At 38.4% G+C, this 71,208-nt stretch overlaps 6 protein-coding genes across 7 annotated transcripts; all 6 read right to left on the bottom strand.

The window, feature by feature from the left end:
• Nucleotides 1–25,205: 25,205 nt before the first annotated feature.
• Nucleotides 25,206–29,886, bottom strand: LOC147287060 (Pectin lyase-like superfamily protein). Its single transcript, XM_086240874.1, has 10 exons — nucleotides 29,809–29,886; nucleotides 28,268–28,411; nucleotides 27,964–28,101; nucleotides 27,482–27,649; nucleotides 27,220–27,243; nucleotides 26,876–27,083; nucleotides 26,556–26,637; nucleotides 26,104–26,212; nucleotides 25,742–25,858; nucleotides 25,206–25,493 (listed from the first exon to the last, which is right to left on the bottom strand). Exons 1-10 carry the CDS (start codon nucleotides 29,884–29,886, stop codon nucleotides 25,206–25,208), a joined length of 1,356 nt encoding a protein of 451 aa, XP_086097000.1.
• Nucleotides 29,887–34,629: 4,743 nt separating this feature from the next.
• LOC147287059 (DEAD-box ATP-dependent RNA helicase 15-like) lies at nucleotides 34,630–40,713 on the bottom strand. Of its 2 annotated transcripts, XM_086240348.1 has the most exons (12): nucleotides 40,463–40,713; nucleotides 40,225–40,342; nucleotides 39,220–39,320; nucleotides 38,197–38,369; nucleotides 37,801–38,032; nucleotides 37,568–37,686; nucleotides 37,094–37,150; nucleotides 36,827–37,011; nucleotides 36,002–36,146; nucleotides 35,487–35,570; nucleotides 35,333–35,396; nucleotides 34,630–35,027 (listed from the first exon to the last, which is right to left on the bottom strand). In XM_086240348.1, exons 2-12 carry the CDS (start codon nucleotides 40,335–40,337, stop codon nucleotides 35,017–35,019), a joined length of 1,284 nt encoding a protein of 427 aa, XP_086096474.1. In that variant the 5' UTR covers nucleotides 40,338–40,342; nucleotides 40,463–40,713; the 3' UTR covers nucleotides 34,630–35,016. The 2 variants fall into 2 exon arrangements, with proteins under 2 accessions (XP_086096474.1, XP_086096475.1); XM_086240349.1 differs by lacking the exon at nucleotides 40,463–40,713 and having other exon boundaries at nucleotides 38,197–38,502; nucleotides 40,225–40,263.
• Nucleotides 40,714–41,732: 1,019 nt separating this feature from the next.
• Nucleotides 41,733–43,425, bottom strand: LOC147287058 (embryo-specific protein ATS3B-like). The gene is made up of 3 exons (XM_086241105.1): nucleotides 43,255–43,425; nucleotides 42,676–42,783; nucleotides 41,733–42,230 (listed from the first exon to the last, which is right to left on the bottom strand). The coding sequence occupies exons 1-3, from the start codon at nucleotides 43,378–43,380 to the stop codon at nucleotides 41,958–41,960; spliced, it is 507 nt and encodes a 168-aa protein (XP_086097231.1). The 5' UTR covers nucleotides 43,381–43,425; the 3' UTR covers nucleotides 41,733–41,957.
• A 1,817-nt stretch (nucleotides 43,426–45,242) lies between these two features.
• LOC147287057 (embryo-specific protein ATS3B-like) lies at nucleotides 45,243–46,565 on the bottom strand. Its single transcript, XM_086240873.1, has 3 exons — nucleotides 46,379–46,565; nucleotides 46,097–46,194; nucleotides 45,243–45,509 (listed from the first exon to the last, which is right to left on the bottom strand). The coding sequence occupies exons 1-3, from the start codon at nucleotides 46,563–46,565 to the stop codon at nucleotides 45,243–45,245; spliced, it is 552 nt and encodes a 183-aa protein (XP_086096999.1).
• A 2,060-nt stretch (nucleotides 46,566–48,625) lies between these two features.
• On the bottom strand, nucleotides 48,626–51,550 carry LOC147287056 (SNARE-like superfamily protein). Its single transcript, XM_086241628.1, has 5 exons — nucleotides 51,261–51,550; nucleotides 50,542–50,655; nucleotides 50,143–50,222; nucleotides 49,408–49,532; nucleotides 48,626–49,006 (listed from the first exon to the last, which is right to left on the bottom strand). The coding sequence occupies exons 1-5, from the start codon at nucleotides 51,311–51,313 to the stop codon at nucleotides 48,935–48,937; spliced, it is 444 nt and encodes a 147-aa protein (XP_086097754.1). The 5' UTR covers nucleotides 51,314–51,550; the 3' UTR covers nucleotides 48,626–48,934.
• Nucleotides 51,551–57,620: 6,070 nt separating this feature from the next.
• On the bottom strand, nucleotides 57,621–59,023 carry SHN1 (Integrase-type DNA-binding superfamily protein). Its single transcript, XM_086240637.1, has 2 exons — nucleotides 58,883–59,023; nucleotides 57,621–58,397 (listed from the first exon to the last, which is right to left on the bottom strand). The coding sequence occupies exons 1-2, from the start codon at nucleotides 58,960–58,962 to the stop codon at nucleotides 57,827–57,829; spliced, it is 651 nt and encodes a 216-aa protein (XP_086096763.1). The 5' UTR covers nucleotides 58,963–59,023; the 3' UTR covers nucleotides 57,621–57,826.
• Between the last annotated feature and the right edge of the window lie 12,185 nt (nucleotides 59,024–71,208).

Genomic DNA, 71,208 nt, shown 5'->3' with positions numbered 1-71,208 from the left:
GAAATATCAATGGAACACGTATTAATCGGTCGCTTAGACTCTATTTAAGTATGGTTCATGTGTTGAAGAATATCGAAATTAAGAAAAAAAATTAATAAAAAACAAAGGTTTCTAGATATAAAGGGAACACTCAAGGCAGCTATGGTAGTGACAATTATGGTACTGGTGTCCCTATTAATGCCAAGTAGTAGTGCAGTGAATGCCAACAACTTCCCTCCTTTGCTTCCTTATGATCATCGAGATGATCACCTTCTTTCTTCCCCTTTTTCTTCTGACGTTCTTGGAATTAAGTTCATTAACCACTTCATAAGAAAAAAAGCGATGGCATGCCTAGGCGTGTCAGTTGCGGGTTGTTCAGCTATGCTACTTGGAAAACGTGACAGCACTCACACCACACTGTATACGGTCTGCGTTACTAGCATAGTTATGCCTCCATGTATGGCAGTGGCGGCTGATCTAATTTATCATTGTACCACTGACTGTGCAAACTCCATGGGCACCCAATTTGATTTTGGTAAGAGCTATAGCTAGCTTATCTTCTGCTTAATTTAGCTCAAGCATATATGCAACACTTTACTGGAGTACCTGCATGGCTGCTTTCTGTACTCGTACTAAGTAGCTAGGTAAACAATCATGGATGCTGTACGTACTTGTTTTTCTTGAATTTTAATATACTTTGTTTATTATAAATCTAATGATATGTGAGTAAAAGAGTAACACAATGAATTTACAACACTTATTTTTGTGCACATATATGGGATTGCACACTGGATTCATAACTCTCAATAGAAACAAAAAAAAAAAAAAAAAAACACATAATTCTCAGATTTATAGTACATTTTTAACATCGAAACAAGCAAAAACAATTAAGTATAGAATAACATAATTCAAAGTCCAACAATTATATATATATATATATATATATATATGCATACATGAATATATACAAAAAAAAAAAAGTTAAATGGTTTTTTAACTCAACAAAAAAGAAATTTTTTGTTTCCATTATAATTTTACAAAATAGTTCTTTGCAATTATAAATGTTTTGAGTTTAAATATATTAATTTATGTGACAGATATCGGTAATGCCGAAGGCTACTTAACAACCTGCTACGACAGTTGCAACAAGAATTATTAGCTTTTTTTTTTTCTCTGCTAAAACACAATGTGCTATGTTTGTCTGACATGAAACTTTTTATTATTTTATCGAAATGTGTAATGTTGAATATATATACGCTTTAATTAGATTTAGTGGATCAAAATGTGAGTAATTGACTAATTGGCAGCTATATATTTAAATTATATATTTTCTCCATTGTAGCTTCTGGATTGGAATTTAAGGAACAATTTAATTATGTACTTTAAGCTTCTTGATAAAAATAATTATGAACTTCACAATGTTCATAAATCACAATTTTTGAACCGGCCAATCGGCAGAATTATATATAATCAAAGTTCTTTCCTTACAACCTGGCCAAAAAAAAAAAAAGTGTTCTTTCCTTACAACCTGGCCAAAAAAAAAAAAAAAGTTCTTTCCTTACAAGTCATTGTAGCAAATAAATTAAACGAGTTTGCAAGTCATGATGAGTTTTGAAAACATGACATATTCATCATACCATGGACGACTTGAATATGTGCGAAAGGCTGCATGTTTTCATCTCACCCAAGCAAATAGCAAAAATTAGCCTAAAACAGCATGCTGCACTCAACATGTAATATAATTGCGAAACCAATCCAGATTGTTCCATGATGCAAGCATTTCAGTACAAGACCGGCCTGTTGGTAATAAAATTGTCCCGCATCTGAATATAACAAGGCAATTTATAGCTCCTTATGGTAAATATTTTTTTTACTAATTAACAACTTTGTTTATAAAATTTGAATTCATGACCTATTCCTACAAACAATGATAAATAAAGAATACGAAACTTTAATTTGCCCTAGAAACAAGTAATATTTTGAGTTATGTTGGAAATATTGTCAAACTTTAATTTCTTATTATAACGGCAACCTAATGTGTGGGAAATATCGCCATCTTCTAATTAACCTTGGTTATTTCGCTCAACGTCTCTCCATTCCCGCCCTACATTGTGCCAAAAATTCTTACCCAACCTTAATTCCCGCCCTCCATTTGTGCCAAAAAATTCACACCCAGCCTTAAATACATATGTGGATGAATGTTTTTTCTCTGAAAAATAAGTGGTCACGTGAGAGATGAGGGAATCTAGGCATTTATCCAAAAACCAATTGGCAATAAGAGGAGTAGTCCAAACCCTTATAAGCTACTATGCAAGGCCTCACATTTTAGATGTGTGATCTTTCTCTCGACACGCCCTCTCACATGTGACATCACTTAAGCCTAACACATAGAAAATTCATATTGGGTGACGTAAAAGCACGTGTGGCTGTTTGGCACAACACATGGATAGTCGGCCTGCTCTAATACTATGAAGGAATCTAGGCATCTATCCAAAAACCAATTAGCAATTTAAGGAGTAGCCCAAATCCTTATAAGCCACTATGTAAGGCCTCACATTTTCGATGTGGGATCTTTCTCTCAACAAGAGACACGTACATGACTAATTGTAAGTAAAAAGTAAACATAATAGCTAGACAAAATTGACTAAAGTGGGAAAACTAGAGTAGTTTAAGGATCTCTCGATTTAAAAAACAAGGTGGACGACAAAAGTGGAAATCGAAGAAAAGTTAAAAGACTATTATTCCAATTAACGGCAAAAAAATGATGGGAATTAATGTAGCCCATGTTCCGTTACTTATTCCTTTCTTTAATTAATTGACCACCTATTTCGAACGTGTCACGGAATATGCGAGCGTGCCACCGCCAAAGAGGTGGAGAATAAAAACAGTGTCTCGGCCGAGATCTTAAAGATGAGGCCGTGAAATGGATCAAACGATTGTGGGCCGAGATAGATTTTGTTTTTCTTGACCGTGGTTCTTTTCATGCCTAGTCTCACGCTAGGACTTCACCCAGAAGTGTTTACAGTGATTCTATGCCTAAACTCAAAAGAAGTTGTTATGGGACGTACTTAAGGTATCTTGACTCAAATAATAATAGTAAACCCTAAAATGAAAAGTGAACTCAATATGGTGAGGATGAGACTAGTAACCAATGGTAGTTCGTACTAAGAATTTGACCATGCTTTCGACCCTTGATCAAACCATGCATGTTGATAGTAGAACAAATAAAAGTTGTTTTGTGTAAATGCAAAATAACCAAAATAACATAGAAAAATACTAGCAGAAGAACAAATCCGAAATGCGAATAGGTTTTCTACCCAACAAATATTAATCAAGTAGTGGATAATGACCTTCAGATATTTCAGAGAACTATAATAAAAGCTAGACATAGCAAATCTGAAGAATAAAGTTCATTGAACTTGAAACCGAAATGGAAATACACTAACTGTCTTTAGAGTGTTCATAGAGAACTTACAATAAAACAGTAAAAGAAAGCAATAAAGACAATAACAACAAATAAAACTAAGCTTGTGATAACAATAAAAAACAACAAAGATTTGTCTTCAATGACAGTTATTACCTAAAGGACAAAAATGTTGTAGAAACTAGAATGAAAAGACTAAAAAAGAAGCCGCTTTGAATATTCAAAGGAAAGGGTCAGCTGCTTTTGGATCTGGGTTTTTGTGTGGGGAGTTGATGATGTTCTTTATTCCTTTTATAGTTTAGTATTTATATTATTTTCTGAGGTTAGGGCTTTCCATGTCCCCATATGGATGGGTTCTACGTGTAGGGCCTCTTTTGATTTTCTTTTGAATCTCACCTAATCTCGTACTATTGTCAACTGCCTTGCATGTTGCGTTTTGTCCTTTACCAGTTGGAATAATGATATTGCAGTTCTACTTTTTTAGATATTGTTTCCTTAAGTAACGTCATGAGATTCTTCTTGTCTATCCTCGCCCAAGGTAACTCTAAGCATAAACTTCGGTGGTACAAATTCACTCAGCCGAGAGATAGTGATCTCAGCTGTGCGAAATTTTGCCTAATATTAACTGATCGTCTTTCTTTCTTTCATCAGCATTAGCATTAACAAGTGGCATTTTTGCTTATCGCACCAACACCACCTTATTGTCGCTATCTAGTCCAAAATGCAATATCACAGGGGTTTCACAATGGCCGAATGCCGATGAAGATGAGCGTCATCGTCTAAAGGTAGAATAGGGGACAACGTGGAATGTTGTTTTAACTAAAGGCATAAATGGTGACAAGCTAGATTTGGTACGTTGTCTATAGATGGAATAGACAACTAAACGTGGTTGCCTATTATTTTTGGCGACGAAATATTTCTATCAGGGTGGGTGGGCTGAGGACTACTCAGGGTGCAGCTTAGTATTGGCCACTAGTTCAATTAAAAAAGAGACTTTTTGTCGTGTTCAATAATTTGGGCTTATTCATGGCCCAAAACGATAATAATTTGGGCTTATTGTCTATCTACTGACCAGAAAAAAGTGGGTCTCTTAAAGGTGGACCTCTTTAGCAATCTATTTTTTTCTTTGGTTTATAGTTATCTTCTAAGAAATTTTTTTCTTACTAATTTATTTTCAATTAATTATAGTTACTGAATGAGGTTCCATAAAATGCCACAATTTTAAGTCTTGTCCAGGACCTCCTAAATCCTAAGATCGACCCAGGAGATCGAAAACCTATTTGTTGGGCACATCAATGAAGATACAAATTAAGACTCTGTTACTTTGGGTTCTGGCAATGGCTTTGCTCATATTGAAATAGGCAGGCTAGCTCATGATGATGGCATGGGGTTACCATCGTTTGTCATTTCTTCTAAAATGGGTATTCTTGTTTTTTGGCCAACTAAATTGGGTATTCAATTGAACTGGTTTGATGCTTTATTTTAAGGTTCTAAGAGTATTTCCAAGAGATTCTTCAAATCCCACTTTGCTGTTCTATATGGCAATTTGAAGAGTTAAAATTATTCACTTTAATAGACTCTTCAAATTTAAACAAATTTTTTTTTTTTTTTTTATGATTAAATTAGTTGATTAAAATTTTCTTCTTTTTTATGATTAAAATTTTGAGCTCACAAAATTAAATTAGTTGCTACACATTATAATCTTTATCCACCCACTTAATTGTAATTAATACGAATATATTACAGATATTTTTCCACCCTTCTTCACTACTTGACTGTGCTAACCCCAAAGCTTTGCAATTACGGATATATTTCAACATGTTGTGGACTTTTGCACTTGATTTCATTGAACTGTTTCATTTAGATTTGATCGATCGAGCCAAATATGAGACATATGTTACATGTTAAGTTCATATGTTACTATTTAACTATTTGCTATCAATATAATTTTTCCATTTAAATAGTATAAGAAAAGTTTTTTAATTATTAGGGTTGTTACAGGCATATTCTTATGGTGGCAGATCTTGACTCGGTAGAAGGCTATTTGGAGACATGCTACAGCAGATGCAAGATGATTTATTAACCGCGCTTTACTTCTTTACACTCGGAGTGCCATACAGTTATTGCAAATTTAAATATAGACTTTTAGTTTCTTATATTATTTATAGGCTCAATTACAAATACACTCACTAACTATTGGCCGGTGATATTTCAAATTTGTCCATGAACAAAAAAATATTTCAGATTAGTACACTAACTAATAGAAATTTACAAAATAGCACATCCGTTACAAATTTCGTTAATAAGGACATTAAATGTTAGTGTAGACAGTGCTGACGTGGATATTTTGAATGATGTGGACACCAAATTAAACCATATGGATTAATGATGTCATATTTAATTTTATTTTTAGAGGGTTTAAAAGTTTTGTTAGTTTTATTTTTAATTTTTTTAATCAATATGACATTATTAATCCATGTAGATCAAATTTGGTGCAACACTATTTCAAAAATTCACGTCATCGTTGTCCAAAGTAATATTTAACTATCTTTTTTTACGAAATTCATAATGTATGTGCTATTTTGTAACTTTCTATTAGTTAATGGACCAATTTGAAATATTTTTTTGTTCATAGGCCAATTTGAAATACCACCTATAATTGGTAGGTGCATTTTATAATTCAGCCTTATTTATATATCTTAATAAATATTTAGAATAGTATTGGGACTATTCTGTTAATATGTATAAAGTGTAGTCTCTAACGTTTATCCTAATTTATGCTGTGGCAGAAGCCATGCGCGCATCTCAACAACACACATAGAAAAAAAAGGTCATTACATTTTCGGCGGCAAACCTAATCTATAATATGTGAAGTAACCATACATTTGGCAACTGGCAAGTATTATATATATATGCAGTTGCAACATATTTGTCATACTAAGTCTTTACGTTGGCGGTTGGTATGGTAGATCTAACCACTAAAAGAAATTTAAGTGGTTAACCAAATAAACACTTGAAAATTAAGTGGTCAACCAAATAAACACTTGAAATCTTGACCATTTAATTTTTGTACGTAAATCATTTCTGATTTATCTAATTTTTTGTAAAAATGATTTTTTAATGGAGACCTACAAAATAAACAGTTCGAATCGTTAAACTCATATATGAAATGGGCCCCATTAAAATCTTGTGTCAAAAATAAGATGTCATAAATTTTTCACTCTATATATATATACATATATGCGTGTGTTTCCATGGATTAAATTATAGAATACAAACAGAACCTTAGAAACTTAACTTCGATTAATTGAATGCTCAATAGCTCCCTTAATAAAAACTATTGCGTCGATGTAGCAGTTATATGCAAAGTTTTTCATTAGTAATCTGGAAAACAAAACACAACCATATCGTGGCCAAAAAAAAAAAACACAACCATCTTAATGTTAAATTGATGTTCAAGATAAAACATATATATATATATATATATATATATCAATAACACATCTAAATCGATTTGGTAACATAAGCATATATGTAAATCACAACGTACATATGATCCAAAAACTAAAAAGGTACGCTGCCTAAAAGCAATTTAGATCATTGATGGTGTCTAGAGTACGTGGACCCAATTATTAAACAAATAAAATACTGTCTCATTAGTTGGAATAATAATTGATGTCTCTAATACTATTCATTGTACAAAAATAAGTTAAAAAGAGCCAACTTTGACTAAAGAGAACCAAAGATGCATAAAAAAATAAAATAAAAAAAATAAGTGGGAGAATGGGAGAGAAAGGGTGGCAAGGGATGAATGCTCATATCACTTATCCTAATTATAAATTTATAATCCATTATTCTACCTTCTTCATCTTATCACTTGGGTTAAACCCCAAGTTAACCCAAAAAGCATAGACGATGGTAGTTTTAGCCAACATTCTAAATGTGGAATTGAAAGATCCATACTATAACAAATAGTCTAATTAATTTGATATTATAATTCTATATATAGACATAATTTTGAATTTTCTCGAGCTACCCGAGGAGAAAACTTCTTTTACCTTCCTATGGGAGGTATTGTCCATCTATCCCAATGAGTTATTTCTTGAATCTTTTTCTTTAGGAAACAAAGTAACTTGAAAGATTGTTAGCACAAATCTCCCTATTTTTCACATAGATGGTCTAGAAAGTGGGTTCTATGCATTCATACATAAAAGCTGACTAGCTGAGATAGATGTGATCAATCGAATTTTTTATTGAATTTCATTCATGTCATAATTAACTTGGAAATTTAACCATTATATATTAAGAAACCGAATGAAATTAACGAAAGTTTCACATTAACGAAAGATAATGTTAGCCTGCAATTAATGTTGTAAAACATCATTTTCCAAAATAGGAGAGAGCCAAATAGCTAGGCCCCTCCGCCATCCATCCAAACTAGCTAGAAAATCTGAACATAATGCCGCAAGGGATCCAATTAAAGACCTAGCTATTAGATTCAACTATTTATAACAGATCGATCATCACTATTAGGACCTAGCTGGAATCCACGTGGTTACAAATCACAGCAAGTTCAAAAATAATGAATTGAATTGAAGGTCGTTTTTGTTTTAGAAAAAACTTCTAATTTTTTAAGAGATGCTATATATCAGATATAATATTAACCTGGAAAGGCCACAACTTAAGCAAATCGGTAGATAAAACAGAAACGCAATATATCCTAACTTCCCAACAACAAATATAGGTCATACATCGCACATGAGAAGACGTGTAAACTGAAAAAAAAAAAAAAAAAAAAAAAAAGTCTTAAAAATCCATCCTTGCTTAAACGGAATAAAACTAATAAAATAAAATAAACATATAGTTTTTCTAAATAGAACCTCTATAAAACTAAAAAAAAATTAGATATTGAGTTTTATCCTATTGGGCTCCACGAGCATATATGAAGGGAAATTAAGAAATTAACTTTTTTTCTGATTGTTTCATGAATATTGGCCTTTTTCTTTACTTTTTTTAATGCCTTGCCTTTCTTGATCATAGGAGACATTCACCTTTCATGATAGTATATAGCTTGACGTTGGTTGGGGTCCGGTTAGTGTTTTCCTCGATCGGGAACCTTCCCATTGGACAAGATGTCCCCAAATGGCAACCAATGCATGAGTTGTAAATAAATTGTACAACTATATATAGCCTCTATGCATATATGTCAACCTCAAAATAGCAAAGCATTAACTTAAAGAGAGGAAAGGAAGCTATGGAAGGTATTGACACAAGTAGCCTCATCATGAAGATGGTGGTGCTGATTTTATTTGTGTTGGTTGTAGTGCAAGCAGCTGATGAGGAAGAACCTCCTTCCTTTTCTCTCCCTCCATCTCTCCTCCCATCTAAAATTCCTTCTCACCTTTGGTCTTCCCTTCCATATGGTGACTCCCTACAAATCCCAAAACTTTCTGTTATTAGAAATCGAATAGTAAACCCCACTGATCCTCATGATGTGCCTACTGTTCCTTTTAAAATTCCTAAAGTTCCCATCCCCTTAAATAATCCTGAAACGCATGCCACCCGCTTTACTCGTAAAGTTCCTAAAATTAGTAAAAAAAAAAAATTTTGTTGTAAAATTCCGCTAGTGAAGTTGATCTGTTGCAAGCATTGAGTGCATAAATGGTTGCGCGAAGTCAATAAACTGAGTACAGCATGAGGAGGCCACATTATTGTGCAAGAAATTAGAGGCCTTACTTATATTTGCAACTTCTTAATTTCTTATATGTAAAATTTCAGTTCCGCCCTACTTCGTGTAATAAAGTAGCATAAAGGCTACCTCAATATGTTATAGCAGTTTCAGGTTGTGTTGTGTGGACTGAAGATGGTCCCTCTTGGCCTTCTTCATTTATCCAGAATAACATGCATGGTATAATTTCCTCTATTTCAATTTAGTACGTACCATTTGCTTTCCTTAAAATAATGGGTGTCTAAGTACGTACGTGTTATGTTATAGTTAAACAATATTAAATTTACAAAATCATCATGCTCAAGCTTTTGGATAAGAACATGCTTGAAATCATCATGCTAGATAAACATACGATGCTAAAGCTAATGATCAAGATAACGCTCAACCATGCTAGGCTTGCTAGATAAACATACTAAGAGACAGATGGTTATACACTTGTGTGAAACTCTCTCATCCCACAGTCAGAGTGAGATAATTAAGCTGGTCATACACCTATATGGAGCTTTCTCATTGCATAGACAGAGCAAAGGTAAATATATGGGTCCTATACAGATGCAGATTAATCTCAATGCCCAGACAGAGCGAAAGTAAGCTGATCATACACCTATGTGGAACCATCTCAATACATAGATAGAGCAGGAGTAAGCTAGTCAAATACTTGTGCGGAGTGATCTCAACGCACAAGTAAAGCAATAACTATCAAATGTACACACTTTTTATACCCCACCCAAAATGGGTCATGGTGCACGTGAGTATTTTTGGGTTTCAAAGAAAGCTTGCTGTGTTGTTTCTAGGTGGATGTCAGCTCTCGGCAACTTGTCTGTAGCCCAAAAGTGACTCGTCAACTCAATCTTATCTTACTCATTTACAACTATCCACTACAAATTAAGCCAATTCATTTATAGTTGTCTACCTATTTTTAAAACCAAGTTATTTTCAGCCCCACACGAGACTACAAAGCTTGAAGACAAAGAAAATGACTAATTATAAAAAGGAAGCTACAAGACAATTTCAATAACAATCTCCAACACACACAACCCCAAAAAACTCACAAAATGTAAAATCTCTGAGCAATCTTTTTGCTCCCAAATCAGCTTAGTGGTTTTTATTTCTCAAAGTTCTCTTTATTTTCATTTGTAAAGCCTTAATTTCAAGGCTTTTTTAGTTGTATTTCTTTATGAGTACGTATGCTATTTCCTTGTATTTTGGGTTTTTCAAGAATATCTCTTGTTCTTTAAATTTATTTTAATTTTATTTTCCATTAAACTCTCTTTTAAATTCATGTTGCTTTTTATTCACATTTGAGTTGTTCATTCTCAAAGTCATAGTCAATCTATGTAAGAAAAAAACCTAAATAAGTTTTCTGTTTATTTTTCTATCTCACAGTCATTAATTAGAAGTTAGATCTTTAATTTGGCTCATTAATTTTCTTTTTATTTTTTTTCGAATATTATCTCTTTTTCTAATTGGCTATTTGTTGATGCAAATTCTCGTAAGGTAGATGCAACAACTTAGATAAGCTGATCTGGCTGATCAGGTGCTTTGCTGGATGATGAAGTGGATGCTGGTTGAGATCTTCCTGCAAGAGAAACAAGGTCAAGGGAGATGGACCGGTGTGGTACCAGCCAAACACGCTCCGATGATGAAGTCAGTGATGGTGTTTGATGGTGGATGAGGAAGAACAAAGGAAGAACTTGGGAGAATGGGAAGAACAAGGCAAATGTTCTGGGTTATTCTCAGCAAGTTAGGTATGCTCTTGGGAGAGTGGAAATTTTGTGTAAGTGTTTTGTGTGTAGATGCGTAGTCCTAGTTTTTGCACATATGACTCGATATATATAAGTAAAGGAAACCTTAATGAGTAAGATACCTGCATGTGAATGAATGGTTGCCAAGGACCCACGTACCTGGTCAGACCTAGTTGCATGCTCAGCTGCCTGCTTCTTCAGCATTCAATGCTGCATTGAATGCTCCATTAAATGCAAGGCTGGAAGGTTCAGGCAGACTGCTCCAGTAGTCATGAATGCAAGCCTGATATCCCCTCTGTCAGAAGATTTGTGTCAGGTGCATTTAAGTGTGGCGGTTCGTCCCAGCGTGATCTTCCCGGGAATGGCGGCGGAGAGCCGAGCCGAGCCGATACAAGCACATGTTCTTATGCGTAGACATAAAGTCCATGTGTGATCGGATCGGGCATGGGATTCAAGACCGAGCCGATCCAGTAGACTGGGGTCCTTCCGAGTCCTAACTGGTCGACGCCAGAACTCGAAAAGAGACCGTGCCCTGTGCCGAGCCGAGCCGAGCCGGAATGACCGTGGTGAGATGGACACTCGATCCATTGAAAGATCATCGGTTCGGCTCGGACCGAACATGGTGGGCCCGGCGTGGAAATTCGGTCTGAGCTGGCAGAGGAAATGCCGACCAGTGATGATGTGGAGGTCAAAGTTTGACCATAGAAAGTCAACTCCGAGGTGGGTGTTGACCAGCCACGTGTCGAGCTGTGATTGGCTATTCGGATCGATGTGGATTTTCCCACAAACAGGAGTCCCCCAACTTCCGATCCGAGCAGACAATGGTGGATTGGAAGTTGAGATGTAAGGATTTTCCCAAAGATAACATTTTGTTTGATCCGAGCCGAACCCTACAAATCTATGTTCTCGAAGATCCGAACACATGACGACTTGTGATTAGCCAAAATATCTCAGGGGCAGGTGAAGGGACGTTTGATTTCTGCATGGGGGAACGTAAGGGTCACCTCATTATGGGTATTTTTGAATGCTTGACAGGTGTCAAGATCTGGCATGTGAAGCGCCAGAAATGAAGGGTTGAGATCGGTTTGCATGGGGGTATAAATTGGCAGTTTCTCTCTCTGCCTCTTCACTTTCATCTTCAGTTTCTTCCTTTCTCTGCGAAACCTCCCTCTCTCGCCGCGAATTTCAATCTCTCACCGCCGTCCGAGAGGTTGTCCGATCCCGATTTTGACCAGACACGGTCGTGGGCGAGGTGGTTCCTAGTGTGTTAGGGGCGGAGACTTTGGGCGGAGGAAAACCAGTAAGTGATTCTCCTCCTTTTTGAGTTTTCTGCATTTTCGGGTTTTGGGTGTGTGTTCTTGAGAGTTCTTGAGAAAAACCACTTTTTGATTCAAAAAGCAAGAGAGAGAAAGGTGAGAAGGTGTTTGTAATGTCTGAGACTAACTTGAGTGGCCGGCTCGGCTCGGGAGAAGCCTTTGAAGGAGATAGTGAGGCTGAGATGAGCCGAAGCCCGTCTGCGGGTGAGGCCGAGCCGAGCCGAAGCCCACCTGCGGGTGAGGCGAGTTGGGACGGTTTGTCCGAAGAATTGGACGAGGCCGGCTCGGCACTGAACCGCAACCCAGGTGGAGAGCGCCGAGCCCGGGGGGACCAAGAAAACCCCGAGTTATTGAGTTCCGATCGGGAACAAGGGACGGCCGAAGGAGGCGACGAAGAGCCCCTTGACGTTGAGCCGATCGCCACCATCCCGAGCAGACTCACCTCAGGCTCGGATGAAAGAGACAGGGGTCACGAGGCATCGACCTCGGCTCAGGGGGTGACGGGGAGTCCGATCGACCCGGACTTCTACGAGGAATTGGCGTGGAAGGCCGATCAGATTCCTAATGAGATGACAGAGTATCATCTCAAGGACTTGAGGGGTAGGTACTCGGTTCCCGAGTCCGTACAGATGAGATTGCCGAGCGGGGGAGAGATACCGAGCCGACCTCCACGAGGATGGGTGACAATGTACCCCGAGATGTTTGAGAATGGGGTCCGGCTTCCCCTGCATCCCTTCCTGCAGGACTGGCTCGCGACGATCGGCGCGGCGCCGCACCAACTGAACCCAAATGTATACAGGATCATCCTGTCCATGCATATCTTGTGGCACAAAGTGCACAAGTGTGTACCACACAAGGATGTCCTGTTCTGCTCCTACGCGCTGAGGTCGAAGAACACTGAGCTCGGCTTCTACAACCTGCAGGCCTACTCGGGGCCGTTGTTCTCGGGCAACCCCTCCTCTCAGAAGACTTGGAAGAGGAGATACTTTTTTGTCTCCGGGGATTGGGAATTTGCCGATCCGAGCGATGTTACCCCGGCTCGGGTCCCCAGAGCCTTTAGGATCCCAGGTGGGCATTGGAAGTTTGGGGCCGATCCGAGGGCAATCAGTATATATTTTGTAATGACTGTACATATGTATTTCGTGGCTAACTCTTTTCTGTTTCATCCTTGCAGTCAGCTGGGGCAAATATAAACTCCGAGGCGAGCTGAAGGATCAGATTGCCGTGATCAGAGACTCACCGGTCGAATACCTGTCCACCAAGTTCCTGCTCGGACCGACTCAGATCAGGTTGAGTGGGATCTCCTGGTTTGTACCCAGGTGGAATCCGAGGGCAGAAAGGGGAATGGCGCCCACCGAACTGGAGGCTCGCCTGAGGAGGAAGGCTGCTCGGAGCGTCCATAGGAGGGCCGCGGGGCGGGCTCCTGCCGAGCCGGTCCAGGCTCCTGCCCCAGCGGCAGCTCAGCCTAGATCCCCTGCGCCGAGACCGACTCGGCAGGCAGAGAAGAGGAAAGCTCCCCAGGCCGAGGCCCCGGTGGAGAAGAGAGCTCGGGCCGGGCCCAGCGGTTCTGGTGCCGAGGCGTCCGGATCGGGGCCCCCAAAGGCGGTGGAGGTAGACCCTTGCCTCGAGCCGTTCGTCACAGGCTTTAAGCGTGTGATGACGCCGAAGGCGCTGGAGGGGCTGTGGACCGGTCACGGCGAGCCGGGCTTCAGCCACCAGGCTTTGATCACATCCCGTCAGGCTATGATGGTAAGTCTTTTTACTTCGGATTTTGTCTATCCGCTCGGTTCGGATTAGTAACAGATATGTTTTCCTTGCAGCTCGCCATGAGGCAGTTCGAAGCTGCTAAGGCCGCTGTCGATGCCGAGGCGAAACTGGAGAGGTTTCGGGCACGGGTCGTGGAGCTAAAAGAGAAGTTGGCCGAGGCCGAGCGGACGGTCAATGCCGAGCGCGAACGGTCGGAGGGTCTGCAGTCCAGGCTGGCCAGGAAGGAGGAGGAGGTCGCTCGGCTCGGCAAGGAGCTTGCGTCCTCGGAGCAAAATGTGGCTGACTTGAGGCACTATGTCGGCGATCTCCAGCGAGACGTCGAGGCGGCCGAACGGAGGGTCGAAAATGCCGAGCTCCGACGTCGAGCTGAAATGCCGAGCGCTCAGGCACTTGCCGATGCCCACTTCGAGGGGTATAAGGAGCTTCTGGACGAGATCAAGTCGAAGAGGCCAGACTGGGATGTCTCATTCCTTGGCGAGTCCGACGACGAGGGGGAGGATACCCAGGGGAGTCACCAGGACGAGCTTCCTCCTCCCGATCGCCAAGTCCCCGCCGAAGCCGAGCCGACTCCGGAAGATCCTCCACTGCCCGCGTACGAGCTGACCCCTATCCCCCCGGCCCCCGAATCCGATCCCAACGCTGAGATGCAGATCGGCGGGGTTGAGGTGGTGCAGCTCGGTGAGGAGACGCCCGAGGAGTCCATCGAGCCGATCCTGGAGGGCCCTGCCGAGCGATCTGCATGATGGCTTATTTTGTTTTTTATATTATCTTGTTTTTGTTTTTTGTTCCCGAGCCGAAGTGTGGCTCGGGTTTAATTGTTTTTGGAACAATTTGTATTTGGTTTTATGTTATTTATTTTATCAGTATTTTCTTTATGAGTTAAGTTATTATCAGTTCAGCTCGGAAATTAAGCTAAAGACATAACCAATAACACATGAAAGTGATAAAAAGTGACAATAATAAAAACCAAGAGATTCTGGGATCGGCTCGACATGCCGATCGCAATGAAAATGAATGGTAATGATAAATTAGAACTTGTCTTAGGGTCAGCTTTACAAGTATGCCCAAGATAAGTAGGTCTATAAGTATACCCAAGATGGGCTCGGCCTCCCATTGAGATATTTAGGAATTTTGTTTTTTTTTTTGTTTTTGTTTTTTTTTTTTTGTTTTTTTTTTTTTGAGAAAAATATTCAAACCTACTTTCAGATCAGCTCGGCATGCACGATGAAAGTTTTGGTTGGAGTGTATATTTTTCTTTTAGAAATATCCTGTTGAACGTTAGGACTGTAGGAAGTCACTTCGGCTCGGACAGGGATTTTTATAGACCTGATAAGTCTGTAATATGTCGAGCATCGGGCCGGAAATGGCGCGCCAGCTCGACACATGAGTTTATAGACCTGATGAGTCTGTAATATGCCGAGCATCGGGCCGGAAATGGCGCGCCAGCTCGACACATGAGTTTATAGACCTGATGAGTCTGTAATATGCCGAGCATCGGGCCGGAAATGGCGCGCCAGCTCGACACATGAGTTTATAGACCTGATGAGTCTGTAATATGCCGAGCATCGGGCCGGAAATGGCGCGCCAGCTCGACACATGAGTTTATAGACCTGATGAGTCTGTAATGCACAGAGCGTCGGGCCGAGAATGGCACTTCGGCTCGGCACATGGGTTTACTATTTTTTCGAAGGAAACACTTAGATCTTTCCTCTTTGCTGGAAGTGTATAGGAGTAGAGTCCCCAGTGTTTGCTTTGAAAAAATAAGAAGAAATGAGTCAAAATGTGTTCATCTCTTCATTGATTGGAATGGGTGTTAAGTCGGACAGTCCCCGATCCTAACTACATTTTACTGGTAATAAGTCTTCAAGTGTTCAGCGTTCCAGCTATGCTTGAGAGGCTTCCCAGCCAGAGTGGCCAAGTTGTAAGTGCCAGGCTTGACTATGCCTGTGATTCTGTATGGTCCGGTCCAGTTCGGATCGAACGAACTCTCCTTGATGGCAAGGGGATTCTTCTTCATGACGAGACTGCCCAATCTGAAGCTTCTGGGTCTGACCCTCTGATCGTAGTATTTGGCTACCCTCTGCTGGTAAGCGGCTCGGCAGAGATTTGCGTCGGTTCGCCTCTCCTCGATCATGTCCAGGCCGAGCCGAAGTCCGGTGTCATTGGTCTCGGGATTGTACGTGCCGGTCCGGAATGAAGGAGTCCCCATTTCGACCGGGACGACGGCATCAGTTCCGAACGCCAATGCATAGGGTGTTTCCTTCGTCGAGTTGCGATAGGAAGTTCGATAAGACCAAAGCACCTCTGGCAAGAGTTCAGGCCAATTCCCCTTAGCATTATCAAGCTTAGTCTTGAGGGTCTTCTTGATGATCTTGTTGATGGCCTCGACCTGTCCGTTTGACTGCGGATGGTAAGGCGCGGTGAAGTGCAAGTTGATGTTCAGACGTGAACAAAAACTCCTGAACTTCTTGCAGTCGAACTGTTTGCCATTGTCCGCAATGATGGTGTGCGGCATGCCGAATCGGCAAATGATGTTCTTCCAGACGAAGGTCTCCATTCGTTCGGCTGTGGTTGTGGCTAGGGGCTCGGCCTCGGCCCATTTGGTGAAGTAGTCGACTGCTACTACGGCTATAGTGACCTGCCCTTTCGCCTTCGGCATAGGACCGATCAGATCGAGTCCCCACTGCGCGAACGGCCAGGGGCTGGATATGGAGGTCAGAACCTGGGGAGGTTGATGGGGGACCGCGGCAAATTGCTGGCATCTGAGACAAGCGCGAGAGAGATGATCTGCGTCTTTGTTCAGCGTTGGCCAGAAGTAACCCTGTCTGATTGTCTTGTAGGCAAGGGCTCTTCCTCCAGAATGGTTTCCGCATATCCCCTCGTGGATTTCTCTCAGCACATCCTGACCTTCTTGGGGAGTGATGCACCGCAAGTAGGGCAGGGAGAAACTCCTTTTGTAGAGCTGACCATTGATCATGCTGAACCGAGCCGACCTCGTCTTGATGAGACGTGCCTTGTCTCTCTCCGGGGGAAGGATCCCGGAGACCAAGTAATTGATGATCGGCGTCATCCAGTTCGGCTCGGCCTCGGTCTGTATGACGGTGACTTCGTTTTCGGCGGTGCTAGGTCTGTCCAGGATTTCAACTGGAACGTGTCTAGCGGATCCGGTGTCTGTGGCCGAAGCCAAACGTGCCAAGGCGTCGGCTCTGCAGTTCTCTGCCCTCGGGATTTGGGATATTTTGTACTCATGGAAGTTCCCAAGCAGCAGACGAGTCTTCTCGAGATAGGCAGTCATGCTAGGTTCTCGAGTCTCATACTCTCCCAATATCTGATTGACGATGAGTTGGGAGTCGCTGAAGATGTTCAGTTTGGTTGCGCCGAGCTCCTTTGCCAGTCTGAGTCCGGCGATGAGAGCCTCATACTCTGCTTCATTGTTGGATGCTTGAAATCTGAAGCGAAGGGCATACTCCATCACAACTTGTTCTGGGGAGATCAGAACAAGCCCGGCTCCACTTCCCATGGTGTTGGAAGATCCATCCACATAGAGGGTCCAGGTGAGGAGGTCAACCTGGCTGTGATCGCCGTTTGAGTTCGGATCAGACGCCGCTGGCATAGCGTCGGTGCGCGATGGATCCTCCGTCGAGGTGGTCGACTCACAGATGAAGTCTGACATGGCTTGACCTTTGATGGCCGTCCTGGGAAGGTAGATGATGTCAAACTCGCCGAGCTCGATTGACCACTTGATGAGCCGACCCGAAGTCTCGGGTTTTGCTAGGATTTGTCTGAGCGGCTGATCCGTCAAGACAACGATTGAATGAGCCTGGAAGTAGGGTCTCAGTTTCCGAGCCGAGCTGACCAGGGCGAGAGCCATCTTCTCGAACTTTGGGTATCTGGTCTCGGCATCGGCGAGAGCTCGGCTCGTATAGAAGACGGGGTGTTGTACACCGCCGACCTCTCTCACTAGAACTGAGCTGAGAGCCGAGTCAGAGACAGAGAGGTAGAGAAAAAGTTCTTCACCTTCTTCTGGTTTGGATAAGATGGGAGGTTCCCCCATGTGCCTTTTCAGATCTTGAAAAGCCTGCTCGCATTGGGGGGTCCATTCTATGCTCTTCCCTGCTCCCCTTAAGGCTTTGAAAAAAGGGAGGCACCGGTCAGTGGACTTCGAGATGAACCGGTTCAGGGCGGCGACTCTTCCAGTCAGACTCTGGATTTCCTTGCGTGTCCTTGGAGACTTCATGTTGATCAAGGCCTGGATCTTCTCCGGGTTGGCCTCAATCCCCCGTTGGCTGACCAGGTAGCCAAGGAACTTTCCCGACCGAACCCCAAAGACACATTTGGCTGGGTTCAGCCGCATCTGATACTCCTTCAGGACTCCGAACATGTCTGAGAGGTCCCTGACGTGATCGTCCGCCTTGATGCTTTTGACCAGCATGTCATCTACGTAAACCTCTACGGATTTGCCGATGGAGGATCTGAACATGTGATTGACCAGCCTTTGGTAGGTGGCTCCGGCGTTTTTGAGGCCGAAGGGCATGACCTTATAGCAGTACATGCCGCGGTCCGTTATGAAGGATGTGCCTTCCTGGTCGGACTTGTGCATCAGGATCTGGTTGTATCCAGAGTAGGCGTCCATGAAGCTGAGGAGCTGATGTCCTGCTGTTGCATCGACGAGCTGATCTATTCTGGGCAAGGGAAAGCTATCCTTGGGACAAGCCCTGTTCAGATCGGTGAAGTCCACGCACATCCTCCACTTCCCATTGTTCTTTTTCACCATGACCACGTTGGCAAGCCAGTCGGGGTAGTTGACCTCCCGGATGAACCCGTTGTTTTGCAACTTGGTTACCTCCTCAGCCATGGCGGCGTATCGGACTGGATCGTATGACCTCCTATTCTGACGGACCGGTTTGCATCCCGGGTCAGTGTTCAGCCTGTGGGTGATCACGTCAGACGATATGCCTGGCATGTCATCGTAAGACCAGGCGAACACTTCCGCATTGGCACGGAGGAAGTCAATGATGGCAGAACGCTGCTCGAGGCTGATCTGAGTCCCCACTCGGACGAGCCGATCTGGTGTCTCGTCCGAGATCGGCACTTCCTCCCAAGCCTCGGCGGGAAGGGGCCGAGAATCTGAGCTCGGCTCGGAAGTGAAGTCGAATGTCTCCGCCCTCGGCCATCTGCCCGAATCGGCGATGGAGTCAAGTTCCTGCGAGTTCGGCAGCTGACCCTTCTGCTTGATCGAAGCGGCGTAGCATGACCGAGCCGAGCACTGGTCTCCTTGAATGACGATGCAGTCGTCGCCCACCGGACATTTGATGAGGAGGTTGGCGTAATGGACGATGCAGTCAAGGTCGACCAGAGCCGGTCTGCCCAGAATGATGTTGTAGGCTGACGGCCGCTTGACGACAATGAAGTACGTCATGCAGGTCTTCTTAATCGGTCCCTTCCCGAGCGAAAGGGGAAGGTAAATGTGTCCGAGGGGCTGAACCACTTCTCCCCCGAATCCGACCAAGGCAGGTGTATCGGTCTCCAGCTTATCCTCGCCGATGCCCATCTGCGCGAACGCAGAGTGGTAGAGGATGTTGACTGAGCTCCCTCCATCGACGAAGGAGCGCGCGATGGTTGTCCCGGCCACCTTAGCCACTATGACGACCGGATCATAGTGGGGGAAGATGATCTCGTTTGCCTCGTTCGGCTCAAAGGTGACCGGCGCCCAGTCCTTCCGCTGTCTTTTGGAAGTGCTGGGCTGACCTGCCTGGATTGACAGGGACTCGTGAGCTTGAGCCGCCTGTCTGACATACTCCTTCTGGGATCGGTTCGAGCTCCCCACGAAGGTTGGTCCCCCGCCGATTGATCCGATGGCAGCATCCTGGACCTCGATGGTGTTGGTGGGCTTCCTCGGCGCGGCCTTGGGTATCCTAGGCCCACCGGCCAGGAATTGATTGATCTTACCCGCCCGGGCAAGAGTCTCAATTCCGCCGCGGAGGGCGTAGCAATCACCCGTGACGTGGCCGTGATTGGAGTGATACTCGCAGAAGACGCCCTCCTTGATTTTGTCTGGGGGTGGTCCCTTGATCTCCCTTGCAACTGGGAGTTGATCCTTGACCTTGGAGTAGATTGTCTCCAGACCGGCATTGAGGGGAGTATACTCCGTGTACTGGACAAACTTGGGTCCCTTACCCAGAAGTTGGCGTGGCTCCTCGGTCCTGGTCTTCTTGGATTGGACCTGGGGTTTGGGACTTGCAACCTCTTCCTCCTTCCTCTTGGCCGAGGTCGGCCTGGGATTCAGGGCCTCCACCTGAGCATCCCACTCCTCAGCCCGCGCCCACTTAGTGGCTTCGGCAGAAAGCTCATCGTAAGTGGAGGGAGGATTCCTCATTAGGTGGGAGCGGAGTCCCCCAGCATGCAGACCTTGCACGAGGGCATTCTTTGCTGACCTATCGTCGCAATCGTCGCACTTCGTATACTCGATGTTGAAGCGGATCAGATAGGCCTTGAGGCTCTCCCCTCCCTGCTGCTTAACGAGCGACATATCGTTCAAGTTGTAGAGTCGTTCGGATACAACCCGATATCTCGCCAGGAAGGCCCTTCGGAGGTCGGAGAATGAATCGATGGAGTTCGGTTGGAGAGTTCGGAACCATCCCCGAGCCGAGCCCTTCAAGGTCGAAGGGAAGATTCTGCACTTCGTGGCTTCAGATGCCTGGCGGGCCTCCATGGCGTATCTGAAGCTGTCAAGATGGTCGTAGGGATCCTTGGTCCCATCGTACTGATCCATCTTGGGGGGTTTGGTGTCGCGGGAGACCTCAGCATCCAGGATTCTGCTGGTGTACGGGAGGGGGAGTTCCTCTCCGTGGTCGGCCCTACCGATGTATCCCCTGGAGATCTCGACGTGGCCGAGCCGATCGTGGACGCTCCGGATTTGGTCCTGGACCAGAGTCCGGACAAGATTTTCCACGTCGGGCGGGGTCGGCTCGGCCGCATTTTCCCCCGAGCATTCGGCCTGGTTACCGAGTCTCTCACTCACCGGCTGGCGAGCGATCCTCTCGCTCACCGGTCGTCGATCCGACATGATCATAGTCGATCCCAGTCGGTCGCTCACCGATCGCCTTCCTGAGTGAGCTCCTGATGGGGAAGGATCCTGGCTGATGATGGGGCCGAGCCTATCCCCAATCGGGACCCTGGTTTCAGCCGAACCGACTGGACTGTTGGCCCCCAACCTTGATTGGGCCGGGGGTCGTTGGTTTGTATTCGGGGCGGCACGGTCTCCGCCCGAATTCCTGGGGACACGTTTCCCGAAAGCCGCCTGTTTTCGTTGAAGAAGACGGTGGGCGTTCAGGCACTCGGCCTGTTCAGCCGGGGGCATGTCCTCGAAGCCCTGGAAGACGTGATCCGAGTCCTGCCGATCGGTCTGGTCGTTCGGCTCGGCAGGAGTGCTTTGCCGAGAAGGAGATGGTGAAAGGACCTCCTGCTCGGTTCGGGTTCGGCGCGATTGGAAACCCGATCCCCCACTATTTTCGAGCCGAGCACGATGGCGTGCAAGTTCGCCGGCCAGCTCGGCCTGCTTCGCAAGCAGTTCATTATTCTGCTTCAGGAGTGCATTCTCTGCGGCTAGATGTCGCCGGCTCTCCTTAAGGAGTTTATGGGCAGCTCGGATTTTCGAGGGACCTTTGGACTTTGATGTCCTGGGGAGTCGTGCTCCCCTCGTTTTCTCAGGCGTCTCAGGCTGATGTTGTTCATCATTCTGAGATGTTCCTGAGGAAGAGCTGGTGTCCCGAAAGATGGTAGTCATGATGACTCGCGTGAAGGAAGAGCTTAGCGCTTGCGGTGATGAACACAACGGCTGAAGTCAATTCCCACAGACGGCGCCAATCTGTTGATGCAAATTCTCGTAAGGTAGATGCAACAACTTAGATAAGCTGATCTGGCTGATCAGGTGCTTTGCTGGATGATGAAGTGGATGCTGGTTGAGATCTTCCTGCAAGAGAAACAAGGTCAAGGGAGATGGACCGGTGTGGTACCAGCCAAACACGCTCCGATGATGAAGTCAGTGATGGTGTTTGATGGTGGATGAGGAAGAACAAAGGAAGAACTTGGGAGAATGGGAAGAACAAGGCAAATGTTCTGGGTTATTCTCAGCAAGTTGGGTATGCTCTTGGGAGAGTGGAAATTTTGTGTAAGTGTTTTGTGTGTAGATGCGTAGTCCTAGTTTTTGCACATATGACTCGATATATATAAGTAAAGGAAACCTTAATGAGTAAGATACCTGCATGTGAATGAATGGTTGCCAGAGACCCACGTACCTGGTCAGACCTAGTTGCATGCTCAGCTGCCTGCTTCTTCAGCATTCAATGCTGCATTGAATGCTCCATTAAATGCAAGGCTGGAAGGTTCAGGCAGACTGCTCCAGTAGTCATGAATGCAAGCCTGATATCCCCTCTGTCAGAAGATTTGTGTCAGGTGCATTTAAGTGTGGCGGTTCGTCCCAGCGTGATCTTCCCGGGAATGGCGGCGGAGAGCCGAGCCGAGCCGAGCCGATACAAGCACATGTTCTTATGCGTAGACATAAAGTCCATGTGTGATCGGATCGGGCATGGGATTCAAGACCGAGCCGATCCAGTAGACTGGGGTCCTTCCGAGTCCTAACTGGTCGACGCCAGAACTCGAAAAGAGACCGTGCCCTGTGCCGAGCCGAGCCGAGCCGGAATGACCGTGGTGAGATGGACACTCGATCCATTGAAAGATCATCGGTTCGGCTCGGACCGAACATGGTGGGCCCGGCGTGGAAATTCGGTCTGAGCTGGCAGAGGAAATGCCGACCAGTGATGATGTGGAGGTCAAAGTTTGACCATAGAAAGTCAACTCCGAGGTGGGTGTTGACCAGCCACGTGTCGAGCTGTGATTGGCTATTCGGATCGATGTGGATTTTCCCACAAACACTATTCTAAGCCAATTAGTGGTACGCATGCATTCAAGTCAAAGGTCAGGAACCTTGCCAACCTACGGTGAAGCATGTTGTGGTTGATCTCGGCCGTCCATGTTGCGAAGACGATTTTTAGGCCATAACACATGCACACGTACTGAGTACTACAAGCTAGTAACTGCTGAACTGAGGAGATCGATGAGTACTCGTACAAGGGTCTAAGAACCATTGCTAATACGCTTTATTCATAAATCTAATACTTTCTGTAAATACTTTCGCAACAAATCACTTGAAATTTCATTTTTAGTGAAGCTCCTAAAACCTTGGGGAAGATTCTTTTTTACTAACATCATTTAAAACATAGGTTGAATTATGCTCATAAATCAATCCATGTACACATTGTTATTTATAACATGCATGCAAATTAACAGGCAATTGAGTTTGGCTCAACGAGTCGAACACGTGCGTGATTAATTAGCTCAGGGGGCCGGTTCAGGTCCTTTATATAGGTTTTTTCTCCAAATTATTTAACTTTTTTGTCTTAAGTCCGATTTGTGTATCGTTTGAGGCATAGTCCGATTTGTGAATCGTTTGCGCATGTCCTTTTGTAAACTCAAACTCTATCTAACTATGTCAAAATTAGAGTTTAGAAATTTATTTTTTTGAAGTCTTTACTTTCAAAAATTCACAACTTTTTTAATAGCGGTATTTATATCCAAAACAAAATAAAATTTACTAATAAATTCGAAGTCAGGTTGTCATGCACACAAATAGGTAGATTAAATACAACATTACTATAACTTCTTTGCACAAACTAAAGGCCGTTGATTCTCACATGAGAAGACATGTACTGAAAAGAAAAAAAAAAAAAAAAGTGTCTTTAATTAAAATCCATCCTTTCAATTACTTAAAACAGAATAAAATTAATAAAACAAAATAACCCTCATTTTTCAAAATAAAATATAATAAGTTAATAACCATCATCCTATTGGGTTCCAAGAGCGTGAAGGGAAAATAAATGTTTGCTGATTGTTTTCGCTAATTTTGGCTTTTCTCATTACTGTACTTCTTAATGCATGCCTAGTCTTTCTTGAGAATAGGGGACATTCACCTTTGAGGATCATATATAGCTTAACGTCGTTTGGGGTCAAGTTCATTAGTGTTTTGGGGCTTCGATCTCCTCCTGAGCCTTCCCGATCGATGGATAAGTAGTCCCCAAAGAAAAGTAGAATAAATACGTACAGCTCCTTTATAAACAAATGGAACCCCATTCATGAGTTGTATATAAAGTTATAAACTCTATAACTTGTAGCTTTTATATCAACCTCAAAATAGCAAAGAATTTTAAGAGTGGATCGAATGTAAGCATTGGAAGCTATTGACGTACACAAGGAGCCTAATCATGTGGATGATGAAGATGATGATATTGATTTCATTTGTGCTGCGGATTGGAGTGCAAGCTGATGAGGAAAAACCTCCTTTTTCTCTCCCTCCATCTCAATTCTCTTCTAAAACTCCTTCTCACCTTTGGTCTTCCCCTTCATATGGTGATTTTCTAAAAATCCCCAAAGTTTTTATTACTAGAAAGCAAATAACAAACATTAGGGAAAAGTCCAATTCTCCTAGAATTCTTGACAAGCCTACTATTCCTATTCCTATTCTTAACACGCCTACTATTCCCCTCCCTATTCCTAAAATTCATGTAACTCGTAATATATACAAACGGCTTTGCTGTAAAATTTCGGTTGTGCGGTCGTTCTGTTGTGAGCCATGAATGTACAAAGTCAATGAGTTCAGCATGAGGAGGCCGGCTTGGCTGATGATGAGGCCACTTTATTATATATATGTGCAGTTTCAGTTTCAATTCTGCACTCGTTCATGTAATAAAGTGTCATATATATGCACTATTTAAACATAAAGTGTTATATATTTATATATAGTGCGTGTAGTTAGGAAGACTACTTGCACAAGCATACACATGACTTGATTCATGTATAAGACTATACTATACGTTTTTTATTTTGTAGTTTGTAGCCATCCTCTCTAGAAAATGATGGTATATATATGCACTATTTGTTTTTCTTTTTGAAATTATGTACTAAAATACTGGTATATATATATACAAAATAAAGTCAGTGGAGATGTGCTAGTGAACAAGATCGATCAATGGTTTTCTTTTTTAATCCAATATATATATATGTATATATAATTTTTTTTACTAGAATATTCTTCCACTCAAGCTGGGAGTGTAAAATGAAATGTTTGAATATTGAAAGTCCGATACAATTAATGACGAGAAATTGAATTTTGATTTCAATGGTACGTGCCATCAGTGCTTGAACTCTCTGCAGCCTTTGTAAGAACATATATGGTCATTCTCATCGATCAATTGTTTTAGGTAGGCCTTGGGTTCAACTGGTCCGTTTGCAGATCCATAAGCGTTGTTGCAGCTTGAAATGAGTTCCACTCCTGAAGTTGCGGGTGCTAATTTGATAGCGTCTAAGTTGATGTTAGTGCAAGGCACATTTGTGCTGCAATTGAAATTGATTGCCACTTCAGTCTTTGATGTCCCAATTGCATCACGGTACACCACCTCACTTATATGAACTCCAGTTTTCTGTATCATAAATAATTAAGAGTACGTACAAAATTAATTCGTATAGGATATAGATATAAGTTAAAGGGAAACTTATCAAATTGGTCCTTTTCTAATTGGGTTCTTGTAAGTTTTATTTTTCTAACTAGGGTCTATATATATATATGTAAACTTTCTTTATAATCAAGGACAAAGTAAAGAGTTTGTTAATTAGCGCATTTGGGGTTACAAATGATGTTGGCACAGAGGGAAGGTCTCTTTCTCTTTACCGTTGGTTCGCAAGCAAAGCGTGTCTCGCAGTAATACTGGTCAATAATAATCGGATTTTCTACTGCTGTGAAGTTTAGATTTGAGAACTCAATATTTCGAACCTGCCCTCTCCCAACCTATACATCCCAGAGAAAAAATAGTTAATTTGAGTTCAAATTTCTGAAAAAAGAAAGGTGTAAAATAATCACATGTTAAGACTTTTCAAGTGCATTGTTTCTAATATCATACTAATAAGAATGAATGGTCTACCAATGTGATTATAATCAGATGCTAATCTTGCAAATGCTGGAACAATATAATTTCCAAATATTTCCATAAATAATTGGATGCATGAGGATGAATTGGATTCTGTAATTTGCACCTGATATGTCTTGATCCGTACACCATTTGTTGTCCTGGTAAAATTAATGTGGCGTACAGTAATGTTTTTCACATCTACTTCGTTTCCATCTTTACCTAAGCTGCCAATGCTATAGCAACAAACAAAATATGTCAAATTTAATTATCATGTACCACAGGTCCACATGCATATACATTTTAATTGTACTTACATAAATAATATAAATATATATGTATGAAAATATTCTGTTTTCAAACTCATATGGTTAACATATTATATTGTTGAACTGTGAATTAAAACCATTAGTAAAAAGAGATTCTTTTTTTGAGAATTAGTCAGAAAGATTCCACTTTAGATACGTGATATCAAATTAACTAAGAGTTTGCCATATAATTTATTAGATATCAAATAAAAAAATATTACCATATATACATATATATGTACAATATAAATATATGATTATGTTCAGTTACCTTATACCATGACCAGGCCCGCATGCCACGTTGTTGACATTAATTCTTGCAACATGATCCCCAATAGAAACACAATCATCACCTATAGGACAAATTTATATTACATTTTCAGTCCCAAAAAAAATAATAATTATATTACATTTAGCTATTACTTTAAACTAAATCTTCTTTTGTTGATATAGAAAATGTTAATTTGGGTATTGTCGAACAAATAAAAATCACATGTACCTTCTAAGTTCTAATTAATACATCTATATTAATGACTATTATCAGAGATATTAAGCTAAATAATAACTATAAATTTTTTAAAAGTTATTTACCGCTGCCAATATGTGTATCATGAACAGTCACATTATCAGCATTTGAAATATGAATGCCATCCGTGTTGGGGCTATCTCCAGGAGATTGTATAGTTAAGAATCCAAAGTCCACATTGTGACTTCCCTCCACAAGTATATGAGTTTGGGGACTATTGGAGAACAAAATATTGCTCATATCCACACCTTGGCAACCTCTAAATGTGAGTGCCTGCCAACAGAATTTAACAAATTAATTAGTTTGTTTGATCATCAGGAACAAATTAATATGGGACTATGGAAGAGAAAGATATATTGATCAGTTGATACTATTAAATATCCAAACAATGTAAACAAGTGGTACATACCGTGGGTGCAACTTTTCCACAATCCTGTTGAAAAATTAAATAAAGTGAAAATTAATTGTGATAGTAACATACAGCAATCTCGATCAAAAGGAAAATGAAAAGTATCAAATGTAATTAAATATTTAGCCATAAAAACAAATGTAATCTGGACCACTTATTTAGTTAAAAGCGAATCTAATTCAAATTTACAGTTTAAAAACACAACATAATATTATTATGTCGCAAACTTTGTAGCAAGAGAGCCTTTTAGATAGTATTATACCTTAAGCTCAGGATGGAACCTGCATGAGATATCCCACCATCCCTTTCCACGACCATCGATCGAACCATTGCCATTAATATTTATCCCCGATACTCCATTGAATTGTAACCATGGTCCATTTGTCTCAAATTCCTGAGGACCGTTAGGTGCAAGGATTGTTCCAGATAACTGGGCAAAAAAAAGAATGACTTAATTGATTATGATGTAAAATCAAATTCTTGGTGGATCAGTTGAGTCAGACCGATTTATAGAAGAGTTATAATTTTGCAAGAATAGCTCAAGTCAATAGACACGGCATATTTGATTATTTTAGAGTACGTGTTCAATCATCGTTTTACAGTTTAGGGTTTATAGTTTAGCTTTTGAAGAAATTAACAAGTGTCGATTGGTCAAGGTGCAAAAAAAATAAAAACTCAAAGATTTGGACTAGCCAATGAATCTGCACATGCTATTCACACGTGAAAATGACTATATATACATACCACAATATTGATTTTAGCAGGCTTGCATGGGCCAGCAAAGGTTATGGGGTGCACCAAAAATGTTTTATCCTTTGGAATAACCATTGTGGGCATAGCTTCTGTAGCGTTACAAGTAGCCTGCCATGTCCTAATGAAGGCCTGAAAATTTGGTAAAAAAGAAAAAGTTAAAAAGTTATATCAGAAAGATAATATTATTTGCTAAGTTGCATCTACGTACTGCAAAGTAATCAAGAAACCAAACTGGTTGATCGATTTAGCGAAATATCTTACAGTTTAAAAGAAAAATAAAGTAATGCATACATACCTGGGAATCGTTTGTGGTACTATCGCCATGTGCTCCAAATGCTACAACGTTAAATTCAGACGTCTCATTAGCCACTTGGGCATGAATACAAGATGCTATCATAGCTGAAATCAGGCTCATAACATAAACAATAGCAAATGAATCCTGCATGAGACAAAATTCAGTTACCATAACTATTAAACCATTAGTATTTTTTGTATTAATGTTAAGCGGGTAATATTTTCTTGACACATAATCTAATAACTTAGGATACTTATATTTTCATACTGTAATCTATTTACATGTATTCAAATAACAGTCAATATAATCAATAATTCAGATTTATCATCTGACAAGAGAACATGAATATATAAACAATGAACTAAATGTACCATTGTGTGTTTAAAACTATGCAACACGTACAGGAAGAGACACAAGATTGATAAAAAAGGTCGATTACAGGGTCATTTGGGGATTAAACAACATGCCAATTTAAAGTGATCTTTGTCAAATGCATTAGGAAAGAAATCTAAATTTAGTTGTCATCGGATTTTAATTTTTATTGCATTTAGCCGCTGTCGATCGTTCCTATATGTCCAGTGCTGAATAAATTATTGAAATAGAAGAATATTTCACACTTGAAAATTATTGGCAAATAAAAACAGTACAATACTACGAATCAAACGTGGGTTAGCAATATGAGGCAAGTACTAATTAATTCTCGATTGACTGAATCTTCTATTTTTAAGAATGACTGAATTTGGTCAAAATACTTAAGAAATGCTACTGAGGTCTCTTTCTACGTATTAATATTTGTCAGAATTCTTGTGAAATGCCAAAGATATCAAAAGAATTAAGAGCAAATTATCTATAAGTACCTCAATTATGCACTGATTTTTAATTTAGTACCCCAACTTTAAAAATTTGACAAAAAGTACTTTTAACTTTCATTTTGTGTCAAAATATTACCTCCGTTAGTTTTTCTGTCAAATAAACCGTTATATGCTGACGTGGCATGGGTATTTTCGTATTTTTTCCCACATTTAAAAGATAATAATATTTTTAAAATTTTTTGAATAAAAAAAATTCTTTAAAAAATTAAAACTTTAAAAAAATTTTGGGGTACTAAATTGAAAATCAGTGCATAATTGAGGTACTTACAGATAATTTGCTCAAGAATTAATGACGCTATTGTTACTTCCCAAACTGCTCATCCCACCCATCATGTAAAAAATTCATTACAATTTACCCTCCTTAAAATTACCTAAAATGACAAATTAAAACATGCAAAAACATTTAGGATCTTGGCGGTGTCAAATAGGCCGAACTAGCATGGGCACGGGCACGGCATAATAAGAGCACAGAACGAGTTGGGCCGACATGCTCACGATACCATTGAATGGGTCGAACGGTACCATGCCGAAACTTTTAGCCCGGCCATCAGATACAGCATAGGTCAAGTATTGCACAATCATAAGCACGAAATGGGCTGAAGATCGTAGCATGTGCTAGCTAGACCTAGATCTTAGCTATTTAGGCCGGCACCTGGAAAGCACAGATACCTTTCTAGAAGGTGGCCAGTATGCAATATCGAATATTCCAACTGCACGGATACGGCTATCAGATACGAATTTGGCCATATCCGTTGACTTTTTTCTGATATGGCTAGAGTACATGAGGGATATGACTGCATAAATACCATTTCTTTTCCGTAACAGATACCAATTAACATAGACATTGAAACTCTAAGGTGTTGGAGGAATTGGTTCGGAAGTATAGCTGTAAACTCAGGCACCCAAGTTCGAGTCTTCAGTATGACCCTTGGAGCCAGGCAGTAAGGGAGGTAAAATAACTTGTGAATCCCCTAGGTCTGGTGTGGATTGTCTGTCTTTGACCGATCCAAAGGATTAATCTGGTGCGTGAAAGCTGGCCCAGACACCCTTGGTTACCCAAAAAAAACATAAACATTGTATATGTACGTACATACACATATAGATTACGTATGTATATACTCTTTTTTATAATACACATGGTCCTATATATACTTATACACATTGTACATTAATTCCCGTTGTCACTATGGACTATGAAAAATGGTGATCAACCACACTATTAAATCAGATGTAACGACACGTATTGGCACCAAGTTAGAATTTAAAAATAATTTTATTATTTTGAAAACTCTGTCTAAAAAGGACTGCTTGTAGCAATTATCCCAGCTTCAACTTTGAATCTTAAATTTCATGCAGTTTGCTTAATTATGTTCTTCCAACTCGATCTGATTTCAAAGTAATCAACTTTATATCTTGAATCAACTTTCTCGATCTACAATAGTATTGCTTTCAAATTGACCAAAAACAAATAAATTCTCTTTCCTTGCCACACTTGTGATGAAGGTGTCAAATTAAAGCACCCATAGTGCCCCAACAGGTTAATATATATACATAATGTCATACATATAGTGTCATCAGGGCCAGACTTGATGTGGTGCAAGTGGTACGACCGCACAGGGCCCTCCGCTCTTAGGCCTTCCACAATGCATCCTGAATCTGATCCCAAACCCATTTTTTGGGTATAAAATGGGTATAGTCCAGCCACAATGGGCCGGAATGTGATCCCCATAATTTTTTGAGACCCAAAAGCTATCCCCAGTTTTGGGTATAGATTATACCCAAAACCAAATTAAATGGCTGGCCCACTAACAAATAAAAGCTATTAAATGGCTAGCCCACCAACAAATAAATGAGTTAAATATTGATATCCTCAAAGTTGGGCCTCAACACCATTGTGTTGGTAATCTCCAAAATCTATATTTTAACACTTTTTGATACCCAAAATTGATTTGGGTACTGGGTATTTGGAGATCACCATTGTAGAAGGCCTTAAGGGCCCAAATTTTAAACCCAGAGCTCTATATATGTCACTTAATCAAAAAAAAAAAAAAACCATCTCTCTCTCTCTCTCTCTCTCTCTCTCTCTCTCTCTCTCTCTCTCTCTCTCTCTCTCTCTCTCTCTCTCTCTCTCTCTCTCTCTCTCCAACTCTTCTTGTTCACCTTCTCAATCTTCATCAATAATTTTAGAGGTAATCTCAAATAGTTGGATTGGGAGGCTTACCAAGATTGAAGTGTGTATATTTAGTATTTCAACATATACTATTATATTTAGTATTTCAACATATACTATTTAGAGTTTTTTTTTTTTATTAGGGCTTTTGGGTGTTGTGCAATTATGTTTTATTTTTTATTTTTTATGTGAGACAGTCAAAAAGGGTCTCGTTGTTAAAACTTCGCACAAGGCCTTTGAAAAACGGCCTGAGTGTCATTAATTCTTGTGATGAGTATTCATCATTGTAGTTATTTCATATAAGAAACTTAAAGGCTGTTAAATCTGTAAAAACTTTTTCTCAATTTGTTATTCGTATATAACAATAGAGGATCTAGACCTCCTTTAACTAGCAAGGAGTACCTTTTTGTAAGATAATTAGAAGCACTCCCTATTTTGAGATTGAACATATATACACATTTTCTTGTATCCATTCTTCCACTCACAAGTTCTCGCAGGCGAAGAAGTTTTAACATAGGAAGTGCTGGAGTTTAGGGTAGGTGATGTTTTGGGACGCTGGTCGATGAAAACAGCTAATTTTTGTCCTCCAGAGCAGTGCCCAGGGAAAGTACTAGTAAAGTGATATGTGCCGGCATCATGGAAGCTTATGTAACATGTTTCAGTCCACACAATAATTGGCTTCGCGGTGTTACAATTGTTGAAATCTTCAGGGGTCACAAAAGCCAAATCATCTTTTCCTTTCTCAAACCTGAAGACTGTAAACAATACAAACAACCAAATTTATATATCTTAGTAATAATGATCAACTAATTTAAAACCCAATGTATGATCAGCTTTTGCAATTATGATATGTACAAAGGTCATAGAGATGAACTATTACCAAGGGATCCGGATCCTCGGCTTTTTTTTCTCTACTAATGATGAAATGGATTCGTAGTATTTTTTGTATATGAATCAAGTTATATAAATCTTTAAATTTATATTAAATTATTTCGATTAAAACAATTAAAAATAAGACAAGCAGAGTATCTAAATCCATTACGAAGATATATGGATATGTAAATCACAATTTATCTTAAAAGATAGGAGATAGCTGAAATCTTTTGCTTGCATAACAATATAACCATTAACCAGATCGAGTAAAGTTTACCTAGAACGTCGCCAACAAAAAATTTAAAATTAGAAGCCCAAAATGCATAAGGGTCGGGGCCAAATTTTACTGAAGGTTGAGTCCAGCCCATCGCATTTCCTACTGCATATTCTGCAGCTTCTGATCTATGCAGTGTTACTACTATAGCTACAATCACCACTGTAATACAAGTAGTTACCATCTTTTTTATTTTAGCAGCTTCGGCCTATTTGTTGAGAAAGAAGGTTGAGAATAAGTTGGTTATCACTTTGCTGAATTTATAGAAGTCCAATTAATTAATTATATTATATTTTTTCAAATAAAATATAAGTTTTTATATATAATTCTTCAAGTCCGGACTTAGGAGTTGGTTTTTTTTTTTTTTTTTTGTCCAACGTACTTTGGAGTGTTGTAATTTAGTTGACTTGATTTTAATTCTAGTTTCTATTTTAAGTTGTCTCTTCACCCCACCCAAAAAAGCAGTGAGGTAAGGAACCTGTAATTTAAAAAACGAAGCATATGAAATTAAGAACAATACTTTGGTCACTCCTTCGGAGTACCTCAAGGTCACTTCACTTCCCCAAATTATGATTTTGGTAATGTCGGCACATATAATCTGAACTGTTCACTTTTTAGATAACATATTAAAGATCATCTATGCAAAAAATCAAATCAATCGAAAATCGTTTGGTTATATAATTGTTGTCAATTAAATAGAAAAATCAACGGTTTCATAAAAAAATCATTCTTTAATTGAAAACCATCTATTTTTTCTATTTAATTGACAATATATAATCAAACGATTTTCGATTGATTTGATTTTTTACAGAGATGATCTTTAATATGTTATCTAACAAGTGAACGGTTCTGATTATGCGCCGACATTTCAGAAATCAGAATTTGAGGAGACCTTGAGATACCCCCAAGGGGTGACCAAGTATTGTTCTGAAATTAATTGTGGATTTCCAATTTTTATAAGAACCATACTTGGGTCACCCCTTGGGGTACCTCAAGGTCACCTCACCCCCCTCAATTCATGATTTCGGCAATGTCTGCGCATAATCGAAACCGTTCACTTTTTAAATAACATATTAAAGATCATCTCTGCAAAAAATCAAATCAATCGGAAATCGTTTGGTTATATAACTGTTGTCAATTAAATAGAAAAATAGATGGTTTTCAATTAAAGAGTGATTTTTTTACCAAACCGTTGATTTTTTCTATTTAATTTACAACAGTTATATAACCAAACGATTTCCGATTGATTTGATTTTTTGCAGAAATAATCTTTAATATGTTATCTAAAAATTGAACGGTTCCAATTATTCTCCGACATTGCCGAAATCATAATTTGGGGAGATGAGGTGACCTTGAGGTATCCCCAAGGGGTGACCCTAGTATTGTTCTTTTTATAATATAACGCGGTGTCGCGGTTAGTGAGTTTGGCCTTTGACATGTGCAACAAACCATACTGCTCACGGAGTTGTAAGAGAATGATAAAAACCAAAAAGTTTCATCGAAATTACGTAACAAGGCCAAAAGATTTCATCAGGTCTACACCAGAAAAAATTAACTTACACATCCAACACCTCATAAATTAATTTTTAGTTTGGAGAAGTATATAGTGAGTGGATATTAAAGAAAAAGTTACCAACATTTTCCTTTTACATTCTCCTTCTACTAGATCTGACCTACTCGGATGGCAAATAAAAACAGTCTAATTTTGATCCTCTTAACTGTGAATTTAATCTTCTTTTTTAAGGAAAACTATGAACATGATCAAACACTGAAGGAATGTTACCATCAAGGCCCTGATTTATTGCCCTATTATCATTGTGGTCCTCAAAATTTCAAATGTGGCCCTCAAGCTTTGGTACTGTGCATCAATGTAGCCCCTACATTTAATTATGTTCAATTTCCTGTTAACAATGAAAATGTACCAAGCACATTACCATAAGTTCAAGGGTAAAATGGTATATTAGAAACTATGGGTCTTTTTTGTGGTTTCAGTGAGTATTGGTTGTCTTTGTTTTTTTCTTTCATTTTCAGATTCAAGTTTTACTTCATTCATTTGATACAGCAATTGATCAAGAGAGTACGGTAGTAAAACATTAGGACCGAAGTTTGAAAACAACTATGATTAGTGACTAAAAAATAAAGCCTAAATAACCCCCTGATTTTACTACATTGATGCACAGTAGTAACTGGTTTGAACCCGGTTGGATTTTGGACTAGTAAAATTTCACATTAGTGTTTCAAGCCCCATGTGAAATGTGTCAATTTCACAAATCCATATACATTTTAAAAAATGGATAAAGAGATCATTGTCTAAAAAAGGGCAAAGAGATGAAAAATCAAAATGAGTAATCTGTGATTAAAACAAATTTCTGCCAAATTTGTACTAAATTTATGGAATTCATTATCATAACATGTAAAAAAAAGGGGTAAAGACTAAAGAGATGAAAAATCCAGATAAGCCCCATTGTGCCCCTCCACCATGTCTTCACCACTGCACCAGATCCAGAGTCATCCATCCTTCGCATTGCTGCAAGGCTGCTAGTTGGCTTGAAAAAATAGTTCAGGCTTGCACTGCATAAACATAAAAGAAAGATCCGTGAGTATCTGTATCAGATTATATCCGAGTTACTTGACCCAAAAAAAATCCTGAGTTGGAAAAAATCCACTTATACAAATCCTAACCCACCTAGTCCAAAAGAAAAAGGAACCCTACGAACCATTCCATTGAATAAGTATTTTATAAGTATTATTAACTTCTTTCATGTTTAGTGGGCTACTGTTTATCCAAAGGGCCTCTCCGATTGAGTTTCTGACTAGATAAACTGCAGCGTGTACTATACTGGAATATTAACATTTTGTGAAAAAGGCTATCTTACTGTATGTAGAAGTATCAATTTGCTCTGGAAGCTCCTTTATGTCCACCTCAAACCTTGACTGGACCTGAAACAGTCATGGTAAAATTTGGATTAACGGAAGGGTAATAGGAAAAGTGCAAGAAGTCAAGCCTGGAATAAAATATAAATAAATTACCTGATGAAGAACATCAGAGTCGGATGCAGATGAGACAAACGTAATTGCTAGCCCTTTGGTACCAAACCTACCAGCTCTGCCAACCTATGAAGAAAGAAAACCCAGTACAGAATCATGAGACACCAGAGCAAAGTCAGCTAGAGATTAGGGAAAATACACTTATAAGTTTGTCCACCCTTTAGACAACCAACTTCTGTGTTAGGGAATACTCTAAATGGTGGGCCACTCCTGCTTTAGTTTTCACTCCTGCTTTTAGTGTTCACCACCACTCCTGCTTTGAGTGTTCACTCCTGCTTTGAGTGTTATTTATTCTGCTGGAGCTACGACTTAAAATTTATAGATTAAAACAAACAATATAGATTTAATTACTCTAAGTAAAAAACATGCATCTTAAATTTTTTAGATTATAAGAAATTCAACTAATGTATATTTTAAGATGAATTTTTACAGAGTAGCCCACCGACAGACAAAGGCAAGTAACAAATTATTGACACAAATGCATAACAAATAAATACCCTGTGTAAGTAGGTATCAGCAGAGTCTGGCATGTCATAGTTAATAACAATGTTAACACGCTCTATGTCAATTCCCCTTCCTACTAAATCTGTAGCCACAAGAATTCTCGAAAGCCCCTCCTTGAAATTCTTGTAACGTTTCAACCTGCAAATGGAAAACCATGCAAAATCAGACAAGACTAGATATTCCTGACATGTAAAATGCAGAAATATTTGGTCAGCATACAATGAGGCTAAATACTCCATAAGCCAGTATGTAAAGCTAGACATTGAGAAGAAAAAATGAAAAATGAAAAGATATCATATTCTAGAGAACCACCAATACCAGGTCAGCTGCAGAACCAAAAATCTGGTGTTTGTAATGCAAATAACATTGCAAGGATTTATCTGGACCTCCTTAGGTAATCCATTTATCTGAGGTCCAGATAAATCTTGGTTAATAAAAATAACAGAGATTTCCACAGAAGCTAAAAAGGTCGGGGAGAAAGGGAGGGGGGGGATGAAACACCATAGAAGCAAACAACTAAGCAAGAACAAGGCATCGTTCTTTTTTTTTTTTTTTTTTTGGCCAGGAAGGCATCCTTCAATTATATGGGAATGGACAAAAAGTAATAGGAAAACCAAGAGAAAAAACAAACAAAAAAATATCATTCTTATTTTCGTTAGGAAAAATATTATTCTTTTAGCATACAAAAAATTGATGAAAATTTGTCTGACATTATAACCAAACCATTATAATGAAGGCTAACAACTGTAAGCATGCAGGTGAACAAATTGGTTGATACTAACTCATTTAAATATATTCCAAAAGGATAGAATGCATACCTTTCTTCCTGAGGCATTCCAGAATGAATGCAGATAGAGGGGAAGTTACAATCAGCAAGTAACTTGTTCAGCTCAGCTGCTCTGCTGACACTTTTTACAAAGATAACAACTTGGTTGAAATCCAAAGCATCAAGAAGGTCAGTCAACTTGCGGTTTTTTTCAGGTTCACTCAATTTGATGTAATGCTGCAGAGAGAGTACGAGGGTGAGCGAGCAAGAAACAGTTAACCAACAAAACAAAAGCTCATTAATCACATGTTTCACGAACCTGTACAAGACCATGAAGAGTCAACTTGGCCTCATCATCTACATAAATCTCCATGGGCTGAAAAGAAAAAACATATTCACATATCGAATTAAAACACAAATCTTGAGCCTCCAACACACCAAAGTAAACAAAAAGCAAACAAACCAAACCCAGAATTCCCACAAATCAAAGTTTCTGATAATAGTTGTGAAGATTTCAAAAAAGAAAAGATTGCAATTTCTGAATGCTGTCTGACATAGGTAGACTCATGTACAATAGCTCAAAATCCCAAACCAAATCATATCCCCCTTTAAAAATTCAATAAAATACTCATTAAATAACATGACCAATATGTTTTGGGATGCTTGTCTCATAAAATTAGGAGGGATTCAACAAAAAGCCACCCGGACTCTAGTGATTAATAACAAATACATTACATTCATAAGAAGAAGCTGATGATTTTCAAATTCATGTTAAAGGTTAAACGAATCTTACATCTTGCATAAATTTCTTGCAAACAGGGCGGATTTCCTTGCTTAGTGTTGCTGAAAACATCATCACTTGCTTGTCATGAGGAGTCAACTTAAAGATCTCCTGCACATCTCTCCTCATGTCTGTAAAAAGATAGAACAAACGGAAAAATAAAATAAACATAATAGAAAACAAATTTCATTGCTAAGAAATTGTGTTGGAATCCCCATTTAACAGAACTAACAAAAGAAATTTACCGAGTGATTCTAGCATCTTGTCACATTCATCAAGAATGAAATGCCTCACATTCTTTAATCCAAGATCTTTATCTCTTGCCAGAGCCAATATTCTCCCAGGTGTTCCAACAACAATATGAGGACATTCATTTTTCAGAAAATCTTTGTGAACCTTGATACTGACACCTCCATAGAAGACTGCAACCTTTACGTCTGGCAAATAGGTACTGAATCTCTCAAATTCATGACAAATCTGTAAAAATAAAAGCAACAGGTCCTTAACAAAACAGAAACAGAACATAAAATGGCCAATACATTACTGACTTTGATATCTAACATGCATATATACATCCATGCACATATGTATATGCATGCATAATGCACATATCAGCACTGATAATGAATTTAATAACATACCTGGTAAGCCAATTCTCTGGTGTGGCAAAGAACAAGAGCAGCAACCTGACCAGCAACCGGATCTATCTGCTGAAGGCTGGAGAGAACAAAGACGGCAGTTTTCCCCATCCCAGATTTTGCTTGACAAAGGACATCCATTCCTAAGATAGCTTGAGGGATGCACTCGTGTTGAACTAATGAAGAAGCAAATAAAATCGTAGCGGACGAAACCTCAGTAAGTATAAATGACCTTCCAGATCCTTTTAATGGAAAGTTCTACCAAACCAGTTTTCTCGCCGAAATCATGAATATGGAATTAGTTATTACCTGGAAATAAAATAAAAAAACAGAAATTCAGAAGCAGGAAAACGTAAAAGAATTGCACGACAGAAAGATGCTAAAACAGCTGGACAATCTTGTCATTCGCACATTCCATGTCCAGCCCAATCATCACTAGTAAACCAATGCCCAAATAGAAATCAATTGATGAAAGGGCAAACAAGTGATATTTATAATCACAGATGTATTACACATTTTGTAATTTACATTAGTAATTTATATGGTACATATAACAGATATAAAACTATAAAGCAGAACCATCACCCTTCAGATATAAAGCTATAAAGCAGATCCATCACCCTTCAGATATAAAACTATAAAACAAATGACATCCATTTCACAAGAGATCATAAAGAATCTAGACATCAGCTGATTTATTGAAATTCCATAGCTATGGAAACCAATCCAAAGAATTTACATTTCAAGGCCATTTCAGGCCAAACTAGCTAAATCACAAGCAGTTGAAGGCATTAGCAGTGAGAATTCATAAAGTGGGTCCCACTTGCCCTGCGTAGAATTACTATGACAACTTAAAATACGTCAAGATATCAGTCATTTAATGGTACCCGGGAATGTAGAAGATTTAACTCAATAAAGTATGCAGCAAGTTCCTTTAGACAAGAGAAACATAAGTATAGCAGCTTATTGACATTTATTTTAGAATTATTCACAGATGTATAATGACAACAATGATTAGAACCTTGCCTTCTGAAGGATGTTCGAATCCAGAATCCACAATCGCTCGAAGAAGCTCTGGTTTCAACAGGAAGTCTCTGAATCCCGAACTATGGATGCCAACATAGCCCCTACACCACATTATATAGCAATTTAGAAAAATAAAATTTGGGTCTCAAAAATTAAAAAAACCATGTCATCTGAAAATCAGAAATACATAGAGGATTATCCAGATGTCTCAGCACAGCACAACCTCATACCAAATTTGTAGTAGTGAAATCCAACATAACACAAACACGAAGCAATATAAAGACGAAAGTATTACCCGCAAATGTAAACTAAGAAAAGAACACATGAAATCCTTCTAATACTTGAGCATCAAAAATCAAACTGTTACGTCTACTTTACCAATTACCGTTACACCTGAGCAGAATGAGAACATCTCAATTACATTAAATCACTACAGTGAGGCTTGTACCACTATTTTAACCTCATTCGGTTGAGCAAGTGTTTTTATAATTTGAGCATGATAAAAGTACCAAGACAGATGATCTGAAGCCTGAAGGAATTGTTAGGCTCTATTCTATTGAAAGAAGTTTGGGCCCTTGGTCCAAGAAGACAGTTGAGTAAACATATTGTCAAAATCTCTTGTTTGGTAAAGAGAATGAACAAACAAAACACACTTTACTATATCAAATTTTTTAGTGCTCACAGTGACCCCAATAAACACTTCAAATAAAACAAAACCAACCAAAAAACCAAACTTGGATAAAAAAAAAATTAAACAAAAATACAGAGCTATAAAAAAAAAAGTTCAACTTTTACCTAAACGTATATACAGAGCTCAAATATAAAACAAAAAAAAGTACAACTTTTACCTGTACATATGCAAAGAACCCAATTGATTAATGGTATTATTTTCGGTTAAATTTCGTTGGGCATAAGGAATTATTCGTTAAACAAAAATAAAGCAAAAATTTCCCAGTACGCAAAATAGAGCATAAGGAATTACAATGAAGAGTGAAAGATACAAACTTTTTGGCGGACTCGCCAGAGGGCTTGGAGTTGGAGTTGGGGACATTGGGTTCTTCCTCTTCGTAGTCGACGAGCTCTTCTTCGTATGCTTCGTTGTCTCTGACTTCACCCATGCTATCTATACACACCCACAACAAAATTTGAGTTTGAGGGTTAGGGTAAGGGTTTTTTCCGAGAATTGTGAATCAGAAACTTTAAGAACAAGTTAGACAGCTTTGGTAAGGTTTAAATTGCAGACCTTTGAGCTCAAACTGAGCGAGAGAGATAGAGAGTTGGGATCGCTGAGCGTTGAGAACTCTGTGAAATTAAAAAAATGATAAAAAAAAATGAAAAGTTTTGAGAGAGAGAGAGAGAGAATTGGAGGGAACGGATATAAAACCCTGGATCTAGGGTTTGGGGAAGAGAGAAAGAGAGCAATTAGGGTTCGGAGAGGGGGGAGAAGATATAGGGAGTCAGAGACTCAGAGACGGTGGTGTTTCTGAATTGACAAAATTGCCCTCTTAGTTGCCTTTGTGGAGTCGACAAGTCTCGAAATCTTATCATGTATCGAATATTCGAATGTGGTCTATCACTGAACAAGTATTTTTCTCAAATCAAATTTTATAAAATATTCTAATTGGTGTAAATAATGCATTTTATTAAGGAATGCACCACGGGCTGGGTCAACCCGAACTCGCCCGAATTCAACTAGATATTTGAATCCATGTGAGAGAGGGTTCGAAAAAGTCAAAACCTGCCCGAACTCGAACCCCACCTCAACTTGAATTTTTCGGATTGGACTTTGGTACATGCCCACCCGAGCTTGAATTCCAACCCATATTCTAAACCCAAATTCTGAACTCGAATTGTATTAGTATTTATACTATAATCTATATAATAGTTTATATTTTAGTTTAAATTAATAATATATTATTTAATTTATATATTATTATTGAAGAGAAGCTAGAGATCTTGAAAAAATCAAAATTATGTATTGTATCTTATATATTTTCGTAGGTTAAACCAAACATGTGCTTTGATTTGGCGGGTTGAGTCCAACTTAAGTGGGCTCATGAGAGACTAATAAGAGGCTAAGAGAGAGGGTTGAGTTTCTGCGCAATCCCCTTGAAAGAGAAGAGGCGATGTCGATTGGCTAACAACATGACACTGCATGACACTGCCCATGACATCGCCCCGTCTCTTTTAAGAGGATTTCACAATGACCACAGATTGTCACATACCGTAACTAGACCTTTGAATTCAATTGGCATTTGAATTTAATGAACTTCCATCTAAAGTAAGAGACTTCAGCATATAATATGCATTAATTTATGGTTTATGGTAAAGGACTTCTCAGTCGTTTTGTAATACAAAGTGGGAGGCTTAAGTTCCCAACTACATCAAAGCTTTAACTAAAGTGGGACACTTAAAAACATATACTCTGAAGTTCATCTGATTTTCTAAATCTTTGACTTGCTTAAAGGCTTCCATTAAAGAAGCCTTTAAGCACATCCCAAAAAGCCAAAAAAGAAATGTATGATTCCACGTAGCCATATCAAGTACCTGTTATAAGAGATTAAAAGCTATCTCTAAACTTCTGAAACTTTGATTTATTGATTTATTTTCTACATACCATCACCATAAGCCCCTCCTAACAAACAAAATCCGATCACAGATCGATAATGCTAGCTGAATTGAAGCACAAATACCATTACAGACCTGAAAACAAGAGCAACCTGGACTAATATTTCCTGCTACATGCTTGAAGTGGATGATGCTGAAGCTCCATTACAAAGATTAAATCCATACCAAACACCATTTGGGATAAAAGAGTTGTAGTAAAATGTAACAGCCTTAGTATAATGGCCATAGATTGTCACACTCTGTGCTTTCCACCCATCGTACCCGCTCCTATACAGATACACATAACAGATCTCGTACGTACATGGCCCATATATCTCAAATGTATCCGTAGAGCAGCTCTCGAATGTCTTTGAATATGGATCATCTATTCTAGGTGCATACACCTGATCAACCGGGAAATAACATTGATGAATGACAGAATGAGTTACCCTATTATGCAGGAAAGTAATCGCCTTTTATGGGTTGTATTAGATTATAAGGTAAATGTATTTTGTCAGACTATGAATCTGAAGCACGCATTCGGTCACAGCCAAATCAATGATCCAGATTCACCATTTGACACAAGAGCATTTTTCCTAAGACTATTACGTGCGTACGTATATGCACGCAAGCATATGATTACTTGTGCGACGTTTTTCCATGAGAACAACCCAGCATATCACGTTGTCATACTATTAATCTGGAACACACATTTAAATGAGAATCTAAATAATAAATGATTTAAATACTATGACAACATAAGCCATAGACACCATAGCATTTTCCGATTAGTGACTATATGTGTCTAAGTATCTACTGTTTAAGTGTATCTGTGGGAGAGTGAAGTACCTGATTGCCATAAGCATCACCAAATGAAATACTGATCTGATCTCGTGTATATCTGGGTGAAGAACAGCTAGTCTTTATTGATACCGAGTAAGAACAGCTCCCAGCATTCTATAAATAAAATAAAATAAAAGAGAAAAAGAAAAAGCCATATTTATTTCTTATGAGAGCATATAATTAGAATCAATATCGAAAAATTAAAAAAGGGGGTTTAAAGCTAGTCTCGTTTCTCTCTGTACCTGATCTTTTCTTTATAGTTATTTTCATACATTAGCAATTTTAAAATAAAACTTGTATTGACCCTTTCCATCAAAGTAAACCACAAACCAAACACTTATCAGCAAAAGAAAAAACAAAGTAAACCATATACCTGTGTAATTTACTGATTTTGAATCCCAAATTCAGCATCTCTTCCCTATAATTTTTGTGGGTATATTTTTCTTTCAAAGGATCTTGCCTTTTCAGCAAAAAATTTAACTTACTGGGCAGCAATTTATGGATATTTTTCATGTATAAAGTACAATCTATCTCTCTGTTTGCCTATCTAGAAACTAGAATTATTTCCAAAGGAAATTTTCATACCTGGGTATTGTTGGGCTTGAAGGACCTGAGAGCTTGGGGTTGAGGAATGATTGATCTGGCTTGTGTGACAGTGAAGATGAAGGCAAAATGAAGCAGAAAACTCACAGCCTTCATTTTTGCTGTCATAGCCTTTCAGTATAGTCTGAATAGGGGGAGAGGACAATCTGAAAGACAATGTGCGGTGAATATAGGGGGGGGGGGGTATTCACACCACCCTAATCCACTAAGTTGACCACCCCACTTAAATTTCTACCCCTTTGTGCCCATTTTGCCCCTGCATTAAAAAAAAAACCATTTCTCCAATTTTGGCCGGCCACCTCTCCCCGCCGCGGCGGAGCTTCACGACGTCAATTAGCCGCGCACGGTGGTCGGATGAACAAGGGAAGACCATGGTTGGACTCGCCGTGACCTGGGGAACAAAACCCAAGTGGTCCGGCGTCTCAACTTCGCCGGAAAAGGAAGATCGCCGACGAAGGGGCCGATCGGGTCACGACGTCGATTAGCCGCGCACGGTGGTCGGATGAACAAGGGAAGACCAGGGTTGGACTCGCCGTGACCTGGGGAACAAAACCCAAGTGGTCCGGCGTCTCAACTCTGCCGGAAAAGGAAGATCGCCGGCGAAGGGGTCGTCGGGTCTTCGCCTGGGCCGATCGGGTCTTCGCCTGGGTGGGTGGGTCTTCACCTGGGTGGGTGGGTCTTCGCCTGGGAGGGGTGGGGTCGACCGGCGAAGGGGAGGGGTGGGGTCGCGCCGGCAGTGGGGAGGGGGTGGGGTTGCGCCAGCGGCGGGGAGGGGTGGCCGGCCAAAATGGAGATGGTTTTTTTTTTTTTTAATACAGGGGCAAAATGGGCACAAAGGGGCAAAAATTTAAGTGGGGTGGTCAACTTAGTGGATTAGGGTGGTGTGCATAGCCCCCCGTGAATATATGCTTATATTATAAAGTCTAAAACTCTCTTAGTATTGTTACACTCATCAAATAAATTTGATAAATTTTATTTAATAAACAATATAATAATATTTATTTATAAAATTCTGGACCCATTCCAAATATTTTTTCTTAAATAAGATAATGACATGCAGACAAATTTGGTAATCAAATTGGTGAATAAATTCAGTGAATTTATTATTATCACTCAAGCATTTAGGTATACAATTTCTCTTTGACATATTAATTGCCAACAAATTATTATGGGATTAAGTGAAAATCACAGCAAACTCAGTCCAGTCTAAAATTCACTGTAGCTGTGTAGCATGTTAATGTATAGTGTAGCTGGGACAATCCAACTCACGAGATCAGAGAGCAGTAATGTCTATTAATGGAGTAAGGTCCAAAGAGAGAAACAACATTCAATGTCCTATTGGAGCCCACAGGGCACATGTGTCTACCTGCACACATTTCCACCTTTTCTCACTTGCTGTCTGCCAATGTAGCTTGGCACCTTGAGGATCAAGCATATGTACCTTCACCACAGTCCTTCATTTGAAGGGGTTTTCATATTGGTTTTGTTTCCTTTGTTTTGTGAGAAGAGACCCAATACTCCAATAGGGCATGCCCCATTAAGAACTCTCTTACCCCTTTTCTTACATGGACTCTGTGTATGAGTGATGTGCTTTGGGCTTGGGGAGTGTGGGCTGGATTTTAGTGGTGTCATGGCTAAGAGTTGGGACATACCAGCAGCCCTATAACCATTAAATTGTCAAAAAATTGGATATAAATAAATCCCTGATGCATATTTTTGTTTGATTTTGTTTTGTTGGATCAGATCTTTTTAACATTCATGGTGTCATTCATTAATGTAGCTGCTGTAAAATACAAAGTGGGATTCTGGGATGCCCAATTTCTAGCCCTGCTGCAATTTTATTGATTTATTTTCTATATATATAACTATATACCATATCAATTAAACAACCCCCACAAATGCCATTATTACAAAGCAGAGCCCCAAATAGCCTGAAAAACAAGAGTCCTGGACTGGACTCCCATCTCCAGCTACTTGCTTAAAGTGGGTGATGCTGAAGCACCATAACAATGACCAAATGGAAACCAAACACGTTCTGGAATCTCAGAGTTGATATGAAATACAACAGGTTTGGTATAAGGCCCAGAGATCTTCACTGTATTTACAATCCACCCATCGCTTCCATCCCTGTAGAAAGCCACGTAACAGACCTCCTCTACACATGGCATTGTCTCATATACGACCCGAAATGTTTGACCAGAGCACCTCCCGAATGTCCTTGCACGTCTATCGTACACCTGATCGTCATCCAATAAGAAATAACATGGACCAATGAGTAGCCTATTATGCACAAAAATAATCTTCTTTTTATGGGTTATATTAGTTGTAAATGTTGCACTAATGTCACAATGTCACACTGATATGTAACATTATATATGTGCTTACATGTACTAATCTAGCACACACATATACATGTCATATTGTTGAACCATTCATTTCGACCATACATAAGACTATCTTGGCAAGACAACATTTCCCACATGTAGAACAGGATTCTGAGTTGGCCATTTCAAATTTTGTGAAAATATTTTTATTCCATTTCTGTAAAACTTAGGGTTTAAAGAGCCGGAGCTTAACCTTACACCCTAAGCTATTAACACGACATTTATGTTAGCCAATTCATCGACTTGGGAATCGGGACGCTGATTTTAAAGCCCATTGTGTATTTATCTATACATATATAGAGAATAACTTACTTGTCTCTGTCATAAGTATATCACATTGAGAGAAAGAGAGAGAAAGAGGGGGAGATACCACTTGTCCTTATCATGGGGACATGTAAATTCTTCTCATATGTGCATGCATGTGTAGGAGAGTGAAGTACCCGATTGCCATAAGCATCACCAAATGCAATGAAGATCCGATCTCGTGTACGGGGTGAAGAACAGCTGGTCTCTACTGTTACCATGTAAGTACAGGTCCCTGCATTCTATTAAGAAAAGAAAAAGCCATGTTAATTTTTTTTCTTGTTGTAGAAAAGCCATATCAAAAGAGAGAAACCTAGTCTCATTTCTATATGTACCTAATCTCTTTTTTTTTCATACATTATTTGGTAATTTTGAAGTAGAACTTGTATTGAACCTTTCATCTAAGGAAATTTTCATACCTGGGTATTGTTGAGCTTGAAGGATGTGAGAGGTTGGGGCTGTGGGCTGATTGGTCTGGCCTGTGTGAAGGTGAAGATGAAGGCAAAATGAAGCAGAAAACTCACAGCCTTCATAGTTGCTGCCATAACCTTTCAGTATAGTCTGAATAGAAGAGGGGACAATTTGAAGACATGGGATGGTGTGCATATTCATATACTTATATACTAGAGCTTAGAGCTCTCTCAAGCTGCTACACTTATTAAATAATTTATTCACCAAATTTTATTTACCGAGTCAAAATAACGTGGCAATATTTCATTTATTCAATTTGGAATGAAATATGATTCTTATTTATACAATTATACGTACTATTGTTTCTTTTTCATGTTGTCAAAAAAGTTACTGTGGGATTAGGTGAAAATTAGTCACATAAACTCAGTCCACTCTAAAATTGACTGTAGGTGTCAGGAAGGAAATGTATTGTGTAGTTGGACAATCCAACTCACTGAGAGGATCAGAGAGTAGGAATATCTTTTAATGAAGTCGGTTCCAAAGAAAGAAACAACAGAAAATGTAAATTTAGCCAAAGAAAAAAAGAAAACCACATTTAATGTCCCATCCAGCCCACAGGATGGATGTATTACTCAACTGCTAATTAGCAATTTTCTTACCCTTACTTTTCATACATGGCCTGTGTATGAGTGATGTGTTTTGGGCTTGAGCAGTATGTGCTGGAATCGAGTGGTGTTATGACTAGGAATTAGGACATGCAAATAGGCCTAACACATAATGAGAACAATGGGTGGTGACGTGGTGTATACCTCCGTTACATGGAAGATTTTTCTTCCCATGATTATATTGATATTGTGTAATCTCATATCGTCATATTGTTAATTATGACCGTTGATTAGGTGAATATATTGTGCCTGAATTTGTGGTTTTAATCATGTTAAGAATCTTGTGAAATCAAATTGTGAGATTAGGACCCGAACCAGACCTGGTAGGGACTCTTGGAGGTAGTAATTTTACAAGAGAGTAGAGACCTGTACGGCTGTACCAATAGTGACAGAGAATGGAGACCTTGGGATATAGAAAGGAAGAGTAATTATCAATTTGAATTGCTTGTTAGTTAACTTAGTTACAGATTAGGTGGCAAGAACAGGCAGTCTTCTGAGTTAGGTCTGCAGTCAAACAACCAACTGTAGTACAAACTTCACACTCTTTTTGCCTCTGCACACTAATCCATCTGAGCAAGTTTCGTGTGTTTATCACATGAACTGTCTTGGTTCTTGCTATAAAAACCAGGGAGGGTCTAGTTCTTCCATAAACATGAGAATAGAAGATCTACAGTGAAGGAAGTCATGCATAAGCTGTATGTGAGAATTGGAGGAAATTAAACCCCTGGAGGCATCATTCTGCATATGTATTGGGTTTAGTTTCCTCCAATATCTCACCTCCAGTTTTTCTGCATTAGTTTTAATTTTCATTGACAAATAAGTTTCAAGAAGAAATCAGTAAAATACAAGTGCACAAGTTGTATGTGAGAATTGGAGGAAATTAATCCCACAAGGCATCAATTTGCATATCGGGTTTAATTTCCTCCAATATCTCACCTCCAATTTTTGCTTAGATCGCTTTAAGTAGCGATAAGAAATCGGTAAAATGGAAGTGCATAAGTTGTATGTGAGAATTGGAGGAAATTAAATTCATCTACCTCTATCTGCAAAATGGGTTTAATTTCCTCCAATATCTTATATACAGGTTTCACTGAAATGAATGTGGATAGCACATCAAACTAGTGCTAAACCTGCATACCAGTGCCATATGAAATGAGACTAAAGACGGATGAAAAGGTGAGAGGCTTGATTCAAATGTTTGCAGAAGTTGCAAAACTTGGATTCATAACTATGCAATACACAAAGTGAGTTCTTTCAACTGTTTGTTTTTCTAATTCTTTCAACTGGGGTTATCCTACTTCGCCCCATAAAAATTACAATTTCACTCACATTGCCCCCTATAAAATAGTAACAATAAAAGTCTTTCTGTCCAACTTCGTCCCAGATTATGTCAAGAATGTGAAGTCTGTTATGGGGGTTGGACAGAAGATCCACCCTGCAACAAATTCATATTAATGGGGGTAATTTCCATTTTATTTATTACAGTGAGTGAGCTTGATTCTAATGTTGTGTGAGTGAGCAAGAGGCTGCATGGCATGCTCATCCTGCTACTTGTCCACAAGAACTGCCTAGGCTTCTGCCAAAAAAATCTACCACAGAAACATTACTTACTACATTCATTGTTTTAGGCAGACAGTATAACACATTCCAATATAAGGTATTGGCATTACATCATGTTCAGAATATAGAAACAAATGGGGCATTTGCTAATTTGCTACTATCTCCTCCCCACTGAAAATCCAAGAAAATTTCTTCTCTAAAAGTTTGAAAACATAATAGCTGTTGCAAAGCTTGAAAATCATACTGGGGAAATTCAGCACTCCGCTATAATACAAGCTGCTCCCTGAGACCCGACTACTATCACCTTCGATTGGCGGGTAACAGCAAGAAGCTTTTTATTCAAAACTCATTTGGAGGCCTTAGCCTTATCAGTCTCTTGATTCTGTCTTTTTCTGTATTCTCCAGCAATCCCTTCAAAGTATAGGAACACAGATGTCAGAAACAGAAGTAACAAAGAAAATAAAATTCAACATTATAAATCAAAATGTCAGGCAGCAATATAGAACTGTGGTGTAACATGAAGTCCATGAATGAGAAGATGAAACTAAGGATACACAGTAAGGCTCCTTATCCACCAAAAACAAAATCTACGGCTTGCTTGTAATGTTGTTACAAAGAAAAACTGGGAGTTTCCATATGATTTTTATATTACTGTTGGGATTGCCCTATGATGACAACCACCAAAGGCATCCCTATTATATGAGTTAATATGTTGGATATTTTGGTGCAGGGTGAACAAACAACCAAAAATGCCTCAACTTTCTTTGAACATCTTGTTGCTTTAATGACTTAAAAATCATTCATCACCTCACCTTCCAAACAATTTCATCCAGACACAAGCAAATTCTTCCGTACTTATCCAGGAAAAGGCGCTCAGTTGGAGGCTTCCCGCATACATCCTTCACAGCTGATGTTATAACAAAGATCACCTCTGACACTAGCAAGAAACCAGAAACCATCCAGAATTAGCAAAACCAAAACCAGTAATAAAATCAAGCACTGCACCTCTCATTTCAAAAGCAATTGCTACAGTTTGACTAATTATAACAAGCACCACATCAAAGTCTAAAAAAGTGCTACCAATATATCTTGAATAAAGAGAGTATCATTTTGCATTTGTTTACTGGAAATGATTATGTCAATTTTCCATAAAAAACTATTGCTACCTTTAGCAATTGCACCAAACACTATACCAAGCACCAAGCACTCATTTTTCCTTTGTTTCTTCTAAGTAATGGCATCAACTTCCCATAGTGTGGCGTTGGCCTTCAGTAATAGGGGACAGTCTTGCATATCATAAAGATATTTGACGACATGAAGCTACTTTGGAAAGCATGAAGAAACTACACATCTAAGAAAGGAAAACTTCTCAATTTAGGTGCGACTAACTAAACTACTCACAAAAAAAGTACCAAAGGGTTGAAAACCATTGGTTTGAGTTTAATCTCAAACAAGGGTGAATGCACTTTTAACTTTCAATTGCACAGTTTCATCCAGTCCTTCTATAAACTGACATCATATTCTTGAATTGCATGATGAATACTTACAGGCTAGTTCATCATACTCATCCTTGCCCACGACATAGATGCTGACATCCCCAAGCACAGTGTAAACAATGTAAACTGACCTGATAAACAAATCAATGCAGATGGAATTATGTAAAATGATACCAGGCGCTGAGTCATAATTTTCTTATTATTTTTAAAATAGGAATAATATAATAACTCTGAAGGTTACAGAAGAAAGTTTCAAGCTCTATGTTTTATTATACTCCAGCATCATATTCTCATTGGAGCAAAAATTAGGCTCCACCTCAATCTGATAACACTACTTTAATTCTTGGAAGCAATCCCCAAGACATGCCATGGCATTAGACAAACTAGGCAATTAAACATAGAAATTAAGCATTATCTCTGCAAGACAAGAATTAAGACAAGTAAACATACTTGTGGCAAGCAACAAGGAGCTCTTCATTTTTTACACCTTTAAGATTATCTGCTCCTAGTTTGACCAGGAAAGATCGCCAATGCAGCCGTTCTTCAGCAGGAACTCCATTGAAACTGCAAAAGGCATAAAACCTTGAGTCCATGCTTCAAAAGAGATGGCAAATCAAAGTGCACAACATGTCAAAGCAATTAACTCAAAAGCACTCTAGCATTGGTCCTTCTTAATATATGCCATGAAGCAATTGCATACACATTATACAACAACGCACAAAGAAAAGGTCTTCTATACTATATAGTAAATGCTACATAACCTTCTCGCCATGCCTATAAATGAAATGTTGTATCTTGTTGACTATCCTCTCCAATTCGTAATCTGACAAGGTAGTGTATCATAGAGACCTACCCCTTTAAAATTCAGAGATTCCCCACAAACCCATTTCATAAAAATTCCTAGAAAAGCAAAGTCCACCCAATTGAAATCAAACATAAACACGAAAAAGTGGGTAAATTATATAGAAATTAAATACCCAAAGACACAATTCAGATCCAAGCCATAAGATTTCCAAACTAAATGAACCAAACCCACAAAAGGGTATGCAAAAATAAACAAGTTTCACCCAAAACACCACAAAACAGAACCAAAAGCAACAAGTTCATGATGTTAATCCAATTCAAACCATGGTGAAAAAAATAAATGGACGGTGGAGATCTGCTCGTACCGTTCAACTAGGATGTTGCCTTCAGAGTTGGCGAACAACACTGCCAGTATCATAGCTATTAGCTCGCTCGAAGAATTGAGATGTAAATAGGTACAATCAGTGTGAAACACCAATAATCAATGATGTGACAAACTTGTTTAAAAGATGTCGAATTTTCTATACAATACGAGCCGTCCAATACCAATCTGACTATCTTTCAGAATTGGAACCTTCCTGTTGCTGGTTAAGGTGGTTGTTGTTATGCTTTCCTCTGGTTGGCTTGGTTGTCTTCTGCTTCTTCTCTGCAGATCTTTGAGCTCGGTTTTGTTGTTGCTTTAATGCTTCTGTTGTTTTATTGGTGGCTTGTTTGAGTTTTTTGGGCTGCGGGCCTGTGGCCATTTTGGTGTTGTAATTTTGGTTTACCTTTTTAGCCCATGGGCTGATTACTTGCTTGGGCTTCTCTCTTGCATGTTCTCATTTTTTGCGTAAATAAAAATTTGACTAAATTTCACTTTTGGTCCTTATAGTTTGGGTCAAATTTTACTTTCGTTCTTATAATTTTGATTGTTTTGATTTTAGATTTGTTCTTTATAAGTCGTTACAATTTAAGGACACATTATATTTTTATTCATTAATTTGTTACATGCATTCTTGAATTGATAACTTTTTTTTGTAAAATACATGACTAATATTGCAATGGTGTGTAAAGTAAATGACCAATAGCGTAGCAAATTTGACAATTTAATGAATGAAAATGTTAGCGATTCCTTGAATTGCAATGGTTTGTAAAGTACATCACCAAAATAAAAACAATTGAAATTACATGGACAAAAGTGGATATTAGCCCAACCTGCAAGGACCAAAAGTAAAATGTGGCCTAAGCTTTTTATTAACCAAAAGAATTGGCCGCTATTATATCTCATTAAAACTGGACATGAGCCCAACTAAGTAACCAACTAGCTATTAATCTAGTTGTATTTTCATCCACATAATTGGAGAGGTCCTAAGTTCGAATATCCCTCCTCCAAATAAATAAAAACTAAGAATAATTATGGTCTGATTCTCAATTTTCATTGGTCAAATTTTATATAACGAAGAACGATTGTGGCCGTATCAAATGTTATGGTCATAAAAATTGTTCAATAATGTGTTAATTAGTATACATATTAGTATTTTACTTGTTAATAACTTAAGTATAAAGAAGATTCAAAATGTACCCATATTCGAATAAATGAGCAATGATGCTACATTTCCTAAATGGTGTGTCAATATATCCATATCCATATATATAAAGCAAACAGGATTACTAGGTGAAATTTTCAAAATACCAAAAAATGTTCATGCTTAATTAAAATGTCAATTTTAAAAAAATATTATCAATAAAGGGTAAAATGGTAAAACAAACAACTAATTAAAAAATTGAAAACTAAAAAAAAAAAAAAGGAAGTAGAAACTACATATTTTTTTTTTTTAAAAATCATGTATTAACAGTTATTAATTATCTGTGTATCTTTTTATTTTATCTAAATTATTTAATTTGCATGTAAAAAATCCAATTGGCATGCGCGTAAGGGGCAAGTATTAAGGGTGGGAAATCTGACCGAAAAATCGAGAAAAACCGCAAAACCACCCAAACAAATACCGAAGTATCGAAAAACTGATTTGGAAATCCCAAACAATCGAGCCTTCTTCGCGGGTTGCAGAGTTTTTGGTCATCGTCCCTGCTTGCGAGCTCAGCCTTCACCCGACCTGTAACAGCGCCAGTTCTTCCCTGCCACCAGCTCCGTTGCCACTCGACATCGTCGAGCCTTCCTCTCTCGTGCCTCTGCCAAAGTCACCAGCGAACCAACCAAGCTTCCATGCCTCTCTCATTCTCTCTTCGAAATAGATTTCCATCGACCGAAGCCGACTGACACCGAAATAGGCGGTAACCAATCTTGTCGGTGACAGTGGCGGTGGCGAATTTGGCCATTCCGTCGGTGGCGGTTCGACAATCGGTCTTGGCCAATCAATTCGGTTACCGAACCGATTCCACCTTTAGCTAGAATACAATAATGCTACATTCACCGAATTTGTTAACATAATGATGTGGCAGTGTTTTATTTATTCAAGTCTGAACTCACTCTGGACATTTTTAAATTCTAACAGGACATGTATCCTAACACATTATTTGGTGAACAAATTTAGTGGACATAACATTTTCCATATATATATATATATATATATAAAGAGCAAATGACAACAATGGTCCTCAAACTTTACCTTTAATATCATTTTGGTCCACGAACTTGTTTTTTGAATTCTTATATATATAATCCTCGAACTTTCACCCTTGTATCACTTAATTAGTCTATTCTGTTAATTTCATCCACTTTTTTCGTCAATTTTAGTCAAGTACGTGTCAAGTATATGAGTCACTTTTGAAAGGTAAAAATGTTAAGTCATCATCTCTTTCTTTTCCCTATGTGATATACGTGACTAAAATTGATGAAAAAATATTGATAAAATTGACAGAATAGACTAAAGTGATACACCGGTAAAAGTTCGTGGACTATATAATTTAAAAAACAAATTCGTGGATCAAAGTGATACTCGAGATAAAATTCGAAGATAATTACTATAATTCTCTCTATATACAAATAATTTTAAATATTCATTAAAATTTGATGAGTGTAGCAATACTCATAAATAAAATACTCCCACATTATTTAATAAACAAAATTTGTGACATATTCAGTACGCCTAGGACTCTTACCATTATTGATTATACCATGTATAAGAGTTTAGTGAAAGCCCAATTAAAGACTCTTGCTGAAGTCATTATGCATGTAGCCACCCTAGCACTGCACTGAAATGAATGGTTTTGAGTAATGCAGTCGCTTAAATGCACCCTTAATAAAAGCCTTGTACTTAAAAGGCTGCTCTCCTAAGGTTTGTCTTGTACTAATTATTGTACACTGATGTCAGTAAAACACAAGCATTATCATTACAAACGTGAAATTAGTTTATCGTACAAAAAGCCTACACACTACTACACTAGTCAAGATAGGCCGCCAAATAATTGCAAGTGCAACAATGCATTTGTAACTACCAAAAAAAAAAAGATTAAGCATAAAAAACAAAAACAAATGATGCTGCAATTGTATGTACACCAAAAATGGCTTCGAAAAGGTTGACAACGGAGTTAAATAGTTAATGGTATTCCACATGAAATTCACCTAATTGAACACTTACATTGGGCCTTAACAATGCATGCTTGACTTGGTCAAAAAAAAAAAAAACAATGCATGCTTGACGAAATGTCTTAAAAAGACTGATGTAGGGACAACGGTGAGCGTTTGATAGATTTGTTCTCTTTGAAAATAAAAAATCTTTGGGAACTTTCTTATCTCACTCCATAAAGAAAAATCTTCTGAATCCGTCATTGAATGTTTATTCTACTTTTCTCATATTTATAAGAGAGTTAGTGATCTATTTGTCACAATACAACTCGACCATTCGAGATCATGCATCAGTGATCTCTAGTCTCTGTGTGCAAACAATGCTTTCTTAGGTCTTTGAGATTTGGTGTTGTCAAATTAAGGATGATGAACCAATTGAGTATTCACGTACCGACTTCTTAATTCCATTCTTCCCAAGCAAAAACTCTGTGGATGTGGATCCATTGAGCTACTACATTTTGCTCTTTTGCCTTTTCTAGCTAGTAGTTGTTCTTTGACAACAAAAAACAAAAACTTTTCCGAAATGGAATAAAATCCCCCATCAATTTGATCAGCTTTTTCCAAACTACTTATGGAATGATAATTCTCCAATTTTATCAAAATCCATGTAGCGCTATTTTTTGTGGAATAATTTTTTGGTGCAACTGTAACACCACCACGTAATATAACTATCACTTATATTATAATATATATATGTATATACTTATTAATACCATAATTTAACAGTGTAAATTTGTCGTTCACCAATACTAATATAGCATGCACATAAATTAATAATATCATGTAACACCGTTACAATCACATGACAGTGTTATAATTAATCACACCAATTTTTTCTTTTTATTGGGTTGCCCTCAGTTAAAGGACACAATAAACCTAAGCAAAAGCCACTTAATTACTTCGTCTCACAAAATAACAAAGTTACCTAATTCCTTGGCAAATTCAAGTGCCTTCCATTCTGAACTGCTAAAGATACATTTATGTAGGTGAAAGATCAATCGATGAACAAACCTACCAGTTTGGTGCGTTGTCCCTACGTGCCTTATTTGCTTTTTTTGATTTCATGGGTATTGTTTAAAGATGCATGCAAATGCATAAGCCTAGAGAGGCTAATGGATCTCTAGCACATGGGCTTTGATACTCCATAAACCATGAAATTCCATTGAAATGCTGAAAGCTCCAAATGAATATCCTTAAAGAGTGCCACCAGGCCCACCACTATTGGAGAGCTTCATTTACTTAAAATTAATTCGGAGGGATAAGGCTCACATGGGCATTGCTTCCTTTAGGAATATGACAAAAACCATTTTACTTTGCTTTTGGCGAGGATGAATTAATATAGCATGTGCGACTAAAATGTAACAAATGCCTTGATTAATACCATATATGTTAAAGTTAGCATCTTCAACTATCTCTTTCTTGTTTGTAGTTTACTGTGTTTTGTTTGCTTATTGGATTGTGCCCTTGTTTCGGTTTCTGCCTAGGTCTGGGCTTTTAATGCATTTACTTTTTTCGACCAAAAAAAAAAACTAATTAGCTAGTTAAGCATTTATCTTTCCATTATTAGAAGATGTCTCAAGTTTTAATTTCTTCCCTTTTAAAATTTAAAAACAATTTTCAAAAAAATTGTGATTTTATTCATTGAGATACAAGACTAAAAATATTACTTGACGTACGTAAAATCAATCTTTATATTTTTAACATATACATACCTAGTAGATACATGTATAGCGCTTGAAAGTCTTGACATTTGCATCCTTTTAAACCTTCTTGTCGATCCATTATTTGTCTTTCTTGCATCTATATTAACTTTTTTGAGTAGTCTTAAAGGGTAAATAGTTGGTGTCAATTTAAATTAAATTAGAGAGAATCCAACTTTAAACCTATTATAATTCTTACAAGTTAAAATCATTTAAAAAATTTGTAATAGGTAGCGTCTTTAATATTTTGGAATTTTATATTTTAGCTTTCTAAAAAACAAGAGACTAGTTTTCATTGTTTCTCCACCCACCTCAATGTCGCTTAAACTATATAACTCATGGTTTTGTTACTCACATATTTGAGTACGTGCTTTTGAATATCTGTTGGTGATGTTAATCGCAGATGAGATTGATGACTGATTTTTATGTTAAAAAATAGTGTTTTACATAATTTCTCCTTTATATGAACTACAGTATACACCACGTGCAATCATATCATGGTTTGTTTAAATCCGGCAAAACGTTGGTATTTTCTTTTATAGAGCCCAATGTGTCTTTGTCAATTGACATCTGTGCTTAGATCTGTTCACATCAAAAATAAGTCGCGCCTGCACTGACTGCAACTCTATATAAAACAAAATTTAATCACCTCTTATCCCTTATTTTAATCACTTCATCCAACAAAAAAAAAAATTACTAGATTTATAGCTAATTAGCCTATATATACCCACTTATTCAAATAGATAGACAATATCTTTGATGTTGATGTTCCACTTTTTCGTACATGATTTTATTTGTCAATATATATAAGTTATATAACAAAAATACTAATTGTTAAACAGATACAATTTGCTTTATTTCATGAAAGTATTTCAATAATTTATTGGATTATCAAAAGTAAATTTTTAATCTGATCATGAAAGGCATTCAAAAGTGCTAATAAGTTTTTCTAAAAAATTCTTTCTTTGTTTGATAGTACGTTACTAGGAGTTATCACCACGGTATATACTAGTTGATGTTGCTCTCAGTACTCCCCTATAATTAAATTAAACACATGCCAAGCATTAATTGCATGCAATGCCCTTTTCTGTAATATTATCATTCCTACATTAACAAAAAACAGTTTTATAGTATGGCTCCATTGGAGCATTTTCTTCTTTTTTTTCTTTCAAAATTTCTGGACTATATATAATTAGTGCACACGTACGAACAAGCACATATTTGCTGAGAGAAATTGTCCAATATTGGAGAACTTAGCAGTCAATTTAATTTATCATACATTTCTTTTGCAAACCCTAATTAACTTTAAATTTAATAAGTATTTTCACTACATAAAATAAAACACTACTCTTTTCTCTTCTTTTTTTTTTTTCTAATATACCAACTATATATTTTTTTGAAGTGGCATTATATGGAGGTCCTGCCAATCGATAGAGACGAATATAGAATATATTCTCCTCCTTATGATCACACAAATGAAACAAACAAATCCTTACTTCAACCCAACAAAGACTATGCATTGACAAGACTAAGCACATGGAAATTCCTCTTGGTTTAGTAATCAATCAACCTCCATGTGATGTTGATACAAGTTGATAGGACTACGAACCCAGTAGACCAATTAAATATTAGTCACGATCTTTCATTTTCTATTAGTGACGAGTGATCAATTTCTATTCAGTAGCTCCTCTATCATCTGCAATGCAACCCTTTCCTCCTCATCCAACCTCTCATCATCATCTCCACCTTCCGGCAGCCCCACAATTTCATCCTGTGCAGCCAACACAGCCGTTGTTGTAGAAGAAGAAGAAGTAGTAGTAGTAGTAGTAGTAGTAGTAGCAGTAGTACTTTTTTGCTGCGGTGCTGCTTGCAAACTCTTTTGCCCCAGCTCAACCATCATCAGCCAGTTCGAATCAGAGCGTGGCCCAGCGCGCTTTTGCCAAACTCCGATGTGGGAGTTCTCAGTGTCGAGCCGAAGGCAGGTGAGGGAGGGAGATGGGGACTTGCAGCACTTGCGAAGCTTGGCACTGAGGATTGCAGAGAGTGTCGTCGAAGAAGATGATGAAGCTGCAGAGTTGTTGTTGTTGTTGTTATTGTTATTAGCTGCGGCCGTCTCATTTGATGTGACGGGAAAGTTTGTTTTGGCATTTCGGCCGCTCATCAAAATTGCTGCCTCATCGTAGGCTCGTGCTGCCTCTTCAGCCGTCTCAAATGTCCCAAGCCACACCCTTCTTTTGCTACAACATAAACCATGAGTGACAGTAATTAGTGATGCATATTAGCAAATTAAAGCTATTATAAAATTAAATTGTCACTTCAATCTTTTCCTAGCTATAACCAGAATCAAAGAACATTCTTTTCCTATAACCAAAATCAAAGATTAGGATCAAACTATATATTGTGAGACAAATAATTAAGACCCCATATGCTATAATGGGACATTTTTGCATATAATTAAGAACACATAGAATTAGTAACTAGAAAAGTACGTATAATTAGTATATGTACTAGGCCAGCTAGCAATCTAAAAATTGTAACTAGAACTAGAAATTGGTCAGTGAGCAAAGATAGCAAAGTAAACTACGAATTAATGAGTATATATGTGTTGAAGGTTGTTGAGATTAGAGTAATGGAATTAATGGATGACAAAGATTGGAGGGTTGGTAGGAGAAGAAGAACGAAGAAGAAGAAAGAGCTCGGGAGCTAGCAGAGATATATATACAGTAATGGATGACGAATCTCAGAAACCCAGGAGCCCCAGTGACGTTGCCTGACACCTCTGAACTTCTTTGATTGTACCATATTTTGTCAGAGAGAAAGAGGGAGGGAGTCTGGGAGAGGGAGAGGGAGAGGGAGAGAGAGAAGTTTATGGAAATGTCTAAAATGTGGAAGTTGTGGGAGTTGTGGGAGTTGTGTGAGCTTGTAATATGAAATAAACTGATCGACAACTGGACAATTAATAACATTAGTGATCTAGTACTCTTTTTTGGGCAATAGTGATCTAAGTACGTATTTTTAACATCTAACTTAAAAGATACCTTGTTTTTGGAACCGTAACTTAAAATGTATCTTGAGTTCACATCTAACTTAATTTCTACCTCAAATGATCGACATGAGGAGGTGATATCTAAAACGATGTACGTTCTGGACCTTCTGCTAATATTTTATTTGCTGTATGTTTATGTTGTGTTTATATCTAAAACGATGTTGTATTTCATAGTTGAGCCCGTAAAAGTTAAGGTTTACGTACTATTTAAGATTCATATTGAAAAAAGTAATTAAGTATAAGTTTGAAATACGTAGTTTTATATATAAATACAAAATCAACATTAAAAAAATCATTAATAATTGAGATTCCGAAACGGTGAGAGAATACATTTTAAGTTTATACTTTCACAACTCAAGTCGAAATATATATACGAATTACAATGTGGAGTGGGTCTCACAAGTTATACCTCATTAATTATGTTTAAGATAAGGTATATCTCAAATAATTTTATTTACGGGATCTTTTATGAGACCCACTTCATATAGTATTTTGACGATTTTAACCGTTTATTTTTTAGGTCTATATCAATCAACGATCATCCTTGCAAAATATCAGACAAATCGAAAATAATTAAACTATCAAACTTTGATCAAATAAATAGACGAACATAATATTTTCAATTAACATTTGAAATGGTGACCGTTTAATTAACGGTAAAATGGTTTTCAATTAACCTAATTATTTTTTGCAAAGATGATCTTTTAAAGGAGACCAAAAAAATAGCCAGTTTCGATCATTAAAATATAATGTGGAGTTGGCGTCACAAATTAAAGATCCCCTAAATAGGCTTATTTAGGGGATTTCTCAATGGAAGAGGCCTATATATATATATATATATTTTTTTTTTTTGGACTAAATTACTAAACCCATCACCCAAAAATTTAGGGCCCGTTTGGTATCCTACTCAATTTTAAAAAAAAATCATTTTTTTTTTAAATCTGAGTTTTCAAAATCAATTTTTAAAATTTGAAAACTTGTTTAGTATGAAATTTGAAAACAATTTTTAAATTTAAAAAATGATGACAACTAAGAAAGAAGAAAGTGTAAAAAAAAAAATTTGAGAAAAACGATGTTTTATCATTTTTAAAAAGATGCATGTTTTTTAATTTTTTTTTCTAAAAACTGTTTTTGAAAATGGTTTACCAAACACAATTTTTTGACTAAAACTTGTTTTTTTGTTTTTGAAAAAAAAATAAAATTTTTGAATAGAATACCAAACAGGCCCTAAATAATTTATATGACAAACGTGTTAACTTAAACAAAAATCAGGCCAAAGAAACTTTAAAAAGAAAAAGAATCCTCCAGAATCTCAAATTTATGTGATATGCATGGAACTCATTTTTAATATTTTGTCCAAGACCCCAAAAACCCCATGGTTGGCCTAGTTGAGTTTTAACCAAATGACACCTCATGGAACTCGGAAGGTATTTAAGACTCCAAGTACTAAAAGTAAAGAGACTCCAAGTACTATCCCCATTCCCCTCCTTTGGGAGGTACCAAAAAATCAACCCCAAGAGGCCAATTTAGCAGTCCCTCTGGCTCTTCGTACTTGGCCACCACATACTAATATTGACACAATCCTAGTCGGGCTTCTAGTTCACCTTTATCCCTTGGGCACCAAAAGGGTAGCATATGAAATTTCATATACAAGGATGATCTCATATCTAAAGCAGTGAATTCTTCACAAAATATCACGTACTTTTTGTTTCTGGTGGACCCATTTGGACAGCTTGATGCTTACCATGAATGGGAGAGAAATTAAATGTTGATTGCTGGGTTTTGTTGATCACTAGCAAATCAAAGAGAATCAGTTCAATTATATAAGTTGCAAACTTTATTAGGTTGTGGTACGTTTTGCAGCAAGCTAGTTATTTTTTTATTTTTTTTATATATATGAAGATTGCAGACAGCTGTTACGTTTCTTAATCTTTGAAAGAGGCTTCGTACTATACACTAAAGTGGCAATCAATAATTGGGATGAACAATTAAATTCAAGAATGAGTTAAATGCAAACCATTTATTGATATGTTATAACAACTCGATCTACACTTGGGGGAAAAGGTCAAGTAACTTTTGGATCTATGTTCTGGAAGTTATATATTGAACAGGTAACAAAGATAATTATTTATGTATTTGGACACCTATTAATTGCTAGTTGCATTAATTGAACCAAGTAATAATAAATATATATTTAGCTTTTCGAAATTGGCATAGCTTCAATGGTGATGAGATTTAAACGCATGATTTTTTTTTTAAGTAGTGGTTAGATTCATCATGTTAATATAATGACGTGGTATAAATGTGAGGTGTACAAAACTTTTTTTTAATTTTAAAGTATAAATCTTGATGAATCTAGGACTATATATATGTACTTTAACATCATTTCAATTCAAAAAGCCCGTTTGATTCAAGTTTTGGAGGTCTAAGAATGAGAAATCAATTTTATTCCCATGTTTGGTAAGTACATGGAAGACAAATTAATTTCTGGGCCAAGAGAATTTGATGCCCTTATTGAGGGGGAAATGAAATTCTTACTGGAGCAATGAAATTGATTTTCTTCTCTTGAGAAAGTATTTATTGCTTCTTTTTTAGCAAAATTAACCTTGTTATTATTTAAAAATAAATAATAGATTATGGTACAATTAGAAAACTAATCAAACACAATATTTATTGCTTCCAATTCTTAGTTTACTTTCTCAAGCTTACCAAATACACACAGAAAAGAGAATTTTACATTTCACTTTCCTTAAAAAATGCAAAGGAATTGATTTCCCAACCAAACGGCCCAAAAGCTGATCATTAATGGGTTTGAAAACTGCATATCCAGTAAGAATCAAAGGGGACCAATTAACCTCATGAAATCAATTTCCTTCCCATTTTAAGTATTTTTCCTTTAGTTCTTGGTTGATTTCTTTAAGAATTCGAGACAATGTGTATGATAAAATAGTTCAGAGAGGCAACTAATTTTTTATTTTTTTTGGGTAGAAAGGAGGGCTTCAGAGGCAACTAAATTTTTAAAAGCAAGCAGAAATGCAACACATGTACGTGACTATTTGAGAGTTTCTTCATCTCACTCCATGAAGAAAAATTCTTGAATTCGTCACGAGGTTTGTATACTCTTAAGCACTCTACAGTGAGAAACAGAATAAACACTTTATCATATATAATATATATTAATATGGAGAACAGGATCAAAGCCATAAAAGGCATCTTACTGAAAAAATGTACACTATATCATATGCACAGGTGTCATAAGCATATATATGTTTGAGACACCGGCCAGGCTCAATCATGCATATAAATCTCTCAGTAGTCACATTCTTAATTATTATATACTGTCTTAATTTATAATGTATGGAACTCCACTCACACTTCTGATATTTCAACATCCTAGTACACTAGTACTCTACTACTGTTGATGAATGATGGTATATCTACATATATATATTATATTTAATATATATATATATAAACTGGAAGAGGAAAAGCTGTGCTATAATTTGATTCTAATTGGAAATTCTAAAAATTAAAACTCAATTCGAGTTAAAAGTGACATTTCGAATGTACAAATATATAAATTACTTTGCATTAGAAAAAATATAATAACAGGCCGGATCAGCAAGATCAATGAGGACCACCCCTCCAACACAGACAATTAAGTTGGATGATCCCAAAAAAGTGACACTTTTGTGGGGCTTGCACAAATCCAAGGCTGAAGCAACCATATATAAGATAACTACCTGCCGTGGAATGTGCATGAGCTTAATTGGGGTTGAGGTGGCACGTGTATACTAAGTTAGGCTATGCACCAAAATACCAACCACTGCTACTTACTTGTCCATGGCAACTAAACCAAGAAACTCTTGGTTTATGAGGTAGAAGCTGCTCCAAAACATGCTTTTTGGGTTGTTGAGGTTGGAAAGTAGAGGAGGAGATCGCTTCAAGGTTAGTTAACTAAGTTTACCCACAGCCATTGCTAAGAATTTTCCATACCCAATTTCTTTCAAGTCAAAGAGTGTAAGTAGATGACATCTGTAGCACTGCAAATCATGATAACATTTTTCTCCATAGGCAACTCAACTGCAGAGTCTTAACTCAAACTAGATATATTGAAGGACTTGTACGTACGCAGTGGTTAAGAATATTTATCCCTACATCTGAAATGTTGAGTTAAAATCTATCCTTCCTAATATATATTGTTTGATTAAAATTAAAAAAAAAAGTATATTTTACTACTTTCCAATAGGGAAAAAAAAAAAAAAAACAAAGTAGATTGTACTACTATTTAAGCTAGCTTCATGGAGACAAATTAATCAAAAAAAAAAAATTATCGATCATAAAATCTCTCCATGAAGAAGTCCATTCAGTCAAATTATAGCAAGTTTTTGTTTCAATTTTTAACTAAAGAACAAACTAGTTATTAGTCTAATGATATTTCACAATCTAAAATTGGTAGAGGTCCTAAATTTGAACCTCATTCCCAAATAAAAAATAAAACTAAAAATAGAGAAGAAAAATTTTAAAAATAATGAGAAGAGAGATAATAGATGTGAGGTAGTGAATAGAAAATGCTATAATATAATTCATAAAACGAAAAGTTTTTTCTTGGATTTAGTATTTAGCATTCTCCCTCATTTCTTTGTCAAATTAATCTCTCATCTCTAATCTTCATATTTTTCTCTCCTATACTTTCTCTTAAACTTTTCATTCGAAAAAACCACAAAGAAAAACAAAAGAATTCTTGATTTCCCTTAGAAAAAATAAAAAAAAGACCCTAGATTTAAATAATTATGAAGACCCATTATTAAAGAATCATGCAGCTAAATATTCTAAATTTATATTTCAAATAATGTGTTATTACACGTGTAATTTTGTCTTATTATGAAATAATTAAGCTTAGAATGAGTCATATATGAATTAATGAAATACAGTCACAATATTTTAGATTCAAATTTGGAATACCTAATACTACCTTAGATAATTTAATTATTAGAACAACTACAACTATCTTAAGTGCTTATTTGTTTATAGTTGTGAAGAAGAAGAAGAGAAGAATGGGCCGATAGATTTTTATACGGGCTAAACACAACCCACCCTTTGGGCTTCTCTTTGCAACACTTTTAATTGGTTTTTATTTTATTTTTTGAGAATACTTTTCTGCTCAGTTTTTAGTAAAAATTTATGTCATGAAAATGTTGAATTCTACTAGATAAATCATAATAAAAAATGACACATATAAAGATTAGAGAGTTATAACCTTTATTTTGTGACAAAGTAAGAGACATTATCATGACTCACTATTAGGGCTGGGTTGAATTACCGAAAAATACCGATGTCGTACCGGTTCCGATTCTGAAAAATATCAATTCCAAAAAATATTGATATCGTAAATACCGATGAGTTCAGTAATGGTACCGGTTCACAAAGCCCGGTACCGACGGTATACTGATACCAACCATATATTGAAAAAATATAATTAAAATAATTCATTTTTATACATTTCTATACTATACCGGTATACCCTAAATTAAAAATACTAAATACTAAATACCTTTCTATATAATTTATAATTTTATATAATACATTTCTAATTTTCTATAATTTATATAAAACATATATAAATTTATAAACCCTAAACCCTATAACTTATTAACTTATATGTTTTTTAATTTATATAATACATTTCTATATAAAAACTAATTAAAAACACCCTAAACCCTAATATTATACTAAATTATAAACCATATATAGTATATGTATATGATGTCCCAATATCCCATACTAAATTACTAATTTCTACACCCTAATAGGCTAAATTGGCTAATAGCCTAATAGTCTAATACTATAAATTTATAATTCATAGACTCATAGTTGGTAACTTGGAGTTTGGTATATAGTATATGGTATATAATGGTATAGTATGATATAATATGGTAATACTAGTAATTTAGTATATTGTATCATATGGTATAATATGGTATAATATATTAATATCAATATGGACTATGAAGTTATGGACTATTTCTGATTTATGTACGTAATGTAACGCCCCGAACCTCAGGCCCATAAACACACTGGAACTGTGTTATTTAAAACCCCTTTTTTCAAATGATAAGCCATGCATATAAACAAAAATAAATACGTTTCTTTAAAATAAAACATTTATGTAAAACCTATGTATAAAAACGTTTAAACAAATCAAAGAGGGTCACACTGCCTCGTCTTCTCCTAACCCATAATATCATTGCATAATCATCATCATTTCCAATCTCAAAGATTCAAGCCTAGACTTTACCAAATCCTAGCCAAACCAAATCCTAGCAAATAAATGCATACACGCAAGCAAAACAACAAATCAAACTATCTAATTTCACTCACAGTTTAACTACGTAAAAGGATCAAATTGCCCTTCACGGTGCCTTTGCTTGAATATCAAATCCGGCAGCATGACGACATCGTGAATAAAATTTCCCGAGCAGGCCCGCGTACCTGTTAAGACCAAACAACCAAATAATTACCAACTAGAAATACAAAGAGGCCACTAAACGACTGAAACGGGCGGTAACCACCATGCACGGTAGCTGTCCCTCCCCAAACAACACACAAAACACCACAAAACTCACCAAAATGATCTAGAAAGGTTCCTGTGACCTTAATTGGGCGAAATTGGGTCAAACAACCAATTAATCCGCCTCCAAAAGTGGTGGTTCCGATGGTAGCAGTGGCGGCAAAATCCTGAAATTACCCAAAATCAACTCCAATTAATTCTAATTGCATAAAGAAACCTTCAATTGCACAAAAACAACTCGAATTCAAGTTCAATTTCAAGAAATTCGAAATACGCATAAATCCTAAAATCGAATTTTCAATTTCGCAAAATTGGACGACCACGCCTTAGGGAAAAGATTACCCATACCCCGAGGATCAATTCTCGTAATTAGGTCGACGGTCAAAAGTCATCGGAAACGGCTCAAATCAGCGGTGAGATTTAGCTTCCCAAGCTCATTGCTCTATCGTGGAGCATCGTATGAACGATCGGAGACCATGGCTAGACTCGTAGTGATGAGAAAAACAAAACTCAATAGGTCCGATGTCTCGTTGTCGGAGCTCTAAGGATCGGCCTGAGCTGGTTCGCAGGTCTGGGGAGTTTTCTGGGCTGAACCGATGCCAGGGAGAAGAAGAGGGAGGGACAACGAGCTCGTATGGGCTTCGACCTCCGGTGATGGCGGCAGCTGCACAAAGCAGCGAGAGAGAGTGAAACGCAGGGAGAGAAAGAGAGAACCGGGGAGAGGGGATAGAGAATGAGAAATAAAACTAACTTTTGGGTTTTTAAAACCCTTCCACGTGAAATCACAAAAAATGCCCCTCACTTTGAACGTCCGTAAAACCCAAGCCGTAACTCCGATTTACGCGTGCTTCGTGTCTACGAACTCGTGGACTCGAGGACTCGAGACCTTCCCAACAAGCCCAAAGTCAAAATAAAAAACCCACTAACTTTAAAAGTCAACTTTCGGATTAAGCCCAATTTAAAACAAAAATTAAAAATCAAACCAAAACCTTTTTATTTTCCAAATAAATTCTCAAAATGATCAAAATAAATTCTCAAAATATTTAAAATAAATCTTTGAAAAATACAGAATCTCGATCACATGTAATTACTTCAATCATAAATATATAATATGGTATAATATATTAATATTAGTATATAATATTAGCCATTTAGCCTAACAGCCTATTAAGTATATGTCTATATGACCTATACCCTATACTTTAAAGTTTAGGATATGATATAAATTAAAAAACATATAAACTATTAAGTTATTAACTATATATTATAAATTATAAAAAACATATGTAATAAAAATAAAAAACTTCAAACCCCAATTGAAATTTGAAACCCCAAAATACCCTAAACCCCAAAGTCTAAATCCCAAAATACCCTATTTATTCTTACAAAATAAAACTTTATTTTTATTCTTTTTATTCTTTTTTCCTTTCCTATCCTTTCCCCCTAACCCACGTGGCCCCCTTTCTTCTTTCTTTTTTTTCTTTTTTTTTTCTTCTCTCTCCTCCCACCCTCGTCTCTTTCTTCTTTAATTTTCTCTTCTATTCTCTTCTCTTCCTTTCCCCTTCCTTCTTTTTCTCTCTGTGTGTGCGACATGACGAGGAACATCTTCATTCTCCACGGAACAACTGCTCTCCACCACCAACCTTGCTTTATCCGTGAACATCTTTAAAGTTCGATCATCATGTCCAGCGGTGACATCGCGATTCCGGCGTTGTCGCAGCTGCTCTCCACCACCAACCTCTTCCTCTTGTCGAGCTGGACTCCGATCATCCATTCGACCACCATAGATGGCGGATCAAAGCTCCAAAGCCAACTCCAGCAGCTCCACTTGGCGTGACTCGCCGTCCGGGGCCAACGGTGATGAGACCACTCAAATATTCCTCCCCTTTCTTCCATCTTCATCCCTCTACACTTCATCCATCTTACGCCTTCAGAAGGCCCAATTCCGTTCTGCCACCGAAGGCCTCCGACCGATACCGTAAACAGCAGAGTCCGACTACCTACTGTCGGCATGGTATCGGATCCTAAATATGCATCTCTGCCACCCTTTCGGTCGAAAGTTGGTATTCCCCAATCGGTTCAGAACCCACCCCTACTCACTATGCAATGTGATTCTATGGTACAAACCATGAATTAGGTTCTAAAAATAAGTCATTATTTAGTTATTCACTTGTGATTATTATTATTGTTATAGCCTAGTTTTGGGATTAGCGGTCAAGGAATGTTTCATCACCGATTAGCTGCGGTTCCAATGGTGACGTGAGGTAGCAGTGTAATGGCTCAAGGTGGAATTGGTTTGGTAACCGAACCGATTGGCCGGGACTGACCACCGAACCGATGAAGGAGGAATGACACAAAACGAACTGCCGCCAAACCGACGACTGTCGTTTATCGACTTTTTCCTGTTCGGTTGGATTCGATCGGTGATATTGGCGGTTCGGGTTTTTGGTGGTTTCGAGGGGGTGGTATCCAAACCGTTTCTAACCCCTATCTTGTCGATTCGGTTCGATTATACAACCAAAACTGATATCTCACACATAAACACCGAATCGATCGCGATTCGGTCGTCGATTTTTCGATTTTTTTTTTTAAACCCAGCCCTAATAATGGCTAGGGGTAAGTGTAATTAAATGGAGAAACTTCATTAAATATACCTCCTACTTTTTAACATTTTCCTCCCAACTCTTACTTTTTTAACTCTTTATCCCTAAATTGGACAAAAATGCCCGTCTCTCTTCTTTTCCCACCTTCACGACTCTGCAACTCTCTCCTCCTCTTTTTTTGTTTTTTCTTTCTTCTTTCTTCTCTTTATTCATGTCTGCAAGTCTCTTCTTCCTTTTTTTTTTTTTTTTTCTTTCTTCTCCTTCTTCGTGTATGCAAGTTTTTTTTTTTTTTTCTTCTTTCTTCTCCTTCTTCATGTCTACAATTTTTTTTTCTTTTGTCTGCAACTCTCCCATCAACAAATCTATTACTTTTTCATTTCATGATTAGTTTCATACAGAGACTCCGGTTTGGATTTGCTGGCTTTGATCCGATTTTAGTTATTAAAGATGAATAAATTATGTCAAAAATTTTCTGTCAATTTTTTCATTTTTAGATCTGACCTGAGTTTGTTCTTTCAGATCTAAAATTTAATGGTCAACGACAAATGGTTGACAAATGATGTGGTCGACATGAATATGATGAACTAGCTACAACACTATCTAAAATGACTGTAGCACCATTTGTCAACCATGTGTTGATTATTTGTCGAACCATGTGTCGACCATTAAATTTTATATATGAAACAACAAACCCATCAAATCAATCAAACCCAGCAAATCAAACCAGAAAATGAAAGATTAATGAAATTCTCTTTTTCTCAGACTGTGTTAGGGACTTAAGGGGCCAGTTTGGTCTTGTGTTAGAGTTTCGAGTGGAAAAAGTGTAGATCAAATTAGAACTACTTAATTAAGAAGTGGTGGGTTTGTGGCAGCAGATCCAAGAAGTAGTCGATTGCTTAGTCAACCAAGTCAAATAGAAATGAAAACCATCATCTCCTAAAAATATGTTTGGCCAACATAGCTGGAAATGAGTGTTCGTATGATGAATCATCTCGGCATAACGACAAGTCACACAAGGCCTAACACCATGCTGTTTGGGCCTAGACCCAAAAGACTAAGTCCTTCCTGGGCTCCTAGCCCATGATCTACTAGGCTCCGGCCCCCTGGGCCCCGGCCTCTTAGGCTCCGGCCTCCCAAGCTCAAGCCTCCCGGGCCCCCGACCCGTGTCAACTCACTCGGATCCTCGAGACCGGTGCCACGTGGCGCTCCTACAGTGCAAGTCACCACAAAGGACACGTGTCGTCACCGGGTTGGTTGACACTCTTCCAAAGGTACTATAAAAGAGGTACCTTCTTGTCACAAAAGGACAACTGAAATCATTATTATACTATTCACTCACTCTGCTCTCAGATCTCTCTGAACACTGACTTGAGCGTCGGAGGAGCTTTGGCCGGCACCACACCGGTGTCCTTCCCGCTCACTTTTGTGTACTTGCGCAGGGTGCTTTGGATATCATCCTCTCTCATTACTCACCAGTCGGACCCAGCTACCCGTTCCTGCCCCACCTCGACGTGTCATCCACTCAGTGGTAGGTCAACGGGCCTACGTGGTTCGACTCGACGTTGACTGCTCTACCATTTTTTAGCATCAACAGTTTGGCGCCGTCGACCAGCTCCAATTCGAGCTCGGCTTTTTGCGCCGCCGACCCCGCGTAGTCCGAGCACCCGAGCAGCCCCACGCGCCTTCCGCGCACACCACCGATCCGGGCACACCACAGCCCCCCCAGCGCGCCGCTGCCCGCATTCCTGCTCCGGCCCGACCTCTCCTGCGCCAACCCCGAGCACAAGACCTGTGCACAAGGTCCGACCTGAGCACACCCCCTGCTCGGACCCACAGACCCACTGCCCGCGCCCACTGCAGCTCGACCCAAGCCGCCCACTTCCACTCGAGCCTCTGCCCAGCGCCTCCGAGCAGCAAACAAAGCGACCCGATTCGCAGAGAGAGAGAGCAGCTCCGATCCGGCCCCTACGCAACCGAGCCCGGCTCCGCGCACCCCTCAATCCGAGCCCTTCTCTCCGACCCGAGCCCGACGAGCAGACCACCCCGCGTACACCACAGCGCCGACCCGAGCTCTCATTTCTCCGACCCGAGTTCGAGGAGCAAACCACCCCGCGCACACCACAGCTCCGACCCGAGCCTTCTCCTGCTCTGATCCGACCCGCGCACAAGCACTCCGGCCCGAGCCCTTCCCTCCGACCCGAGCTCCTCCGCCCCGAGCAAGATCCGGCCACCCAACTTCTTCCGGCCCGAGCCCCTCCCAACTCCTACCCGAGCAGCTTTCTTGCTCTATTTAAAAAAAAAAACCCAGCCGCACTTTGAGTTGTTTTTAATATCAACTCTCTCTCTCTCTCCCAAATAAATCTACAGTACCAAGTGTGAGATTTGGGGGTGGGTCTTTTATATCTGAGCTATACACTGTACTTCTACCATCTTCTTTACAGACGGCAACATCCCACCATTAAAATCGGACGAGGTTTACTGGGAATACATCAAGTGTTTACTGCTCGGAATACAGGATGATCGGAAATTCCAAAAAAAAAAAAACAAAAAAAAGGGGAATCTTTCATCTGTAACCCCCAAGCTTTCCTGCAGTACAGCTTTTCTTGCTAAGGAACTTGGGGGACTTCTAGACAGTAGCTTAAGCAGGAACAAGTGTGTGGTTACTTGTCGTTCTGCTCGGACTCTTTTGTGTACAAAGTTCCCAACCAAGAAGTATCTTTTGCTCGGAAACTTGGGGGACTTCTGTTCGTATGATGAATCATCTCGGCATAACGACAAGTAACACAAGGCCTAACACCATGCTGTTTGGGCCTAGACCCAAAAGACTA

The sequence above is a fragment of the Dryas octopetala genome, chromosome 4 (genome assembly GCF_963921425.1).
Source record: "Dryas octopetala chromosome 4, drDryOcto1.1, whole genome shotgun sequence".
Taxonomy (NCBI): Eukaryota; Viridiplantae; Streptophyta; class Magnoliopsida; order Rosales; family Rosaceae; genus Dryas; species Dryas octopetala.
This window is presented reverse-complemented; position numbering and strand designations above follow the sequence as displayed.

Coding starts and splice junctions, on each gene's coding strand:
- LOC147287058 (XM_086241105.1), bottom strand. CDS start 43,380: ATGACAGCAAAAATGAAGGCTGTGAGTTTTCTGCTTCATTTTGCCTTC. Junction 42,784..43,254: donor TCAAGCCCAACAATACCCAG/GTATGAAAATTT, acceptor TTTTATTTATAG/AATGCTGGGAGCTGTTCTTA. Junction 42,231..42,675: donor GTGATGCTTATGGCAATCAG/GTACTTCACTCT, acceptor CCGGTTGATCAG/GTGTATGCACCTAGAATAGA.
- LOC147287057 (XM_086240873.1), bottom strand. CDS start 46,565: ATGCACACCATCCCATGTCTTCAAATTGTCCCCTCTTCTATTCAGACT. Junction 46,195..46,378: donor TCAAGCTCAACAATACCCAG/GTATGAAAATTT, acceptor AATAGAATGCAG/GGACCTGTACTTACATGGTA. Junction 45,510..46,096: donor GTGATGCTTATGGCAATCGG/GTACTTCACTCT, acceptor GATGACGATCAG/GTGTACGATAGACGTGCAAG.
- LOC147287059 (XM_086240348.1), bottom strand. CDS start 40,337: ATGGGTGAAGTCAGAGACAACGAAGCATACGAAGAAGAGCTCGTCGAC. Junction 37,151..37,567: donor GCAAGAAATTTATGCAAGAT/GTAAGATTCGTT, acceptor TTTTCTTTTCAG/CCCATGGAGATTTATGTAGA. Junction 35,397..35,486: donor ACTCTGATGTTCTTCATCAG/GTAATTTATTTA, acceptor TGACTGTTTCAG/GTCCAGTCAAGGTTTGAGGT.
- LOC147287060 (XM_086240874.1), bottom strand. CDS start 29,886: ATGGCCAAATTCGTATCTGATAGCCGTATCCGTGCAGTTGGAATATTC. Junction 27,084..27,219: donor GTGGAAAAGTTGCACCCACG/GTATGTACCACT, acceptor TTCTGTTGGCAG/GCACTCACATTTAGAGGTTG. Junction 26,638..26,875: donor TGATACACATATTGGCAGCG/GTAAATAACTTT, acceptor TTTGTCCTATAG/GTGATGATTGTGTTTCTATT.
- LOC147287056 (XM_086241628.1), bottom strand. CDS start 51,313: ATGATACTGGCAGTGTTGTTCGCCAACTCTGAAGGCAACATCCTAGTT. Junction 49,533..50,142: donor TGAGTATGATGAACTAGCCT/GTAAGTATTCAT, acceptor GTTTCTTGCTAG/TGTCAGAGGTGATCTTTGTT. Junction 49,007..49,407: donor TGGATGAAATTGTTTGGAAG/GTGAGGTGATGA, acceptor TATACTTTGAAG/GGATTGCTGGAGAATACAGA.
- SHN1 (XM_086240637.1), bottom strand. CDS start 58,962: ATGGTACAATCAAAGAAGTTCAGAGGTGTCAGGCAACGTCACTGGGGC. Junction 58,398..58,882: donor GAGATTCGTCATCCATTACT/GTATATATATCT, acceptor TTTATGTTGTAG/CAAAAGAAGGGTGTGGCTTG.